Source organism: Haliotis rufescens, unplaced genomic scaffold (genome assembly GCF_023055435.1).
Source record: "Haliotis rufescens isolate VD_foot unplaced genomic scaffold, xgHalRufe1.0.p SCAF_1, whole genome shotgun sequence".
NCBI classification, from domain to species: domain Eukaryota; kingdom Metazoa; phylum Mollusca; class Gastropoda; order Lepetellida; family Haliotidae; genus Haliotis; species Haliotis rufescens.
In genome coordinates, this window is record NW_025963779.1 from 62583952 (window position 1) to 62656040 (window position 72089).

The window sequence follows — 72089 nt, forward strand, 5'->3', positions numbered from 1 at the left end:
ATTTCCATTCATCACAATACTTTTCTAACTCATTAATTTGTGACTGTAGACCTTTAATAGTACTTGAAAATAGTGCAATATTGTCTGCAAACAAAAGCAAAAACAATTGAATTTCTTCATGGTGTAGTTGAATTCCATAGGAACAATTATTATATATTTGCATTGCAAATTCATTGATGAAAAACGAAAACAGAAACGGGCTTAAGATACAATCCTGTCGTACTCCTAAATGACTTAAAATGTAGGAGAAATAACTTATTTCTAACACAGATTTTTATATTTTCATAAAGGCAACATAACAATTTATTCATTTCAGAACTTGATCAATGAGTCTTAAAAAGATTTCAAAGTGTATTTCTTTGCACAGAGTCAAATGCTTTAGAAAAATCTACAAAAACTACATAAAACTTTCCACCCTTATTATTAAGGTATCTTTGTATTTAACAATGTAATATAAATATGTTGTGCACGGTACAACATGTATATCCTTCTCTGAATCCAGCTTGTGACTCATCAATTTTGTTCATTGTACTAGCCATATACACTAATCTTTTATTAATAACAGAAGTAAATATCTTGCTAAAAATGCTCAAAAGTGGTATACCCCTATAATCATCAGTGTTGTTTATATCCCCGCTCTTATGGAGAGGAACAATTATTGCGACCGACCATGAATTTGGAAAGGTTCCGTTTTCTAAAATGACATTAAATATTAGTTCAAGATATGGTACTAACAGGTCTGCTGGATGTTTGAAAAATTCAGGCATTAAATTATCAATGCCAGATGATTTATTGCACTTAAGTTGTCGGATGCTTTCTAAAATTACTTCTCTCGTTATTGGGGAATCAAGGATATCAGCTACAATTTCATCAGTTTCGTCGTTGTTATCATCCTCATTTACTTTATCATTACATTCTAAAAATGACGCTTTCTCATTCTGATGTGACATATCATACATATTTTTGAAATGACAATACCAGTCATCAATACTTATGTTATTCGTGTTTTTTATTCATGCTTTTTAATTCTGACCAAAACAGTTTTGAATTATTTATATATTTCTCTAACCTTTGTTTCCTCTCGATTAAATATTTATTTTGTTTACAGATTTACAGATGGCAGTATATTTGTTTCTAGCGGTATGATATTCGTTTAGGTAACTTTCATTTTTGCAATTTCTAAATCTATTTAAATATTTACATCTTTCTTTTTTAAGCATTTCACACTCGTTATCAAACCATGGATTTCTTTTCCCCCTTTCTCTAACTCGACTTACTTTTCGTTTCATATCACTAGCGGCTACACATAGAGCATCTGCAATAGCATTAACACTTTTGTTTATATCAGAAAATACAAAATGGACACATTTATCTAGAAGCTTTTGGATATCGTCTGTAAGTAAATTCTCTCTGAATGTGTTCAAAATATTATCATCCTAAACAAACTTATAGCTATTATTTGCACTTGCGCTATTATTAGGTGAAGTTCGGGTTCTATTACCACATCTTAGCTTAATGCAAAGGGGTAGGTGGTCAGATTCGGTTCGAGAGTGAATTTCAAAATCAACTATATAATCAAATAAGGGAGGCGAAGCAATTACATAATCAATTACACTTGTACCTTTTGCTCCAATGTATGTAAAGTCTCCAATATTTGTGTTTTTTCCACATCTTCAATTTAAAAAATGAATATCTAAGACTGAGCAAAGATCTAGTAAACTTTTACCGAAGGTATTTATGACCTTATCTAAAGAAAATCGCTCTTTGTTGAAAGAGTCAAACATACAATCCCATGACGTATCTCCCTCGGTGTGTTCAATTATGTCGTCTGCTACATAGTCAGGTTTTATACCAGTTCTAGAATTTAAATCACCACCTAGTAACAAATATTTACAATGATGTTTAGATAAAATATCACACAGTGTTTCTCGTAACAAATCAATACCATTTTTATATTGTGTACAGACCTTGGCATACCAGGATGAGCCCTCTGGGTGTACATACACGCACGCATAGAGTATGTCAGAGTCTAAATCAAATATGTCTTTAGCAAATAATATATAAATTGCATTGTCTTATACTTTTGTCCAAATGATATATTTACTCAAATCTCTTCTTACCAAAACTGCACTACCACCAGAGAGCCTGCCAAACTTAGCAAGTTTATCAGCTGTCTTAGTAAATACATCAAAATCTCTAAATACATTGCATAGTTCTAAGTTATCTATCCAGGTTTCAGTTAAACCAATTATATCAAAAGATTTTACATGATCAAGAAAATCATTATCTGAAAGTTTCTCCGAAACACCAGCAATGTTCCAAAATATGCAACTGACATCGTTATCTCGTAATTTACTGGGATTAGTCTTCCTATCACCAAGTCACCGAGGCTGATCCATCTAGCTGCCTCTTACGACCAGCATAGTTTATTTCAGACCTATTTCAACTATTTCAAATGTGATGTTTGTAGATGACCCAGTGTTTCAGTTCAACAGGCGATTAACGGGATCAGGTGGTCAGGCCCGCAGACTTGGTTGATGCATGTCATCGATCCCATTTACTTTGATCTATGCTCATGAAGTCAATCACTGGATTACCTGGTCCTGACACGAATATTTACAGACCTCCGTCATATAGCTAGTATATTGCTGAGTGCGGCGTTTAACAACAAACAAACAAATCAGCTGTCATCATTAGGCTTCAATGGTGTAGGATAAATTCTGGGCTGGTGAAGCAGTAGAGCATCTTACAAGAGTCGAGGGGCGGTCGGGTAGCCTAGTGGTTAAAAGGTTCTCTCGTCACGTCGAAGACCCGGGTTCGATTCCCGACATGGGTACAATGTGTGAAGTCCATTTGTGGTGTCCCCCCGCCGTGACATTGCTGGAATATTGCTAAAATCGGCGTAAAACCATACTCACTTTTGCAAGAGTCACTTACGTGGCCTCCAGGCCATGGTCAACTGTGGTAAATCAACAGTTATCATTATGACAAAGTATATATTTGTATATAAAGAGGAAACAGAAATGGAATGAACCCATTCTGTCCCAATCAGCTGTCATCCAAAATATGGATGAAAAGTTTGTAGTTGCCCCTACTGACAATGCCTCAAATAACATAATCATTATATGTAAGCATCTTTACAGTACTTGTTTGATCAAGGAACTTGGTATACGTGACATACCAAAATAATGCCACATATAAAGCCATTGTGTAAACTGAGGAAGAAATTTGCCCACACCATGCATGAGAACTATAAACTTTTGGCTTGACTCTACAACCTGAAGCCATATCCATTCATGGTTAATTCCAAAGCTGTATAAACATCCCTACAAAGAGAGATATGTTCCTGGGTCCAGCAAATGTACCTCCAAATCGCTGTCTCAACGAATAACCATACTCCCTAATGCAGTCAAGGAAGGACTTTCTTCATAGTTACAGAAAGTATTTGAGATAAATGGAATTAAATCCACGCTGATTCCAAGAAACACAAAGGATTTGCATTACCTTTTACAATCTCAGAAAAGAACCAGGTTCAATTCTGTCAAATCATTTGATTTTTTAACTTTGTATACCACTATCCAACATGGCGAAGTGAAGGATCCATCGGGCTTTGGTTGCAAAAGGTGGTAACCACAGATATAGTTTACTGAGAAAACAAAATGTGAAATGCTGGACTTCCTCATGGATAATATCTACGTAATATTTGAGGGCAAGAAGTAGGCATCCTCATGGACTCAAATTGAGTCCCCCTTCTTGCTGATCTGTTTCTTTATGCACATGAATCGGAATATCGGAGATATCTTATGAATATGGAAAGGGTTTTGTCGCTTTTATTAATAAATATAACATCTGTTTTTTTGCCTATATGAAGGGAATATAACATATTTGAAACGTTTTATGAGGACTTATTGACGATACACAATGAAACGTGATCATAATCCCTTTTAGTATGAAACTATTGAAATCCAATGACACAATTCAGAGAAGGTGTTCATCCACGTCTTGAACTACTATCTTAGAAACACCAACAACATGGAGAAACATCTTATATAGTAGTACATGCGAACGGAGAGTCAAAGCTGTAGATCAGTTTTGAACTTTGAACTCAATGTCAATAGTTTTACTAAAATCTTTTATACATATTTTCTTTTGGCGTATCATTTATTTTCCTCAGCCCGATACCTAATTACAACAACAATTTCAGTGTAATTCGTGTTCTTCATAATTTCCCACATTTGGAGGTCAATAAATCAGATCATTTGAACATGCACAACAGAAATTTCGTTTGACGATAATGATAATATAAGTGTTCTAGGCAATGTCTGTTGCTCTATGTAGATGGAGACAAATATACATATGTACGTACATATAAGGTGTGTCAAATTAATATATTTTAAAGATATCAACTTCAGACTTTTTCAGTACAGTTCTTTATAGCAAATTCATGAAATACAAACCATTTTGGACAAACTCGTGTTGTGATTTGCAACAGTTTATTTGTAATAGTGACTGTATGTATTTGCAGACACTAGATGATAACTCACCCGAATAATATCACACAGCTCCCAAACAGCCATAAGCCGCTGACGCACATGAAACGGGGGCTGATCTTGGACAGCTGAAATCACACACAGATTAATGAGTAGATGTTTGGGTCTCATTCAGCAATAGTTAAGCCATGTCCAGACGGGGGATGCAACCATGTGCTTCCCAAACTCGACACAATTAGTATGTATCACATAAAGGGTACCAAGGGCCGTTATATTATGATGGTAAGATAGACATTTACCCATCGGAGATTGCTCTGCCTCCTTCTCTTAATTCTAGTTAACATCTAAACGCTAAACTTAGTGCCTGTTGGTGGGCTGGAGAGAATGTATGTAATCGATTACTGTCACGAGGACAAACCAGTCATGTATATTAAAACAAACATCCACGCAGTCGGGGCATGGTGGCAAGTAAACAATATTTTCAGCAGTATTATATGTCGGTTGCAGCTGTTGCAAAATACACTGTTACAGTAAAAATGCAAATAAATATTGGGTTATTATGGACTTATTCCAACCCATAATGTCCACGGGATCCGATTCAAACATGACAACACATTCTGAAAAAGGATACCATTTGAATATTTACATCTGCGAAGAGGACTAAGATTGGTTGGTTGGTTTGTTGTTTAACGCCGCACTCAGCAATATTCCAGCTATATGACGGCGGTCTGTAAATAATCGAGTCTGGACCAGACAATCCAGTGATTAATATCATGAGCATCGATCCACGCAATTGGGATCGATGACAGGTATCAACCAAGTCAGCGAGCCTGACCACCCGATCCCGTTAGTCGCCTTTTACGACAAGCATAGTCACCTTTTACGGCAAGCATGGGTTGCTGAAGACCTATTTTACCCCGGAATCTTCACGGGTCAGAGGACTAAGAGGACATGTCGAGATCTGTAAGTTCGGGATAAAGAAAATCATTTACCAGGGCTCCAAATAGCGGTGATGTGAGAAACACGACCAACTCTGGACAACTGAATATGAAACCTACAACTGTTTCAGATGCACCCTTCTCCGCTGCCTGAAACATTCAGGTAAGTTTGCAGATATTGGTGACTGGTTTTGATGACATATATGACAAGAGTACTTTAAACGATATTTATTTCGTATCTCGTTCACAATAAAAATCATATGCATCCGTCTCAAATAGTTCTAATTATGTACGAGTCATGATCGCAAGGAATACAAATAGGACTAGCATACACGTGTATTGTAGTTTATCAATACTTATTATAATACACGCGATACCAATCAGGGTCGCTTACTGTAATGGTGACAGTGGTAATAAAGGCAATGAATATGCATTTCATTGAAAAGGCAATCTTACCTCAACGGGGAAGAAAGGTCCCAAGAGTGATAAGCAGCAAGAGGCAAAAGTGTTTCCAATAAACAGAACAGCAACACACAGAAGACGCCTTGCTCTGCTGGTTCCAACATCCGTGTGTCTTGAATTGTCCATTCTCAGGTTTGCTGTCATAGAATACAATTGTCTTTTGTGGAACATTTTAATGAATTAATACCAATCATGGTCGCTTACTGTAATGTTGACAGTATTAATAAAGACACTGAATATACATTTAACTAGAAAGGCAATCTTACCTCAACGGGGTATGATAGGTCCCGAAAATGATATGCAAAAAAAGGCAAAAGTGTTTGCCAATAAACAGAGCAGCAAAACACAGAAAACGCCTTGCTCTTCTGCTTCCAACATCCGTCTTCAATTCTCAGGTTTGCTGTCATAAAATATAATTGTCTGTTGTTGTAAATTTAAAATGCATAATCATTTAAACAGCCCAATACTGCAGAAACATCATTTATGTATAATTATCGAACCATAATACTGGCAGATATGATCTTCTAATTGTATGCATAGTATTACCCTTCAGCTATATTCCAACTATACCACGGCGGTGGACGACAGAAATGTAATTCATGTTGAAACATCTGTGCTCGATTTTAACACCACAACTATTCCAGCTTTACATGAAGCATGTGTGTAATGGAGTACTCACTCACTCCATCCAGCCGTCACACGACAAGGAACGAAGATATGTTTTCATCCTTTCCATCAGTAGTTTTTTTTATCGTTTGCAGCTGTGAATGCATAATTATGCATTATAGTACGATAGGCAATCTGGAGGTTCTTCAATTTTGGTGAGGCAGGGAGTCATTCATAGTCCTGTTCCTCTCAGCACTCCTCTTCAAGCTATCGCAGTTTGTATCACCATGTACATTGCTTTTACTCTGTGCTCTCTTTACATTCCTCCATCTTCATCTCGTAAGCAAACCGATCTTCAAGCTCTCTATGACAGCTTCCTAAGCTGTGTATCATAATGGTGGATGTGAACGGAAATAATCCACTGTGGGGAAGTGATCATTTAAGCAATAAAGGCAAGATCCTAGAGGATTATTTGTCAAACTATGCTTTATGCATTAGAAGTTGTTATCCATACATTGAGTCTACTTTGTCACCATCAACTTCCAAGTATTGGCTATTAAACAATTTATGCTTTATGACTTTTTAATGATAATTCAAAAACATGTTAACATCCTGGTACAGGCACATACTCTTCTCGTGATCTGTCTGTTAAAGATTCCAACCTGCTGAATGAATTTGTGTGATCAGTCCACGACGACCTCTGTGGAAGTGACCACTTTCCAACCATTCTAAACCCTATTACCCTCTCTGATGTTCCTCCATCATGTTGAATGACCTTTACCAAAGCTAACTGGCCTCTATATTTCATTTTATGTACAGCCAAAATTAAAACCTGATCGATTTACTGACGTTCCTGACCCTATACAATGCTTTTCTGATGAACTAAACAAAATAGCTGAAGAATGTGTTCCAAAATCCGCTGCAATTCCTCACATACGTAAACCATGGTTTAAAAATGACTGCAAATAAGCAAGGAAGGCAAGGATTTTAATTGTTTATTTGTTGTTTAATACCGCACTCAGCTATATTCCATCTGTATGACGGCGGTCTGTAAATAATCGAGTCTGGACCAGACACTCCAGTGATTGGCATAATGGGCATCGATCCACGTAATTGGGATACGATGAAATGACTGACGTTCCTGACCCTATACAATGCTTTTCTGATGAACTTAACAAAATAGCTGATGTATGTGTTCCAAAATCCTCTGCAATTCCTTACAAACGTAAACCATGGTTTGACGATGAGTGCAAACAAGCTAGGAAGGCAAGGATTTTAATTGTTTGTTTGTTGTTTAATACCGCACTCAGCAATATTCATCTGCACGAGTGCGGTAGCAATATTCCATCTGCATGAGACCCGTGAAGATTCCGGGGTAGAATAGGTCTTCAGCAACCCAGGCTTGCCGTAAAAGGTGACTATGCTTGTCGTAAAAGGCGACTAACGAGATCGGGTGGTCAGACTCGCTGACTTGGTTGATGCATGTCATCTATCCCAATTGCGTGGATCGATGCTCATGATATTAATCACTGGATTCGATTATTTACAGACCGCTGTCATATAGCTGGAAAATTGCTGAGTGCGGCGTTAAACAACAAACCAACCAACCAACCAACCAGGATCAGGTTGTCCCAGATCCGTGAAGATTCCGGGGTAGAATAGGTCTTCAGCAACAATGAAAACGATTTCAGTGTAATTCATGTTTTTATCATTTTCTAAATTTGGAGGTCAATAAATCAGATCACTGAACACACACAACAATAAAAACAGTTTTGCGATGATAATAAGCATTCTAGGCAATGTATGTTGCTCTATTTAGATGGAGACACAATATACCTATGTACGTACATTGTAGGTGTGTCAAATGAATATAGTTTAATAATAATATCAGCTTCTGACTGTTTCAATACACCGGGTTCATCGCAAATTCACGAAATACAAACCATTATGGGCACACCAATGTTCTGATTTGAAATGGAATATTGTTGTAATAGTCACTGTATATATACTACTCAAAAGAAGTTAAAGAACACCAGATATATAATACACGATTTAGCAAATTGGTCATGGCATTATGTGTTATAACATTACTATCATCTAATGTTTGGCAACATGTTGCACCACGTCTGGGGTATTGCTGATCCTCCTGACACTTTCTGGAAACACTTCTGGTAGTCATGCAAATGAATTGAAAACATGAGCAAAACACAGGAATATTGTCGCCCAAACACAACGCTGCACCTGTCCTTAGCAACAACCAACACAATTTTCATGCTCAGCATATGAAAGTGGTGATGTTCATGGTGCACGTGCATGCTTTCCCTTTAAGAAGGCGATGATGATGATCGTGTTATCACACTTTCCAAAACCATGCCACAGAGACGACATCTGACTGATGTTGATAGAGGACGAGCTATTGGTTGGCTCCAGGATTGCCTTTCTTTACCTGAAGTGGGCAGAAGATTGCAGGTGTCCCCCTCTGTCATTCACACCTTTGGCATCGTTTTGCTGCCACTGGCGGAGTGCAAGAGCGACATCGTTCTGGACGGCCAAGGTGTACCTCACAACGTGATGACCGATACCTGGTTCTCCAAGCACTCAGGCAGCGTACATCAACAGCAAACAACCTCAGGTTAAAGTTAAGGGCTGTCAATAACACTGTCGTTAGTGATCAGTCGGTGCGAAACCGTTTACGAGCTGCGCACTTGAGAAGTCGACGACAAGCAGTGAGACCACCTTTACGTCCAGTTCACAGAACAGCACGTCTGGCTTGGTGTCGACAACATGTGCGTTGGAACAGACAGTAATGGTCCCGTGTACTGTTTACAGACGAGTCGCGATTCTGTTTGCAGCTCAATGATGGAAGAATACGGGTGTGGCGTCGTACTGGAGAGAGATTCACTGATGCCACAGTACGTGAACGTGTCGCTTTTGGTGGGGGATCAGTGATGGTATGGGAAGGATTCAGTTGGAATCATAGGACTCCTCTGTACCATATTGTCGGGAATCTGAATGCTGCCAGGTACCGTGATGAGATTCTTGAACCCCTGGTATTGCCCACACTTCGTCAGATTGGTCAAGGTGCTATCCTTCAGGACGACAATGCAAGACCCCATCGCGCTCGGATTATCACTGACTATCACAGACAAAGGCAGATTACCGTTATGCAATGGCCTGCTTATTCGCCAGATCTGGCGCCCATTGAACATCTTTGGGATGCCTTGGGAAGAGCCGTTCAAGCTAACCACCCAACTCCTGTTAATCTCCAGCAACTGTTAGGATTTCTTCATCAGGAATAGCAAGCAATTCCACAGACAACACTGCGGCAGCTTGTTCGATCTGTGCGTAGAAGATGTCAGAACTGTATTGCTTCCAGGGGTGGGCCTACCCGATATTGAAGGAACAGGATTATCCTGAACTGTAGTGTGTGACTTTTGATTTATAGGGTACATGCAATGCATATTGATTTGCTCTGGTCAGCTGTATGCCAGCGTTTCTTTCGTCAATGAAATGTCATGATTAAATACTTATCTTTCCCAATCAGTGTTGTTCCTGTGGCCACGATTTATTTTTTGAGTGATTTTGATAACTTATTTGGGTGTTCTTTAACTTCTTTTGAGTAGTATATATTAACTTGCACTGGAGACTTTAGATGAATAACTTATCCGAAAAATGTCACACAACTACCAAACGCCTATAATCCGCTGACGCATATGAAACGGGGGCTGATCTCTGATAGCTGAAATCACACACAGAATGATAAGGAGAGGTTGTTTAGAGTTGCGTCAAAAACATTGGTTGGAATGACTGTCCCAATGATTATACTTCTAGGCTTGTCAGCACCATACCTGTGCAATTGGGTTTCATCAAAGTGGTAAACGTCTGAGACCTGCATCCCTTCAAGGCGTTCCTCTCACATTAACTGATACGCCGTGATATAACTGGAAAACTGTTAAAAAGCGTTAAGCACAACTCCCTCACTCATTCAGCAATAGCAATAGCAGAAGCAATAGGGAATCAAATCCAGATCTTTCCCGTAATGACAAGCACACTACCCGCAAGACTCCAAAATATAATTGCTGATTGTCATATTAATCCGCATATTTCATCAGAACATGAACAAATAAAAATTAATTTAAGAAATGAACTCGTGTCAAGAATCTCACAATCAATTTGAGTCTATTCATTGGAACTTTGAGAATCATTATTCAGTGTTCCCACTTCCCTGAAAAGATATTAAGGTTTATGGTACAACCAGTAATGGTTGCACCACATAACACAGAGAATCTGTCTGATTGGTTGTTTGTTGCCAATGACATTGTCCTGTTTTATTTGTGGATGTATGTGGCGTTGCATTCACAGTATACATTTAAGTTCAAGTTGACTAGAGGAGCAGATGTAAGGAGACTCAAATATGATGGGTGCATTGGTCTCATATGACAAAAGAAAACTGATAACAGCACTCGTTGAGGTCCATTTAACATATAGAAATTTATATAAAACGACGTTGAAGGAAACTAACCGATGTTGTGAGCTTGTCATGCTTTAATTATACGAGCTCTGACGTTGACCTTCCTAACTCTACAGTTGAAACTAACACTCTAACATAGTTACCGGCAGAATATTTGTCCTTGTCAAACGTTGCAATTTTTTAACAATTGTGTAATACAATTGTTGATTGTATGCCATTTGTTTGTTGTGTTCTGAGTTAACCTACTTTTTCAATTTGGGAATCGACACGAATCGATTGTTCAAAACTGGCACACATCATTGTCATTGACCAAGGCTCACTATGGCTTACATGGAAACGTAGATTTTCAAGTTTTACGTCATCAAATGCTTGTATGGTCACCATGAGGGTCAAACTGAATGATATCAACGTCCCGTGGAAGCAATCAGATCCCGAAATCACCCACTCTGTTCGCAGTGGTTGTGCCAACTGTCGAAGGTACTATGGTTTTATGCATCCCATTAATTTTCCGATTGGGTTTACATCTGGAGAACTGGAGGGCTATGGCAGGACCTGGATGTTGTGATTCCTGAAAAAAGGCTGTCTTCAGTCATGCCGTGTGAGGTCGGGCGTTGTCTTGTTGGAAAATGACTTTGGCTTGTTGCATTATGGAAAGAACGTGTGGCCGTGTAACGTTGTGTTGTTAAATTTCCCAGAAATTGCACCAGTCTCTTTACCAGTGTAGGAGATGGCTGCCCACATCATCACACTGCCACCACCTAATCTGTCCCTTTCCTGTATGCAGTTTCGTGCATAGCTTTCCCTGCGACGCCTGTACATGTGAACACGATGTCTACCATCCGCACGGCATAAAACGTGACTCGTCACAAAAACCAAACTTGTCTCCATCGCAGTTGTGGCCATGACGTCGCAGCGGAGAATGCAGGACCGCCAAAATGACACTTCGAACTGGTCGTTAGGCGCGAATACCTTCAGCGCGTAAACGGTTCGTCACTGTGTGATATCCCACGCAATCCTTGTATTGTCGTAGTTGTACAGGTAGCCATGACGTAGCCGTATGAATCTGTCCTGTGAGCTCTGGTAGTGATACGTGGTCGACCGGATCTAGGAAGGTCACGTGTTGTCCGGTTCCACAGTCGTGTAATGGTGCTTGGTGCTACGTGGAAAAACCAATCTACATCTAAAAATGATTTGGAAGTCGGCAACACTGTCAGATATTTACGATTTTACTACGTTTGCAGAGTGTTTTTTTTGCAGAGTATATGTTGAACTTGGAATCAATATAAAAAATTGTAGGCCTTATCAGATTTGGGAATATATTTATTAACCCAAGTGAGCCCCCTAAATTATCCCCTGACCAGAAATTATTGAGAATGAGAAAATTGAAAATTATAGATTTATTAAGTCATAGACCAAGAAATAAGTTTGTCCAACAACCACTGCTTACCTGAAGCTAAAAACAGCAAACCGTTCAATGTTTTGTCAGACCACCTCTTTTCTCGCCACATTTTCAATGTGGCGAAGTATTCTGCCTTCCAAGGAAGTTAGAAAATCATGAGTCATACTGTCCCAATATCTCACCACCCTTGCTTTCATATGACATATATCTTTTAGGTTTATTTTGTTGTTATTGTCCTTAATTAATCCCCAAATCTTTTCATTTTTCGGAATGTAGCTGGGCCATTCCAGGAGTGTAACATTTTGCTCTTTACACCCGAGAATGCTGCGCTCTATGTTTTAGTCTCTTGTCTTTGCTGGAATAACCTCCAGTCACCACACAATACTTGTGCTGTTGAAAGGAGATGTCCCTGTAGAATATCAGTTTACACCCACTTGTCATGTTACCTTCAAATATACATAATGGTGTGGCACCCACATTGTCCCAATTCTAATTTCTATGTTCCAAACAACAGTTCAAACGGCGTTCTTGCTGTTCCCCGTGATTTCTGCCAATCCATTGTGAGGTGAGGTGAAACTGGGTTTGAAGTCGCGTCCAAGATTATTGCACATATATAGCGACGTGCATGCACGTGTGTGCGTGGCTGATTGTACTAGTCCGGACTGATGCCGATTTATAGTGCTAGCACACTGAGATACCATGCCGCAGTTTAACATGAATACCCCACTCAAACACGGTATACTGACTCCGAGCCGACCAGTCTTTGTTTTAGTCCTTAATGCCGAGCGCAAGACAGGGTTACAACAAGTACCATCTTTGAACGTCTGTTGGTATGACGCGACCGGGGATCGAACCCCGGACCTTCCGCTCTCCGGGCGGACGCTCTACCACAAGACCACGTGGGCGGTCGCCGATCCATTGCATGCAAATGCGATCTTATTGTCTCTTTAGAAACTTGAACTCTTACTCTATTAATAAGTTTATGCCTAACATTTTCCATGCTCACGCGTCTGTTCTGAGACGCCAGTATACCAAGGCGCCGTCTGTTACCAACAGTCAATTTCTTTGGCCTACCTGTGCCCTTTTTATGCTTGTTATAGTTAGATATGGTTGTATCTTTAGCCATTACTATTCATATTCGTTACCAATGAATTTGTATATGGCATGCAGTCATTAGGTTTGGGGGGTATTTTTGTTCATGAAAATGTGGATGAAATTCTGCTTCTATTCTTTGCAGCTGATATTTCACGCAATGATAAGAGTTTTGTCTCCAGAGAAAGTAAGATGCCACAGAACTTTCCTGTAATAATTGGTAAATTGAATCTGAACAAATACCAAATCATCATGGTGTTCAGAATGGATGGAGGATATTTAAAACATTCTAGTAACTTGTTCTTTTAAGGTATTCCTGTAAATGTTGCATGTAATTGTGACAAACCTAGTTTGGACAAAGGCGGGTGCGTTCTGTATGCAAACAAGGAAGGCGTTTTCCAATGTCTCAATGGTATACGTCACAACACGGAGTAAAAAGACAACCTCAATATGGATTAAGAATAAGTTTATTAAATAAAGTTAAGAAATACACAAATAAAGGGCATAACAACTTACGTAACCACACCAACTTAGCTTGTTTCCAACTAACTGTCACTACTCTTCACTACTGAGTAATTCACAAATCCCATACTAACACTCTACCTACTAAATTCCTGCTAAAACACCAATGCATCAACATCGATACATCAAAACATTAATACATGAAATGCAAAGTGCAATGCATGGTATAAATATTTTAACAATCTGTTGTCGCAAATGTACACACTATTATGTACACGTTATATACAAAGTCATACCTTTCAATCATCACAGGACTGTACACTGTACATTGTTCATTATTCGCGAGCCTCACGCAGGTCTGATATCAAATCCAGATGTCATCATATCAAGCAATTGACCGTCTGTCCTCCTGGGCTCAGGCTTCACAACATCAATGCCATTGCCACCGACTCCATACAGGTGGCCCCTCTGAGTCCCCGGACACTACACGTATATAACGCACGTATATACGTCAGTCAACGTACCAATACCCATTCAACTTTCATCTAGCATTATATACTCAGAATGGAACAGTTATAGTTATTCGACATTCTGATGAGCATAGGGACATGTTCAGAATAACTACACACGGTTATTCTACATACATGTACATCAAGCATGTTCCAACTCAGAATAACTAAATAAACACGGTTATTCAAGATACTTTGGGTGAGGTGAATTGGGGTTTAACGTCGCGTCCAAGATTATTGCACTTATACACGTGTATGTGTGTGTGTGTGTGTGTGTGTGTGTGTGTGTGTGTGTGTGGCTGCTTGTACTAGTCCGGACTGATGCCGATTTATAGTGCTAGCACACTGAGATACCATGCCGTAGTTTAACATGAATACCCCTCTCAGACACAGTATACTGACTCCGAGCCGACCAGTCCTTGTTTTAGCCCCTCAAGCGCCAGACAGGGTAACAACAAGTACCATCTTTTAACGTCTTTTAGTATGACGCGGCTGGGGATCGAACCCCGTCAAGATACATTGAGCAAGTACTTCTCAGAATAACTTATATTTAATATCAAAAGTAAATGAACATATGATATGATAGTGGTTGTTTTAAATACAACGACTTTGTTATACCTATATATATATATCAAATAAGGAAATATGTATAATCCCTGTCAGGGAATAAATGTTATGTCTGATTCACGCTTGGTTCGAAAGATGACTTGCTTGGTTCGGAGGCTGATCCACTTGACTCATCAGTCGTTATATATCGGGCTAGCGCAACCAGAAGGGGGCAGATTTGATGATGTCAAACAAATTGTCCCGTCAGTTCCTAAAAGTGCAGCAACGGAACAAGTTGGACCGCTGTGATGACTACAAATTTGAGTCCAACAGTCCAGTCACTAGTTTTGTTATCCCCTAGCAGAGCCAATTGTACAAACTGAGTTTGTGGGACTGTAGCAACTAACATATCGGTTCTGATTAAACTCAACACACTAAGGTCAGACAAATACCGGTTCTCATAGGTAACTAATTGGTCAGTATTAAAAACATGTAGGGGCAGGAATAAACATCGATTTGTAACACTTCCATGTCTCTAGTTGGTTCCTTGTTTGATGAGGCGTTTACTTTCAGTGTCTGCAGTGATACCAGTAGCTCTTTTGGAATTCTCCATCTTGTCTAGTTGTTGGTAATCTTCTGATCCAAGAATACAACTGGGTTTATTTCTATGTAGGATGCAGAGATACACTGTGATTACAAGAAGCTGAAACAAAATGTCAGGGGACGATTTAATACATTTCATAGAGCGTGTGCATTTGTTTCATGGGAATTACAAAAGTTGAACAACACATACGCCCAGCTAAGCAAAATATATGAAAAGACTTTGCTAGTGTTGACCCAAGCAACACATGCTTAAGGGTAGTGTTATGCTTTCTGACCATGGAACTACTTTCACTTATCATGAATGCGCATGTGAAACGATCGAAAATTAACTTGTGTGTTAAATGCAATTTTTGTGTTTTTCTAAAACATTGTTCTTCAATAAATGATATGTATTACAAAGAATAATCAGCAATTCATCATTAAAATATATTGTATCTATCTGACATTGAATTGAATTGAATCCGGGATTTAAGAAAAAGCGAATTGCAAACACTCTTTGGTTATATCTGTAATACAAATGGAAATATAACCGTCACTGTGTCTTACTTATCTGACAAGTTAAAGACACCGTTATTTTGGGAATTAATTTAACATAAAAATATGCATATTGGAAATGTAATTAATGACTTATACGTGTAGCCAGCCAGTGGAATATTTCTGTCAAAATCACTAAACTTAATAACTTTAATATTGATTTGTTCATTCAAAAGTTGACAACGAACGTTAGAACATCCACTTCTTAATCTGAAGATAATATATTGTATTAAAACATGTACATTGCCCACACATATTTGTAAGGGGAGTGAATTACTAGGAAGAATTGTACTTAACATACTGTCATGAAACAGAAAAAAGAGCCTGATGTCGTTGCCCAAGCAAATCCAAAATAGTCTGTTAACACTCCTCCAATCACTGGGCCGATGAAATGTCTGAAATGTCAAAGACAACAGCATGGAAATAAAATGTGTGCACTTTTATGAAGATTAACACTTTGAAAAATGAAGAAATCGGACGTAAGGTTTCGAGGTTTGCTGGTGTGTTCACTTGTGTGAATGAATGTTTGTGTGTGAGTGAGTGTGTGAGCGAGCGGGATCAGTCATATCATGTATACAACAATGTGTTGAAATAGTGAAACTCAGACAAAAATACTCGTTTTTAGTTTGACTCCAATTTGCAATTATGATTATTTTGTTCAGAAGAATCACCTGGCTTGACTGGACTTACCCCAAGGACAATGCGGACATAATGAGCCCCGAAACGAGTCCCTGTGTTTGAGAGTCATCGTTCATTCCCATATCTCTGTAACAGAAAATGCACATCCACGTTACAATTACCCAATGTCTTTTCGCTTATTCCTTGTATAATTGTTACTTCAATATGTGACAACATATAACACACGTTACTTTACTTTAATGTCAAGTGCGTCAATGATGTACATACTCGGACTGATGGATATCTATGAGATCAACTCTACCTTATGCCGGTGAATATACACGATATTGCACCAATGTAAACAAAGAGGGTGAAAAATCCCATACAGACTGTTGAGAAAATCTGTAACCAGAGAGCTCTGAAACAGAAATGAGTCGTCCTGTTACATTTCAATTCATGTTTATTAGCGTCAGCTTTGGGCGCCTTTACCCCTGTCTCGTTATGATATGGTGGTGAAGGTTGAGTGACTGGGCAAATGTTGCATAATGCTGGTTATTAACTTCTGCGTTTATTTTCTGAGAACGTAAAACTGAATTTCAGTGATATCATATTTTTTTGAGTAAACGTTTGCGTTCGTCAATAGACATCAGGGGATATTTCTACCAAATGCACCTTTATACTTTGTTACATGCTGTTCATATATATCGAGCAGATTGTATACATGTGACAGATGATTGTTAGGCTATAGTGTTTAATATTTATCAACGCAACCACTACTCTGCATGCATTGCATATTAAAAATTCTTAGGGCTATTGCGAAATGTGACATTTGCAGTTGTTTAATTTGACCATCGTTTATATTATTAAAAATCTGTCACCATGGTGAAGGCACACATTATGCTGGCATTCTACACTGAATTTGGAAATTACTCGATTCTGATTGGTCAATCAGAGGCTAATAACTCACAATAAACTCCTCTGATTGAAACAGCTGGTTTGACGGCCGCATCACCGCGGAAGCAAATATTAATAGAAGGTACCTTTTTCAGTTTTGTCGGTAGGCATATTTAAATAATGATACAATAACAGGTTGCCAAAGTTGAGGTACTACAATAATCAAAGGATGTGTGGCAATACATTCGTACAGGAAACACAATAGAAATCGTTAAAGAGAATGTATTTGGGGACAAGAGAGAGCTTGGAATTTGGCACGTATACGTATATCTGTATACGACTGTGACGTCATATCAGTTGCGTCACAATGAGCGAAAGGACGTCATAATGGTGACGTGCGATGTAGAACGAAAGCTTGCAAAACTTAGTTTTCTTTAGGTGTGTCCACCTCATGTTAGCTGACCATATTTCCATGATTATACGCTTTCAATCCCTGTCATATGTTCGAGTGACGTATTACGGTGTAAACAAACTGCTTGAGTATATAGGCTGTTGTCGGTGATTCCGTAGTTCAGATCAACAACCCACTCAAAACACTGGAGTCTACCCATGCTGCTTCACTCAATATATTTGCTAACACCAAAGAGTGTGCGTTTTATTTAGTCATGGTAGAATTGAGATAAACAAACTGTGTTTTCAATGTAGAGTGTAGGTTACCTGATGATTTAACCGTGGTATTTTGAATTTCGAACGAAGGTTTCAAATGTTAAATTTAGTAAGTTTGTCTCAAAATGTTAAGTTTAGTATGTTTGTCTCAAAATGTTAAATTAAGTAAGTTTATCTCCTAATTAGCATCATTCGTTACCTCGGGAGGAATGTCAGGAAGGGTGCAGGGCCATAAAGAAGCATTGCAACACTCAGCGCCGATAGGCTTGTCAAGATGATCGGAATGTCAGGTATCTGCAAACAGAGCTCACGGTGGTCAAACACCCCAAATGTCGGATTACACACAGTGGATTTGCTCATGGGACCACAAAACAGTGTCAGAATAGACATGTCGGATTACACGGCGTTTAGCATGCTGGTAGGCTGTCGGATTAGACAGAGTGTCGGATTACACAAAGTCTACTGCAATACTACTACTACTACTACTACTACTACTACTACTACTACTACTACTGATAATTATAATTGATGATACTATTTCCATACAGAGTAAGTGATGGGGCTTTGAACCTATTTCTCTTTTCAACGGATCAATATATAAACCTTTACATTGAGTTATCCCTGTGCAGTATACAATCCCCGGTTCTCCAAAAACCGCACGTTATATGACGTGTATTCCAGTGTTAGCCATAAAGAGATCTAACTAACAACACATGCTGTACGTGCGACTCACCTTGGGTGGTATGAGGAAGCTAAAGATTAGAGATACGGTGATATATGTCAAAGGTAGTGTGAGAAACAGCAATCCGATGGTGCTTGTCTTCAAACCGAACTAGAATGAGAAAATACTAAATTGTCATCAATGAATTTATAGGATATGTGAATATGCTGATTCTTGTACCACGAGACAAGTCTCACCTCGTTTCAGTACCCGTCGCATTTGAACACTGTTACTGTTGCGATTCCCAAAATATGTCAACACAGAATTCTGTATGTAAAAGAATTTAGTGTGAAACCAACAAACAAGCAACAAATATATCTACACAGTGACAGACCAGTCCAGTATTAGTCGAACATGACAGAATATTCCACATGTTTCTGTAACGCCTGACATCCATCCATGCTATTACGTAAGTTTACAGATATTTTTAACATCTAAATACAATAACGTCCCCACCACTGCTTACATTAAGTAGTACTACATTTCTCGCAACTAATCATTGTCCAGATACAATGCAAAGAACTTCTACAGAATTTCAACAGAAACAATGTTATACAGTTACAATCTTTGTTAAACAATAAATTACACATAACACTCCACAAACCCCACCCCGAACCCAACCTTTCAGGGAAGGAAAGTTTGAAGATAGTGATAACTTTATATGCTGATAGAAAAATGCTAAGTTGTACATGTGCCTGTGCAAGTTCACTTTGTAATTTTACAGTCAACTTGGCTTCAGTGAGTTTCTCGGAGAAGGCACATATCCTCTTCAGGTGTTCGTCCCACTCCATGGAATGATTGATGACATCATCAACGTAGGCTTTGACACCCTCAAGAATAGCTGTAATGTCTGAGATTTACTGCTGTACTTAAGGAGACGCTGGAAGGTGGCTGGAGCGTTCTTGAGCCCAAATGGCATCACTTTGTATAAATCAAGTCCATTTGGAGTCAGTCAGTGGAATCTGCCCTTCAACATGTCAAACTTGCTGACGTACTTGGCTTGACCAATTCTGTCAATGCAGTCATCGATTCTTAGAATTGGGTAAGAGTCAGATTTAAAAACAGCGTTCACACGTCTCTTGTCTGTACAACATCTGTAACTACCCATCATGCTTCAGTACAAGAATGCAAGCAACCCATGCTTGCCGTAAAAGGCGTCTATGCTTGTCGTAAGAGGCGACTAACGGGATCGGGTGGTCAGGCTCGCTGACTTGGTTGAAACATGTCATCGATCCCAATTGCCTTGATCGATGCTATCAATTACTGGATTGCCTGGTCCAGACTCGATTAGTTACAGACTACCGACATATACCTGGAATATTGCTGAGTAAGGTGTAAAACAACAAACCAACCAACCAACCAACCAACAAGAATGCAAGGTGAACTCTAATCACTATGACTTGGTTTAATAATGTCATTGTCCAGCATGTATTGAATTTCCTTCTTCAGAGCTTCATGATCAAATTCACCCGGTAGGGATGTTGTTTCACAGGCACAGCATCACATAAATTTACAGCACGACATGCTAAATCTGTACGGCCAGGTATATCTGTACACAAGTGAAAAAACTCTTGAATTAACACTCTTAGCATTTACAGACCAGGGTACAACAACCACGGAAAGGTGAATCATTGGATCTAGTTTTCCATAAAACTGACTTCACACTACAGAGCAACGTCCTACTTGAGCGCTTTAATTATGAAAAATAATAAAATACAAAATGCCTCATCTTGCCACAAATGCATTTCACCCTACACTTGTATATATATCCACTCAATGACTATGATAAACAACCATGCTTAACATGCTTTACATCTGAAAATTCCACTTGACAAAGACGCATGAGATGAGACTTGGCAACTGCAAGTATCTGTGGCGTGTATGGTAAAAGGGAAGTAACTCGGTCTTCGCATGACAATAGATTCATCCAAGAGGTTCACACTTTTAGACGTGGTCTGATCATGTAGGATGGTATTTTGTGGTAAAAGAAGACACATCTTGTTAACATCCGTGGAGTTTTGATCACCCAACATTACATTGATGTCACTCTGCAGCCAGTTGTCAGCTGCAAGGAATGTCAGGCTCCACACTGCTCAAAGAGTCCAGGATTTTGTCAATATCAATAACGCACCCTTGCTGCACTGGCTGTTATTCTCACCAGACCAGATTCTCGATAGATAATTTCTGGGATCATAACACAACATCTAAACCTGTTGAAGCCATGTTCAGGAGTTGGAATGTATGTTTTGGGAGGATTGGGACCTGCAAACCCAATGACGTCATTAGTAGGTTTATGTCACCATGAAGCATAGGGTCTTTCTGGACACCGAGTGATGTCACACACGATATGGAGGTGTAATGGATGCATTCAAGAATGTGTTATCAGGCTTAAAGCATATGTTACTAAGCGGAAAGTAACAGTTAACATACCAGATGTGTTTCATCGTTTCTTGTTGATGCATCTCCACTGCCTCAAAGTTGTCTTTTGGCTTGTTGTACGATAAATGATTCAACTTAAAAATACATTTAAATGGAAATGTATCCATTTTCTCGATTTCTTTTTATGCTTCTGATGTATTCTTTTGTTTTGTCAACACTTTAGTTGGTCACATCTTCATAATTTACAAACATAACTAAAGAGGTAGTGATTGCGCCTCTTTACCTAAAGAACAGTATATCATTCAACTTACCTGCTGCAGGTGTTGTGCAAAGCCTGGGACCCACACAGTAAACACATAGCAGTTACAGGTTAAACATAGAACTCCAAGAGAAACCAGTGGGCTTCTCAATAACAAGAATGTTGACTGCGGACTGACTTGACTGTGCTCTGGAAAGGAAAAAGGAAAATAAAGACACATTTTTGCAAACACGTGAGCATCTGAATATTTACACTGTTTTCTGTTTGGCGAAAGACAAAGCAAATTTTACAAGATTTCCAAAATGAAACAAAGTTTAAACCAGAAATTGTTGCAATAGATGCGGTTTGCATCTTCCTGTTACAATACACCACTAGCACCTGTGCCACAGGTATCATTGGCCAGCTTAAGCGGTTTCTCAAAATCTGGTGCTTTCAAGATTATAGAATTAGTATGGTATTGACTCTTTCAAAAGCTGGTTCGAATTGTTTCTTTTTGGCCGACAACTTAGTTGGAGGTGTCACTACGTCAGACAAACTTTGACATTTTCTGTTATAAGAAGCCATACTTAGAAATCTAATACATTCTTTTCTGTTTGTCACAACTAGGACATTTGCAATAGCTTATTCTGTGGCTTTAATCGATTGTACCTTACATTGACTACATGACCTACGAACAAAACATATGCCTGACCAAGTTAATATTTGTCAAGAGCTACAGTCAATTGTGCCTGGGACAATCGATCAAAGCCTCTTCAAATGATCGCCCCCATCTCCATTACATGGGTGATACTGTTGTAGATGTAAGTATCTGATATAATAACCCTTCAAAACAGTCGAATTTACTGTCATACTTTGCTTGCCCAATTCTGAGAAACACATTCAGCAATTCTTGACATGGAGAACAATAGGTTTTAGACAATGGGTTCACAAGTCGTCAAATTGTCAAGTCGAGACAACATCAGTAGGTGTTTGGATATTGAGTATTGGATTTTATAGTAGAATGCACTTTGAAGTCGACTCACTGTCGCTTGGTGTGATGATGTCATTCTCCAGCATATATTTCACATCTTTCTGGTGATGCCCCACTTGAGTGGGCTTAGGTGATAGTGATTCTGTTTCACAGGAAATGCATCACCTACATCTATGTCGTGACTAAAAACTGAGTGTGTATCACCAAGTACATTCGGAACCAAATGGACAAATTCAAATGGATTATGTCGTGGCGCAGTCCGTCCGTCCGTCCGTCTGTCTGTCCCACAGAGGGTACTATGCTTGTGAAATCAACTCCTCCTAGTTTCCACAGAATATCCCTGACACTCTGCACACAAGATGTCGACATGTTGATGATACGCATATCGCAGTCCCGTTTCATTTCGACTAATTTTGACAGAGTTACTGCCCCTGTTTTACGGAGCTTCATTTGCCTAATTGTAAGAGAGGGTACTAAGCTTGTGAAATCAACTCCTCCTACAGTTTCCAGAGAATATCCCCGACACTCTACACACAAGATGTCGACATGTTGATAATATGCATATCGCAGTCCCGTTTCATTTCGACTAATTTTAACAGAGTAACTGCCCCTGTTTTACGGAGCTTCATTTGCCTAATTGTAAGAGAGGGTACTAAGCTTGTGAAATCAACTCCTCCTACAGTTTCCAGACAATATCTCTGACACTCTACACACAAGATGTCGACATGTTGATGATACGCATATCGCAGTCCCGTTTCATTTTGACAAATTTTGACAGAGTTACTGCCCCTGTTTTACGGAGGTTCATTTGCCTAATTGGGAGAGAGGGTACTAAGCTTGTGAAATCAACTGCTCCTACAGTTTCCACAGAATATCCCTGACACTCTTCACACAAGATGTCGACATGTTGATGATACGCATATCGCAGTCCCGTTTCATTTTGACAAATTTTGACAGAGTTACTGCCCCTGTTTTACGGAGGTTCATTTGCCTAATTGGGAGAGAGGGTACTAAGCTTGTGAAATCAACTGCTCCTACAGTTTCCACAGAATATCCCTGACACTCTACACACAAGATGTCGACATGTTGATGATACGCATATCGCAGTCCCGTTTCATTTCGACAAATTTTGACAGAGTCACTGCCCCTGTTTTACGGAGCTTCATTTGCCTTATTGAGAGAGAGGGTACTAAGCTTGTGAAATCAATTCCTCCTACAGTTTCTAGAGAATATCCCTGACACTCTACGCACAAGATATCAACATGTTAATGATATTCATATCGCAGTCCCTTTTCATTTCGACTAATTTTGGCAGAATTACTGCCCCTGTTTTACGGAGCTTCATTTGCCTTATTGTGAGAGAGGTACTAAGCTTGTGAAATCAACTCCTCCTCCAGCTTTTAGAGAATATCCCCGACACTCTACACACAAGATGTCGACATGTTGATGATACGCATATCGCAGTCCCGTTTCATTTCGACAAATTTTGACAGAGTCACTGCCCCTGTTTTACGGAGCTTCATTTGCCTTATTGAGAGAGAGGGTACTAAGCTTGTGAAATCAATTCCTCCTACAGTTTCTAGAGAATATCCCTGACGCTCTACACACAAGATGTCGACATGTTGATGATACGCATATCGCAGTCCCGTTTCATTTCGACTAATTTTGACAGAGTTACTGCCCCTGTTTTACGGAGCTTCATTTGCCTTATTGTGAGAGAGGTACTAAGCTTGTAAAATCAACTCCTCCTACAGTTTCCACAGAATATCCCTGACACTCTACACACAAGATATCAAGATGTTGATGATATTCATATCGCAGTCACGTTTCATTTCGACTAATTCTGACAGAGTAACTGCCCCTGTTTTACGGAGCTTCATTTGCCTAATTGTGAGAGAGGGTACTAAGCTTGTGAAATCAACTCCTCCTACAGTTTCTAGAGAATATCCCTGACACTCTACACACAAGATGTCGACATATTGATGATACGCATATCGCAGTCCCGTTTCATTTCGACTAATTTCGCCAGAGTTACTGCCCCTGTTTTACGGAGCTTCATTTGCCTAATTGTTAGAGAGGGTACTAAGCTTGTGAAATCAACTCCTCCTACAGTTTCCAGAGAATATCCCTGACGCTCTACACACAAGATGTCGACATGTTGATGATACGCATATCGCAGTCCCGTTTCATTTTGACAAATTTTGACAGAGTAACTGCCCCTGTTTTACGGAGCTTCATGAAAAATACAAAGAAAATATAAACTCGTTAAAAAAATTCATGCGCGGGATGTTGTGCTCTCAAGGCACTCTTGTAACCCTTGATCATGGCTGAAATACTTTCCTTAAGCCAACCATGGTAAAAACCTTTTCAAGCCTTAACAATAAAAGTTTTCTCAATTGATTGACTTCTGTAAATATGAATAAAGAGCCCATGTTTGTCAACATATACTCATACCCTGACCAGTTTCAGGCTGGGACCAACACGATGGACAAGATTTTTAATGAGATGTTCCGAGAGGGCAGATATCTTGTCAGATTTGTCTTGTGTTCTTTTATGCTGGTGGCTATGGGTCGTAAAATCTCAACAGTATCTTTGTCTACACTATATATGTGTGACCACTATATTTTCTGGCAACAAAACAAGTTTCTCCACAGCAACATCAGTCACTGGAAAAAGAGGAAACTTAATAAAATCCAAAGACAGAAGACTGCAATAAACAGAGATGAACTTAGTAATGAGACTACCCAATGCTCTTTTGGCCATTTCAAATTCGTTTTCAACATAAGACAAAAAATTGTAAACGTCGTTTTCCTAAAAACGATTGATTAATCGGTTTAAAGTTTAGAGTGACATTGAAAGTATTTTGATCATTTTGAGATTGTTTTCCAATTCACTCAATCTAAATTATCTCTACCTCCTCTCTTTCTCTTTGGAATTCTATCGCATGTCTTTCCTTTTCATTTTGAATTTCCAATTCTGCCTCTTGTAGCTTAGTAAGGATTTGTGATGAACAATAAAACCTACCGTGGTGTTCGTTTTGTTGTAGGAAAATGAGAGTAGCGACACCAACGATGAACAAACATCCTCCCAGGGTCCAGAACGGCATAGCGTACCCTCCACACTGCAAGTATCATCACGTTATGGTCCAGGCAAATTGTTGATATATATCATCTACGAATAATATATTACAATACAATATAACACAATACAATACAGCTTATGTTGTTACTGTGTCCTGAAATGAGTCAAATGTCCTCAGTCTTGGAAATGGCATCCGTCAACATAGCAAACCCAGTAATCGGATGGTTTCAAAGGTCATGGCTGGGTAATGTCTTCACAAGAATTGTATTGCTGTTGTACTGTCAAATTGTGGTATTATTTCTTTATAGGTAAGCATTTCAGCTGGGTATTTTAGTGTTTACGTTTTAGCGGTCACACAAATGGTATGTTAACATGGTTGTTGAAATTCTCTAAATTATTGAACTGGAATGTAAGACTGCTTGTAAAGATAATCCTAAACAGAAGCACAATTAATTGAACATATAAAACAAACACTTTTAATGTGGTAACACACTCGCTTGGTTAAGAATCGTCTTTGCATATACGCTAATCATATCACACACACATTTCAAGATTTTCAATGGCCGATGACCACAATGAAGTACACAGTCACAGGCAAGGTGTACATTGTGAGTATATATACAGTGTGGCACGTTATATTATCGCGGATGTTCATTTATGATGGATCGTAATGGCGTATGCTTACTGACCTATTAAATACGAGATACGAAAAATATTTTTTTGTTATTTGTTTAACTATTATGAGACATCAATTAGTATTGTTCGATGCTGATTGTCTTCAGCGAGTCAGTTGCAAGGGGGTCAGCTCCATATTTATAGCGGTATCACTTTTTCGTGGAATCAAATGTGTGGAATGTGTGACCAAGGTGGGGTCCTCGAAACAAACAGATTCTGTTCAATTTCGAATTGAGATCCGGGTAAAGCCACTTCAAAACATTCCAGAAACTACTATAAAAGAGTTTATAGGTTTACATACGAGTAGACGCAACATTCGGCAACGAGTACTGGATTCGATCAAGCCATGAAATGGTGTGCTTAGATTTGCATAAGTAAACAGTCGACAGGGGGTATGGATGACGATATTTTTCCGATACTGCGATATTATAGAGTCAGACTATATATACCAAATTATTATTAAAGGTGAATTTACTTGGATCCGATAACCAGAGAACGCATTTATTTATTTAATAGCACAAACTTCCTGAAATATGAGATTACTTAAACAGGTTCACAACCATCGTCTGTTTAACAAGATAGATAAATCTCTTGTGTTCTCTTCTTTGAATTTTTAAAATATGTTTTCTCTAGCAGTCATTTTGTCCATGTTTTCAGTCCATGACAAGTGACATTTGGAATGAGGCAGTTCTTGATCTTCTAAGACAAAACACATGCCAAGAAAACACTTTGGAGAACATGTATAATATGCCATACAGAAAGCAAAGACAAAGCAAAGCAGAGCAAGGCTACAGGTATTGTTTATGGAACATTTTATGGGACTTTCACAGACAGAAAGGATTAAGTTCATGGGCGACTTTGGCCTGTGCTGGCTTAAACAGATTTGCTAATGATTTCTGTTCTTCACATCCGAACTGTTATCGTACGTGTACCAGCGCACACAATGTTGCATTTGCAAAGAAAAATTGTATTTATCATTCACATTCTTGTAGCGATGAAACGTTTACAAAGGAGCCACTGCTTCTAACTTGGTCTGAACAAAGTTGATTGGACTTGTAAATGCATGTATAACGATATATTATCAGTTATGGCAATGAGACATAGCACAGGTTCCAAACAGGTAGCAACTATCCTAGAAATCATGGGCCATAGTGCCAGGTACAGGTATGATGCTTGATAAAAGTCTGACACTGAATTGTAAAACCAGGCAGAAGACAATGGTGTTGCTATCCCAGACATATTGTACCGAAGGCATTTGTTCAAAAGGCAGTAGACGGTAATGAAGAAGCAAACCATTGAAGAAACAAAAAAAGGCACACACAGTCAACCTAACATGATTATGTAAAGGAGGAACCCGTGAAGATCTGGGTTAGAGTGAGTGAGTGAGTGACTTTGGTTTTACGCCGCTTTTAGCAATATTCCAGCAATATCACGGCGGGGGACACCAGAAATGGGCTTCACACATTGTACCCATGTCGGGAATCGAACCCGGGTCTTCGGCGTGACAAGCAAACGCTTTAACCAGTAGGCTAACCGACCGCCCCGATCTGGGTTAGAACTGGTCTTAATCATAAGAGGCGACAAACGAGATTGGCTGGTCAGGCTCGCTGACTTGGTTGGTGCATGTCAGTGTATCTCAGTTTCGCAGATCGATGCTCACAATGTCAGTTACTGGATTGTCTGGTTCATATAGTACATAAAAAGGCAATAACTCAGTGAGTCGTTCAGGTAAACCATTTTGTCAAGTGTGGACAGATTGTCATGGAACAGGTTGTTATCCTTGTTTCAAAGAAAGGAGAGGGCATTATTTCTTGTGCAAACGACAAGCTATGCCATTAACCATTATTTCAAGTTGCAGACCAACAAGGTCCCACACTGTTCTCTGCCCTTATAGGATTCCATGCACTTACAGGGTGAGATAGCTGAAGTTTTCCCAAAGTTACCAACTCAGTATGGCCCAACTCGGGGAATATGAGGAACTCTCAGGTCTTGTGGAGTCAAGTCTTTGGAATACTGAGTGTGCTACGTTACTAAACATCTAGGTTCCTTTTGAATATTTGCTCTTTGACTACATCGCTGGATTGACATTTAGCCTACATATACCTCGAAAAGAAAGCCCCCAATGGCTGGTCCAACAGCGAAACCAACGGTAACCCCGATCTCTAGAAGACTCTGGAAACGAAATAAACATAGTATTACATTCCCAGCAAATAAAACACTTTTACCGTATCCTCCGTTGTCCTACTACAGCAGACATAATGTAACTGTTCATATTGTTGTGCAGACCTACGCTCTTGTGAAAAGGCACACAGAGAATCTTCCCTTATTAAGGTGTCTCCTGTTTTGAGGTTAAAGTGTCGCCATCAGCTGTGCAGATTTGGGTTGTTTTACCGTGGCAGGATGCATAGTAGAATTTCAGACTATGGTCATTTATTCCGATCACAATACATATGAAAATATGCTCGTATTAGTATGGTAAACCTCAATGGCCTGTCGCACTTAGCCCCGACACCATACTGACTTGTCGTGATATATCGAGGATAAAGCGACTCTGCTCTATTGTTTAAACACGTCTCTTTGTAAACACCACATCCATGGCAACAGATGGTCAAGGCTGGCTTATTAATTTCAACTTTACTTCTTGCTATGTGACGCTTGGGTACAGATGTTAATAGCTTTATAAAGCAAACATTTGATTAATAAAAGCGCTGTGCCAAAAACGTCGCATTGAAAGAACAAGCATGAAATACTCATATCCCCCGCCATAACATGTCCGGTTGTGTGCAATGCATTAGCTCTTGTGAACTATGTTCACTGAACCTTTTTGTAAATGGCGTAATTGTAGCACTATAAACTGGTGTTGTTTTGCCATCTGCAGTATTTATGATAGAATGTGTAACTGTATTAGTAATGAGTTGTGTTATTACTGAAACAATAATCAGAGAAGTAAGGGAGTTCTTACTTAGATCAATGAGAGCAGGGGTCATCACGAGGTGTACTGAGAAGTACAGCACCAATCATCTGATGATCTGAGTTGTAGACTGGAGTCTGGAATGCTACAGCACTGGCATGATCAGTAAACAACAGGTCCAGTGTAGGTCCAAGACAGTGAGTTGGAGAGTGAATGAGTTGAGTCATTTTCCGCACATTAAAGAAATCTTCAAGTTTTAGATTTTTACTCAGATCACAGTTGAAATCCCAGGTAACTAGGACATGTTCACATTCATGCTGCTTGGAGAGATCCTGAAGTTTCTGCATGAAATGAGTAAGTGAATGTGACAACCATGTCCATGACACTTTTGGAGGAACATGCACACAAGCAATGCAGAACTTGCCAACAAGAAAGGCAATGTTTTCAATACTGCGAGATGACATTACATCACATAGCTGGACACTGTTCTTGAAACTTGTTGAAACATACACAGCAATACCATGTGTAGTGTCTCCTGGATAGACCTGATATCCTGTCTCTTTCACTGTTATCATTGATGTGTTTTTCTGTGAAACACAAAACATCAAGCACACCAACGTAACAAACTTACACTGCGAGGAAGTAGGCTGGTTCAGGTGCTCCTGTTCATGTTACTGGTACCCACTGTGAGGAAGTAGGCTGGTTCAGGTGCCACTGTTCATGTTACTGGTACCCACTGTGAGGAAGTAGGCTGGTTCAGGTGCCACTGTTCTTGTTACCACCATGCACTGTGAGGAAATAGGCTGGTTCGGGTGCCCCTGTTCATGTTACTGGTACCCACTGTGAGGAAGTAGGCTGGTTCAGGTGCCACTGTTCTTGTTACCACCATGCACTGCGATGACGTAGGCTGGTTCGGGTGCCACTTGTAAATTGTGTTTTCACGATAATTCACCATATACCTTGACCAAGTTCCTTTGTCAAGTGTTGTACATCTTAATTAGGTAATTATGGCAACGGTCTTAGACAACCCTGCGTATATGTTTTTGTAGATTATGTAAACGGTTTCCGAGTTATGCTCTTGCTAAGGAAACATTTGTAAAAACTCCCAAACTATCAAAAGGCACCAGTTTACCACTAGACCTATGTATATGCCAAGTTTGGAAGAAATAGTGTATGGTTTTCAAGATCTGTGCCAAGTTTGGTGATTTTCAGTGTAAGTCAAAGTCTTTGCCATTGAAACTCGAAAAATATTTTTTTTGTAAAAATCCCAAACTATCAAAAGGCACCAGTTCACCGCTAGACCTATCTACGTGTCAAGTTTGGTTAAAATAGCTCTCAGGGTTTTTGTGTTCTTCTCCGGAAACGAAATGTGACGGACGGAAGGACGGAAAGATGGACGGACGGACGGCACCCCTCCTAAATCCCCCTTCCACTTCGTTTCGAAAGAATAATCGCAAAGAAGCATTCACAAACTTACATATATCGTAGGTTTCCTGTCTGGGAAAAGTCCCGCTGCAATTGTCAAACATGACGTCATGTAGCTGGCGGTTCCTAGAGCCTCCACCACTCTAGTAGCAAAACACAGGCCAATGAAGATCCATCCTGGTGGCGATTTGGACAACCATCTTCAATAGCAATGTATGTAGTATGTATCAGCATCATCTACAGTATCGTACCATCTACAATACGTAGCAGCCACAGGCTGGTTTGTTGGTTGGTTGGTTTGTTGTTTAACACCGCACTCAGCAATAATCCAGCTATATGACGGCGGTCTGTAAATAATCGAGTCTGGACCAGACAATCCAGTGATTAATATCATGAGAATCGATCCTCGCAATTGATCGATGACATGTAGCAGCCACAGGAATAAGTAAGCATTTAGTATCATTTTCAAAACACCGCAGGTACTTGTACGTTTGTATCATCTACAATACAGGTTGATCGATGGCATCAATGCACTTTGTAACTACAGTGAACAATATTAGTGAAAAATACATAGCTGGTAAAGAGATAACATGTACTGATACACAATCTACAAAAAACTGTAGGTATTTTTATAATGTGCTGATGTACTATGTACAATGCAAGGATGTACACATATAGATGTACAATCCATAGTAAATGCAGGTTTTAGATGACGTACTCATGTGCAATTTTCAAATCATGGCAGGTTTATTGTGCCCATATATCCGGAATAATTATTATAAACGAAAGACGCAGTTTTCATCCATGAGAATTTTGTTTTGTTTGTTTGTTGTTTAACGGAGCACTCAGCAATATTTCAGCTATATGACGGCGGTCTGTAAGTAATTGAGTCTGGACCAGATAATCCAGTGATTGACATCATGAGCATTGATCCAGGCAATTTGGATACAAGCATCAACCAAGTCAGTGAGCCTGACCATGCCTCTTACGACAAGCATAGTCGCCTTTTACGGCTAGCATTTGTTGATGAAGACCTATTATACCCCGGACCTTCACGGGTCGACAATTTGGTCATCTGTCGAGTCATATCCCTTGTTGTTACAGTTAGTCAAGCGCGTCAACAGACGACAGCTTGTCAGGTCGTGAACATATCAGAATTTGACAAAATAAACCGGTTATAAATGGTTATAAAACTACATGTGAGTTTCATAGACCTATTTCAACTCGAAATCCCAATGGGGCGACCCACATATGGAGAAAAGCATGGTGTACTGGTCAAGTCACTGAATATTGTGATGTTTGTAGATGACCCCGTGTTTCAGTTCTACAGGACATCTGTGAAAATGATCCGTGTAAATGCTTCTGAAGTTTTACCCACCACTAACAGTGCGTGGTGGTATCTCAATGATTGGACGTCCTCCCCTTGTCTTCGTAGGTGCAGTCAGCGAGACATGGTAGAAACTGCCCATATCTACCTCAGACCGTTAAGCTGACAGTATGGCAGAGAACCAGTGAATGGACAGACAGCTCTCGCACTGACTATCAATAATGTGAAATTGGAGAAATGGCACAGGGTAGAATAGGTCTTCAGCAAACCATGTGTGCCGTAGAAAGCGACTATGCTTGTTGTAAGAGGCGACTAACGGGAGGCAAGCATAGTCGCCTTTTACGGCAAGCAATCTTCAAGGGTCGCGAACACTTAGTTACATCACTATTTGATAGTGATTCATAAACACATGCAAATGATATATAATCGGAATCATTCAATCGACTGTGTATTTGAAAAAATATATCTGAAAGTTTCCTGATGCCTTACTGACGATACACAATGAAACATGATCATATTTCTTGTTTGTATCAAACGATTGCAATTCAGATCTGGTGTTTATCCACGTCTTGAACTACTATCTTAGCAACACCAATAACATGGAGCAACACCTAATATAGTAGTACATGCGAACGGAGGGTCAAAGCTGTAGATCAGTTTTGAATTTTTGAAGATCAATGTCAATAGTTTTACTAAAAACCTTTTTAAATCTTTTCTTTTGGCGGATCATTTATTACAACAACATTTCCAGTGTAATTCATAGTCTTTATCATTTTCTATATTTGGAGGTCAATAAATCAGATCATTTCGATGTTGAACATGCACAACAGAAGTTACGTTTTGACGATTATGATAAGTATTCTAGGCAATATATGTTGCTCTACTTAGATGGAGACGAAATATACATACGTACATTGTCTGTGTGTCAAATGAATATATTTCAATAATATTTTCAACTTCAAACTTTTTCAATACTGTGGTTTATCGCAAATTTATGAATTACAAACCATTTTGGACAAATTCGTGTTGTGATCTACAGTGGAATATTTGTAAAAGTGACTGTTTATATTTGCTTACATGGCAGACACTCCAAGATAACTCACCCGAATAATATCACGCAGCTACTAAACACCCATAATCCGCTGACGCACATGAAACGGGGGCTGATCTCGGACAGCTGAAATCGACACGGAATAATGAGAAGTTTGGGTCTCATTCAACCATGTGCTTCACAAACTCGACACAAGTAGTATGTCTCACAGAAAGGTAATAAATTAAAGGCGGCTATTGACATGACCCCTCCCCCCTCTTTCTCTATTAAAGTTAACATCTTAGTGCCTGTTGGTTGTTGTTTACGCTAGAACTATTCCAGCTGTACACGGAGCATGTAGGTAATACAGTCATGAGGACAAACCTATCATGTACATTAAAAGAATCGTCGACGCGCAAACAACATAGTCAGCAGTATTATATGTCGGTTGCAGCTGTGCATACAAAATGCACTGTTGTAGTAAACATGCATAAATAATTAAGCGTAGGTTATTGAGGACTTATTCCAAACCATAAAGCGTACGGGATCCAAATGCAACATGACAAGACTTTTTGTAAAAAAAGACACCATTTGAATATTTACATCTACGAACAAGTGGATTAAGAGGACATGTCGAGATCTGTAAGTTCAGGGTAAAGAAAGTCTTTTACCAGGGCTCCAAAAAGCGGTGATGTGAGAAACACGACCAACTCCGGACAACTGAATATGAAACCTACAACTGTCTTAGATGCACCTTTCTTCGCTGCCTGAAACATTCACATAAGCTTCCAGATATTGGTGACTGGTTTTGATGACATAAATGACAAGAGTACTTAAAATGGTATTTATTTCGTATCTTGTTCGCAATACAAATCATATGTATCCGTGTCAAATAGTCCTCATTATGTACAAGGACCGAACACTTTCAGTCATGATCACAAGAAATACAAAAAGGACTAGAATAATTGCATACACGTGGATTGTATATGGTTCAATACTTATCACAATACAAGCGATACCAATGAAGGTCGCTTACTGTGACAGTGGTAATCAAGGCAATGAATATGCATTTCATTGGAAAGGCAATCTTACCTCAACGGGGAAGAAAGGTCCCAAAAGCGATATGCAGCAAGAGGCAAAAGTGTTTCCAATAAACAGCACAGCAAAACACAGAAGACGCCTTGCTCTGCTGGTTCCAACGTCCGCGTGACTTGAATTGTCCATTCTCAGGTTTGCTGTCATAGATTATAATTGTCTGTTGTTGAAAATTTTGAATGGTTAATCAATCAAATATGAAACGTAAATGCAAGAGAATAATAAGTCAATTACAAACGCAATATCGCGGAAAAAAAATATACGTATGATAGTTGAACATGATTCCGGCAGATGTTGTCCTCTGAATGTGCACATATTCAATGCATGATCAGTTGGGTTTTCTGTTGTTTGCAGCTTTGAGTATGACAGTTTCGCGTGGTACAATAAGCAAAGGTATTTTGGGACTTATTCTAGCTCTGAATGCCCACGGGGTCGGAATCCAACACACCAGGACTTTAATACAACAGACCCGTTTGAATAGTTACATCTGTGATATAGAATGATGTAAAGGGTAGACAAGAGGGTTAAGACGACATGTAGAGATCTCTAACTTCATGATTTAGAAAGTGTTTGACCACATCCCGAGGTGATAGAGATATTTCATTCTAAAATTCGTACTTAGTTCAGATTTGTACTCAAGCATCTCTTATAAAACATCTTGAGTCCGTACTGAGCTGAGCACAACTCACACTCGGCTTGAGCATGCTCTGAGGACTCCTTGTTTATGACACAAGGTAAAAACACAACCCGGATGTTGTCTGCTTATTTAGAATGGTAACGGAGGGCGTGACCGAGTCGAGAAGGCGATTGGATGGTCAGAGGCGGAGGGGTGAGTGAGTGAGATAAAATTTAACGTCACATCGGCATTAATATCGTTACGAGACTATATAAAATCGAAACTGCGATCCTCTAGTTCTTATACTGTCCATGGCTGACAGGTTTTTCTTCCTATATATTATACAATATAAAAATGGGCTACAGATCACCAGCAACCAAAGTTAGGCCACCTTACTAGAGACTGGGGATTTACAATACTTCTGCTACATGCACGGTTCCCCAGCAGGATTTGCATCATCCCTTCAGCTGCTGGTGATGTTACGCATTTAAGCCATCAGTTAAAATAAACAAATATACTACGTTTAAAACTGAGGTGTGAATAAATGTTTAAATGAATGATGTGGTCTTACACATCCTCTCAGGGGGACAATAATTTTACGCTACTTCAACCCCCTTTTAGGATACAGTCACTTACCATCTAAGTTACAAATTATACATAACTAATATAAAATATAGTTATCTACACAATCCAAAATTTATCAAAAGGTTCAATTTCTTGTAAAAACCCTCTAATTAAATGAGATTTGATACTATTGAAAAGATCCTTAATTGAAGATTATATGAAATATTTATCCCTTGTGATGGTTAAATCATGCTTGACCGTGATTCTCTCATCACAAGGTATACTAATGGAGGATCCTCACTTTTCAATAAATATTCATATGTATACCTGCTATGGCCAATACGACATCGTCGTATTATGACCTCTTCAAATCTGAACTGACAACCCAAGTACATGTAGGTGTAACACTAGCTGGTTTTGTTTCATGTAATATATTTATACCTACTTGGGGGTCCCACTTCTTTTGCATCAGATCTCGGATACAGGATCTAATCACTGGCTTTTAATCAGTGAATGGGAGCAAAAGTGGTGTCACAGATTTGTTTATTGCTGCTTTAGCAGCATCAGCCATTATGTTTCCAATGATTACAACATGGCTGGGTAACCAACAAAAGACGATGTCGTAATGGCCAGTTGCAAGTTCATTAAATAATTTCGATTAAAAATGTTGACATGACATGTAATAATCGAGTCTGGACCAGACAATCCAGTGATTGACACCATGAGCATCGATCCAAGCAATGGGGATCGCTGCCAATCATCTGTACTGCCAGACTATACGAAATAAATTCTGTATTATTTGTAAATAAATGAATCATATGACAGATAGATTCATGGAGCTACATACTATTTTGACGTGGCAACGGAGTTGAAAGAGTTAAGAGCGGGGGATTGTGAAGCTGGGCCCTGTTTCACCGAACAATCTTAGTATTATGATTCATTTAGTATGTTTTCAGTTTAAAATAAACCGGAGGCCGTAAGGCCCTGCTGACATTTAGAACTATCAGCCCGAGAACAAATCTGTCGTCCTGGGGCCTACACTGTACGTTTATTTCGAACACTCCGTATATATATTAATACTAATGGTGACAGTTATAATAAAGACAATGAATATACGTTTAATTGGAAAGGCAATCTCACCTCAACGGGGGTTGAAAGGTCCCAAGAGCGATATGCAGAAAAAGGCAAAAGTGTTTCCAATAAACAGAACAGCAACACACAGAAAACGCCTTGCTCTGCTGGTTCAAACATCCGTCTTGAATTGTCCATTCTCCGGTTTGCTGTAATAAAATATAATTGTCTGTTGTTGAAAAATTCAAATACATAATCATTTGAACGGAAACATCATTTATGCATAATTATTGAACCGTAATATTAGCAGATCTTCTGAATATATGCATATTTAATGCATGATGATTCCTGATTATGTAGAGCTAATTCATTTTGAGTGTGTGAGTGGTTTTACGACTACCTGATCCCGTTCGTTGCCTCTTACGACAAGCATAGTCGCCTTTTACAGCAGGTATGGGTTGCTGAAGATAGATTCTAACCCGGATCTTCACGGGTCGAGTATAGTTTTACAACGCTTTCAGCTATATGCCAGCTATATTACGGTGGGGGACGACAGAAATGTAATTCATATTAAAACATCTGTGGTTGTTGTATAACACCACAACTATTCCAGCTTTACATGCAGTATGTGTGTAATAGAGTAATGGCTAGGAGGACAAACCAATAATGTATATTTAAAGCAACTTCCACGCAGTCGGGAGACGATGACACCCAATCAATAGTTGTGAAGAAACACTCATTCCATCTAGTCGTCGGAACGGAGAGCTGTTTTCATCCCGGCCTTAGCTACCTATCAGTAGTCTGTGGTCGTTTGCAGCAGTGCATACAAAATGCATTATAGTTTGGCTTCGTACGATAAGCAAAGGTTATTTGGACTTATTCTAAACCGTAACTAGTCAAATATGCAAGTGCTTTCCTTAAGAAAAGACAACACTTGAAGACTTACTTCTGTGATATAGAAATATGTACTGGGTGGACTAGAGGGTTAAGACGGCATGTCAAAATCTCCGATTTCGGGATAAAGAAAGTTATTTACATGTGAGAAACACGACCAACTCTGGACAACTGAAATCTTCCCGAGGCAATTGAGTAAGCTGGCTATGGAACTCTAGTTTCCACCCTTGCCGCACTAACGTGTCTATGCATCGTCCAATCAAAATCGCCTGACAAAATCGACATCCGGTTCATTAACTGCCGTGCAGATTTCGACCAATTGCAGGATTTACAAAGCATGTGTACCGCAAACTCGGCGTGAGCAGATATTTCCAAGTCGTTTCATGTTTTTAATCAAGGTTCTAAGAGGATTTGATGCACTATGCGAAGTAAGACCCGTTTAATCACAATATAGATTTTGATCATCGATCAGATCGTCTTGACTGAACGCCACCATTTTGTTTGAAGCAAATGCAAGTAATATGAGAGGTGGAATATGACTGGTCAATAGGAGGTACATAGAAGGGACATAACTCGCAAAAGCCACCGGTTACGCTACTGTCGCGCCCAGAAATTCTAGCGTAGTTCGGCAATGGTTTAAACTGGACTTTTACTGTCAAATGACTCCCTTGCCTCGCTGAGACGGACAACTGAAACCTACAACAGTCAGATGCACCTTCTTCGCTAGTTAAATATTTTCACACAAGCTTCCGGATTTTGGTGACTGGTTTTGATGACATAGAATGCCAAGGTTCCTTTAATTGGTTTTGATTTCGTATCTCGTTAACTATAAAAATTATCCGTGTCTAGTACTAATTATGTACAAGGATCAACCACTTTCAGTCATGATCACAAGGAATACAAATACGACCAGAATAATATCGTACACGTCTATTGTATGTGTTTTAATGCTTATCATATTAAATACGAAACCATATCAAGGTTGCTTACTGTAATGCTGACAGTGATAATATAGGCAATAAATATAAAATAATTAGAGAGGCCATCTTTCCTCAATGGGGAAGAAAGGTCAAAACAGTTATGTGCAGCAAAAGTTTTTCCAACAAACAGAACAGAAACACACAGAACACGCCTGGCTCTGCTGCTTCTCGCATCCTTGTGTGCTGATTTGTCCATTCTCAGGTATACTGTCATACAATTTTGTCTTCTTTTGGAAAATGTCAAGCGCATAATTATTTATAAATTTGAAATATCGCGGAATTATCATAGGTATAATTCTAGAGCAATAATACCGGCAGATGTTGTCTTCTGATTGTGTGCACATGTTGATTCCTGATAATGTGTGGCTAATCCATTTACGTGTATGATTTTGCTTGTTGTTCAAGGACACTCAGCAATACTCCAGCTATATGAAGGCGTTTTTTTAATAATCGAGGCTGGACCAGACTATCAACCATGATGTGGTTGACATCATGAGCATGGATCTACGCAATTGGGAACGATGACATTCATCAACCAAGTCAGCGAGCTTGACCACATGAAACCATTTGTCGCCTTTTACAAGCATAGTCACCCATGGAACATATTTGACATTGCTGTCATTTTTTTGTTCACTGAACTGCTATGTTTAGCTAAATGAGAAGCAGTTATTATATGGCACTGCAAGTAATAGTTAAACAATGATTGTAACTGTATTACATTGTTTCTGTTGACATCCAATAGAAGTTCATTGCATTTGGACAATAAGTTTTCAGGAATGTAGTTTTATATGATGTCAGCAGTGTTGAGGAAGATATTATTGAATCACCCCATGCAAAGTAACCTGCCTTGTCAAAGTTGACAAGGCAAGAGAAATAAAAAAGGCATATGTTGGGTTCTCGATCACAGGTGTAGCAGGACTTGTGGGCTGCCCTAAGCTATTATTAGAATGACTTATATTTGGCAACTTGAGTTACCACCAAGCAGTAGCAGTAGCAGCAGCAACAATGGGCAACTATGTTGCCAGCAGCAAAATACTAAGTTTCTGCTGAAAAGCAGACATGAATTAAGTTAAGCCAAAGGGTTCCCATCCGCTTAGAAGCAGAGGGACTGAACAGATTCCTGCTCAAGAGCAGGGACCTGATAATTTTGAAGATTACTTGGTGATTAAGTAAGTATTTACATTGGTAGCCCATAAGAACCACGCCAATAGCACGCATGTGCTAAGCCCACACCGAAAACCATGAGGTACCCCCTAACTAGCCACAGACGAAAGAATAGGTGTTACATACTTGTTTATCTACTACTTACATTGGCATCAGGGATTTGCGGATTGAGATAGTGAAAATGTGCAGTCCTTTGACTGATAGGTGCACTCCGTCCCAGACACAGAGGGAACTGTCCCCAGCACAAATCTTTGGATGCTGAATGTGCACCCCCAAGCTCCCTAACATGGTTGCCCAACCGTCTGTTGACCTTCTTCCTGTCCATTTCAACCGCATCGTAGCAATTGGCTCCATGCCAGTGCCACCTTGGCAGCATGTCTGACCAAAGGATGGTGGTCTGAGGATTAGCAAGTGAACCGCAACATGGCAAAATGGATGGTACAGCTGGCTGGCCTTCCTCTTGCAGATGTCGTTGGAGCCCAGATGTATAAGTACGCTCTGTCGCTCCACCAGGGTCATGAGTTCGTGCCACATGTACAGCATCCCACCACGAGCCTTCCAGTAGTCGGAAGGCCAGACAGAACGGCTCTCTGCCAGGCAGCGTTGGGCCCGAGCCAGGTGACTTGACCCTATCAGCCACACTGAAAGCAACACAAACAAGGCCATTGTAATTGCAGTAATTTGTATTGATTCGTAAACCTAGTTTATTGTGTAATACAATTGTTGATTGTATACCATTTGTTGGTTTTTTCTGGGTTAACACATTGTTTCAATTTGGGAATCGACCAATAACCCAGTCCATTGGCATGATTAAATAAGGACTGTGCACTGAATCATTAATAAATAGATTAATATACATCAAAATATTGAGATTTCAGTCAAGGAAAGTGTTGTTCGAACAGTTTGAGTAAAACCTTCAAGCAATACGTGCTGGCCCAAGTCTAGTATCTCTTTATAGTGGCACGAGTGTAGCGGCCATAAAATGTCCGAGTCCCGTGATGGGATTCGAATCACGGACCTTCTGATCTGAGGTCGGACGCCTTGTCCACATGACCAAAGAGGTTAACCCCGTCAGCAAGCTGACAAGGTAAGGGTGTCATCTGTGGGATGACTCCACGCCCTGCTACATACTCCCTCGTCAACGGAAGGCACGTCCCGGACAGCATAGTAGGGTACTGAGGCTTATTTTGCTCAAATTTGATATGAAAGTGCTCAACCCCACGTTGGACGCCAATGTAACGGCCATATAATTTCCGAGTCCCGTGATGGGATTCGAACCACGGACCTTCTGATCAGAGGTCGGACGCCTTGTCCAGATGACCAAAGAGGTTAACCCCGTCAGCAAGCTGACAAGGTTAGGATGTCATCTCCACGCCCTGCTACACGAGCAGTATCAAGGTATATGTAATTCCATGTCCTAACCTGAAGAAATCCGGCGATAAATCAAAACGACATAACAATACGTATTTTGACTAGCAACCATTCATATGAGGAACGTTCAATGAATTTCTTGCGAATCATAATATTTTTGCAGCGGAAACACAACTGGAAACTATATTTTATTTCCTCGGATTCGGACAAGACAACATAAGGCAAATATTGAATAATTTTTTTTATTGTTTTGGCTTAATTGGGGATTCTTGTGGAGCCTGTAGCACACTGTTTATTGGCGAAATAAAACGCTACTAAATTACCCTGATTGGTAAGCTAACTACGGTTGTACGTGCTATTGAGTTACGCCTTCAGTCGGCTGTTGTCTGACGCCAGACAAGCTAACAAGATAACAGTGTAGCTGACAAACGATACCCCGACGGGTATAAACTAGCTACAGATAACAGTGTAACTGACAAACAATACCCCGACGGGTATAGCCGACAGAAGGTGTATAGCCGACCAAAGCAACTGTGAATGAGGTAGAAGATATCATTTTATATACTTACATAAGCAATTTATAGTATATGTGTCAATAGGTGTTGGAGGACATCACCTACACGGATGAGAAGAATATCAAATAATACTGGGAACGGTAAAGCGAACGATGACCTGCAAATAAAGGTGGTGGTGTGTGTGGAGGTGGGATATCGATTGCACTTAAAAATACACCACGATCAATGGCTGACTGCAGAGAACAAACGGAAAGGTTGCGCATGCGCACGACTTATGTTTACCTGATTAATACCAAAATATGGACTGATAAACGAACAGTGGTTGAAATGCATACACATATTTACATAGTTAAAACGCCAAATACGGACTGATAAACGGAAGATGATCATAATGGGACTTTGAGGTAATTACGTTCTGTCATACAAAATTAGGAATAATTTAATAAACAGTGATTTTACAAGGCGCATGTGTATTCCAATGGTTTTAACAAAAGTAGGAATATATAAAATGGAAAGTGATAATACCGCTGTGATGCAATGTAAGGTTATAAAAACCCAGGTTAGAGATACAAGTAGGAGACATAAGCATAGTGTGCTATGTACACGAAGGGACCTTGTCCGACCAGAGGATGCCATAAACTATACCAAAATATTTAAGTACCAAACTATGTGAGGAGTTGATGTACAGCGCACACGACGTGGGCTTGCCATAGATGACGTGGCTGTGAATTCACGAATGACCACCCGCGTCGCTGTTTGGGGATAAGAATGTTAAGTGTTGATACGAAAATATGTACAACACGCACAAATTAATCTGTCCATTGCGACTTTAAGGAACGCTCATGATCATCGTTAACTAAGTTAACGTAATAAGTTTACTGTTGTAAAAGTATTCATATACAGGTATCACCTGTTTCTCGATTGAATTAAGCCAGTATATGTTTTTCAGCGTCTATATATAGCTAATGACCACCGTGAAGCTGCTTATGTTGATTAATCGTACATGTATACTTATGACATATATCAAATTGAATACATTTGCGTTAGTGATTAGTGATTTTAGATAAATATATTATATATCATATGAATAATCAACAGATGGTAATCTATTGTTCAAAATTGGTACACATCATTGTCATTGACCAATGCTGCATATGGCGCACGTTGTTCAATAAAGTGTCTAGGTGAACGTCATCAATATCTTGTAGAGTCCAAAACTGACTGATATCGTCATCTGATGGAAGCAATCAGCTCCCGATTTGAGGCCTAGGGAATGTTCACACACTCTGCCTGCAGTGCTCGTGCCCCCACTGTCGGAGGTTCTGTACTGTACTTGCAAAATTACTGCTGTGTTAACTGCAAAAGATTTCTAATTTTAGACAGATCAGCTTGATCTGGCTAATAGTGGTGAACCCAAGTTTGGTGAACAACTTTAAAATTAGTTCCAACGATAGATGATAACCGCTGTTCACACCTCAGAATTTTCTCAACTCTGTCTCATGAGAGATGCCTTCTGTATTGGCTATGTGACGTGTGGTGAGTCGTCGATAATCCATAATCATATCATGTATTCATCAACATTTTCCTAAGTAACGAAGGAAGGAGCATGTCACTCGCATCAAGTCCAGTATGGGTGGCTGTTGCAGTTAGCCCAATTTGGTGAAAGTCTAGGACATGCATCACTTTGGTTTTTCTCTCACATTAAGCTTATCCGAAAATATAATCTAATGTACAAAAGGAGAGGGTCGTCAACTCTCTGTAGGTCATGGGCTACATAGGTAGGTCATGGGCTACACACACACACACCCCCCCCCCCCCCCCCCCCCCACCTCCCAACAAAACCATCTTTTTCTGAAGCCTTATATAGTATGTCCTGAACATGAAATCATATGTTAACATTGAAAATATAGGGATGCACTTCCTGTTTTCATCATATTTGTGGAGGTACCCTCAAAATCGCGATTTTGCAATCCGCGTCAAACGTCATTTTTGTACTGAAACAAAAAGGTCAATAAATGTCTTTACAATTCTCCAATCTCTATGTGTAATATATCAAATTAAAGCTGAAGTTATTCTGGTTACAATTATGTTATTTGCATTTAAATATAATGAGAAGTATAGTGGCTATTAAACCTTTACTTAGTAGAACACACATATATGCAAATTTGCTCCACGCCGATCGCTCAAACTTTCCATAATTTTCTATTATATGGAAAAATAAATACAAGGTAATCACAAAAACAATTACAGGCTATAATCTGGTGATATATAAATTTATCTTGAAAACAAATCATTTGAATAAACATTATAATTGGACACTTGAGAATTCAAACTACACGTGCCAGGGTCATGTCCCAAAATATCACCTTCACAATAGATCACACACACACACACACACACACACACACACACACACACACACACACACACACACACACACACATTACATATTTAATTAAATATAACACAAATTAAAACAAATGGATGAATTTTTCCAGGCACTGACAAAAGTGTATGTGTGTGTAACATATCAACATTTTGTCCTATTTTTCAGACTGATGCATAAGTGATATCTGAAACGAGAGACATGGAGACAGGCGATGAGGTTGAACCACCACCTAAGCGTCGAAAGGATGGCCAAAGTGTGAAGAGGAAACAAAAAAAATGTGCATTGTTCACATCCCAGGTTTGAAATACAGAACATTCAAACTGTTTTCTGCTACAAAGGATGCCGAAAACAGACTTATCAAATTGAAGGAGATACGCGAAAGGAGATTATCTCAGCCTCCGTGTTCTGTTCATCGAATGAAAGAGACATGTCTGCTTATACCGGACACAATAGCCGCACACCATGGATACCACAGAGAGTGTTACCAACGATTCACCATGAATCTCAACCGCCTCTCCTTACACTCTGATCACTCAGGACCATCATGTTCTAAATTAAATTAACTATACTGGAGATAGCCAAAAAAAAATGATGAAAAACTTCTCACAAGGATTCGAGGGCAAGACTTTTTTGCCTGTGAAGCAAAGTACCACAAGGCATGTAGGGGTAAATACACACAGAATCCTGATATATGGAGGAGTACAAATGATGAAGACAAATCAAGGCAACTGAAGCTCAAAGGAGGCCCATCATATAGCATTCAGTGCTGTATGTAAAGTGATCGATATGGATATGAGCAGAAGAAGATGATGAAACTGACTGATCTGTGTAAGATATATATTGAAAGCTTACAACTAACTGAGTTTCCAAATCCCAACTACCGTCGTGAGAACCTCAAAGGAAGGCTGGAGAAACACCAGACGTTTAAGGACAGGCTGTCTTTCTGTATGTTGAACAGCACCGGAAACTTTCAATATATTGTATATTCTTCAGATATTGATGTCAGCAATGCTGTTAGACGTGCATATGAGCTCGCTTCTTTAGATATGATCAAAGAAGTTGGAAGTTATCTGCACAAGATTATTCTTGATAGCATTGCAAAAACAAAGGAATTGAAATGGCCCCCATCTGCTCAGGTTCTTTGAAACGTTGATGACGTTCTGCCACCACAACTCCAGAAATTCCTCAACTATGTCCTAACAGATAAAGCGACCACCCACACCTCTAAATCATATCGACTAGTGGTGTAACGATACGGCGATACAGTATTGTATCCCGATGCGCAGCCCACGATACGATGCAACTTTGGAAAGTATGTATCGCGATACATACGATATTTTCATAACACAGTTTTACTTACTTTTAAACATGAAATACGTTTAACAGTTTCAAAGGAATGTCCAGTGAATGAAAACCAGACAATCCGAACGTGCCACCTGCCACGTGCTTGACTATAAATAGCCTATCAGCGCCATCTGTAAACACTGACGAGAGTTTCTGTTCACTTTTCCGAAACGAAATTACGAAATACATTTATAATTTTCTTTTTTTTTGATACATTACTATGAACGTAGTCCTAAAATGTTAAATAGTTAGTAGATCTAGAAAAAAGATAGTTTGATTAGTATTACGTTTACCCACAATGCACTTCATATCAAGTTAACAACAAACATGGCCGCCAATGAAGAGCAGACGAAACTGCTAGATCCACCGGCAGTATATCGGGCTGCTGTGTGGAAACATTTTGGTTTTGAAGCAACATGTGACAGCAGAGGTGTAGCAACTCCCGATTAATCAAAAGTAATATGCAAACATTGTAGAATAGCCCTGAATTATTCTGGCAATACCACAAACTTGACGACGCACATGCAACGGCGTCACCCGGATGTTCATCTCGCAAAATCCCAGTCTGGAGGAAGTCAGACAGCAACAATTAATGGCGCATTTGCAACTTCCTCCCAACCTAAGCTGAACTTTGACAATAAGGGTAAAATTTACAAGTGCTAGATCTCAGGCCATAACCCGATCTAGTGCCGAATTTATTGTGAAAGACCTCCGACCTTTTTCGGTTGTTGAAAACGAAGGTTCAAGCGAATGATTTACCAGTTGGAACCCGAAACAAAATTCCGTCAAGACCCTACTTTTATGATAAAGCTGTGCCAGAAATGTATTCTCAAGTTGAAATTTGATAAATAGTATTTAATGTTTATGTTTATATTTTTTGCATAAAGTTATGAGTAACTGTTTCTTTCAGACAGTTTGTATTTTCAGTAAAACTAATGTATTGCTGACAATTTGCTATAACAGTAAATAAACACCTTATATCTTCTTCAACTGTACTTGTCACATCTTTTAGAGAGCAGAAAGACATCAACTTGGCTTAGCTTGTACCAGTAAACACTGTATCGTGATACGTATCGTATCGCGACCCCTGTATCGCGATACGTATCGTATCGCGACCCTCCCGTATCGTTACACCTCTAATATCGACTAGTACTTTCGATAGGACAAGACCTCTGTCGTGCGGCAACAAACGGGGAGTGGAAACACCCAAAGCATGTGTTGATATGCATGACACTCTGCTCAATCGAATGGGCCATTGTGAGAACTACTCATTTTCACTGGAATCAGAAACAGCACTGGCTCAGGCTACTTAGCAAACATCATCTCTATTGTCAACTCAGATTATTCTGTCAACATATGCTTTGGGAGTTTCCACTCCCCGTTTGCACGACAGAGGTCTTGTCCTATCCTATATATGTGTGTTTGTGTCAGGATATATATGTAATGCCTTATTTACGATTGGTTCGAGAGAAGACTCGCTTGCGTCGGTGGCTGACTCCAATGACTTTTCAGTCGTTGAAAAGCAAGCGCCGCCAAGCTGACTGATAACATTTTGGGGCAGATTTGATGATGTCCAAACAATTTTCCGGTCAGTTCCTAAAAGTGCAGCCAAGGGGGACAACTTGGGGCCGCTGTGATGACTACAAATGTCAGATCCACAGTCCAGTCACTAGTGTTACTATCTCCCAGCAGATTCAATTGTACAAACAGAGTTTGTGGGATTGTAGCAACTAAGATATCGGTTCTGATTACACTTAACACACTAAGAATAGAAATAACAGTTCTCACAGGTAACTAATTGGTCGGTATTAAAACATGTATGGGCAGGAATAGAGAACAGTGATTTGTAACACTTCCATGTCTCTATGTGGTTCCTTGTCTGATGAGGCGGTTTTTTTCATTGTCTGCAGCGACATTAGCAGCTCTTTTGGAATTCTCCATCTTGTCTAGTTGTTGGTAATCTTCTGACCCAAGAATACAGCTGGGTTTACTCTTGTACCGGACGCAGAGGTACACTGTGAATACAAGAAGCTGAAACAAAAATCACGGCAAGATGTAATTCAATTCATAAAGAGTTTGCATTATTTTCATGGGAATTTACAAAAGTTGGAAAAACACACTGTCAGCGAAGCAACACACATGAAAAGACTGCCACTGTGGACTCAAGCAACACGTAATTAAGGGTTGTGTTATAATATGTGAATATAGAACTACTTTCACTTTCACGAATGCGCATGAGAAACGATCGAAAATTAACTTGTGTGTTAAATTCTTTTTATGTGTTTTTCTTAAACATTGTTGTTAATATAATGATATATATATTACAATTTTTTTTAGCTATTTCTAATATAAACATCCTATTAAAACAATTAGTCAGCTATGCCTAATTAAATAATGTGCATGTGCAATTCAACAGACGAAAGCAATTGATACAATGCTGAAACAAATTAACATAAAGATATGCATATTGGGCATGTAATTAAAGACACATACGTTTAAAAATGAGTATTTTCGTCGAATATTCACTTTTCATATGGTATTATGTTCACATTAGTTGTTTAAAATTTAACGCCTCATCGGCATACCCAGCCATATAGCAACGAGAACAAGTTGATATATATACAACTGAGTCATGAAAACAAAAAAACATAATTGTCAAATATATTTGGGCATAACAATATTATTTATAACTGTTTAAAACAGCGACCAGTAACCAAAGCTGAGCAACCTCGCTGGAGATCATCGGGACAATACCCCAGCAGGATTTACGGCATCACTTTAGCTACTGGTGGTTGTGCACAATACCATTAAATACTATTCAGACATGATCAGCAACGAGTTGGCTTAAAACACTGGTTGATGATAGTTACGTTGATATGACAGGATTTACGTATTAAACAGGGACAGTAGTTTACTTTACCCTCCTGGACAGAGCCTTCATAATGTAAGTTGGTAAAAGCATCACACCAAATGTAAATATATATTTAAAATTAATGATACAGACCGATTTCTATCACGTTGCTTGGAATGAGATGCCCGCTTACACGGGAAAGGAGATCTTATAGATATACTGTTTGATAATATGAATCCCTTGCAAGGCAAAGTTCACACAGTCAAGCAAAATATGTTTGACGGTGAACCTTTCATCACAAGGATTACACTTAGGAGGTTCGTCCTCATCTGTTATCAGCGGATATATATATATATATATATTATATATATATATATATATATATATATATATGTAGCCAGTCAGTGACATATTTCTGTAAAAAATGCCTATACTTAATAACTTTACATTGATTTGTTGATTGAAAAGTGGGTATCCAGCCTCATTGTACTTTTCAAGTACACACCGTCTAACAGAACAAGCGACTCGTAATTCCTGTAATAAGGGAAGCAGGAACATAAACGCGTTAATCTGTATTTATCGACATGATTATAATGTATTTTAATACCAACAAAAGGGAGTTTTGTCTCTAACCATTTTTGGCCTAGATGGTAATTCAGTCCCTATGTTCCAAACCCCTATTTTTGATAATATACAAACTAGCAAACTAAACTCGAGTTAAAAAGGATCAGGATACTGTATTTTATCATATAATGGGTTGGTTTCTCGGCAGGATAAAGCCAATGGATAAAAACGATATCCGTTGGGGTCATATGCGGATAGAGATGGGGTCATATGCAAATATCAAAAGTCAAGTTGGGACTACTTTCAGTGTTTATAAACAAACATGGCGTCGCACTTGTCATTCGGCGATCGAGTCAAAATTAACCATCGGGAATCTGGATAAACTACAGGAATAATTGCTACCATTATCAAAAGAACAGTGTAATATACTGAAAATCAGTGTCTAACTGTGACGTAGCTAAGGCATTTTATGAGTTTGGCAACTTTGGAGACAAATTTCGAAACAATTTTGTGAGGGTACTAGGCCTAGCCAAGCGGGATCAGTAGCCATATCTGTGCTTGTTGTCCTCTGCGGGTTGAAACCTTTTCCATAAATTAAAATAGTTGGATTTAGCCGAAATATGTTTGAATTGTTACCTTGTTTCGTTTTGGCGCTGTGTGTACATCTGACTGCACTTCTTAACGTTATGACAGGACAGGCCGACTGTCAACAACGTCTGAACGTGGCCGTGACGTCTCATAGACTAGGGTTAGAGTAGCTTCCCTTTGACAAAGGGCAGTTACTCTAGCAGACAGACCGATAGATTGCCGCGAAAGGCAAGTAAAAACAATTGTTGTTTTGCGTACATGTTGCTCCGCCACTGTATAAGAAACGGATTTCAGTTGAAACTACATCGGCTATTGTCACTGTCCGACTGACACATCACTTACCCTGTGACGTAATAAATTATTATGCGCGCATTCCAGGAAAACTCCAATGTTTCGGGAATGTTTGTGAGAGAGTGGAAGCAATTTTCAACCACAGAATTAAAGAATGACAATATATGATAAAGAGGTTATCACGCTTGTGTGTTTGGGGATGGCAAATATCCTGTATTAGGAATAAACACTAAATTTCCTAATGCACACTCCCAAACACACTCGCGTGATAACCTCTATATATTAGAACTTCATATGCCCACAAGTGTAAGGAGATTGAACTTTCACGGAATAGTGTACTTAACATACAGTCACGAAACAGAAAACAGAGCCTGATGTCGTTGCCCAAGCAAATCCAAAATAGTCCGTTAACATCCCTCCAATCACTGGGCCAATGAAGCTTCTGAAATGTCAAAGAAAACAGCATAAAATAAAGTTAGCTATCCGTGTTTGCTTGAATGAGTGAGTGATACAATATGTACAAGTATGTGTTTAAACATTTGTTGTGGATTGGTAACGTTTTCACTTCAATTAAATTTGCAGTTGTAATTATTTTTCATTCAAAATGGGTGCTGGGGGTAGCCAAGTGGTTAAAACGTTCGCTCGGCACGCCTACGACCCGGGTTCGATTTCCAGTATGTGTACATTGTGTGAAACCCATTCCTGCCGTGATGTTGCTGAAATATTGATAAACGCAGCGTTAAACCATACTCACGGACTCTGATTTAAAAAAGGACGCTGTTTGAGACATACCCAAAGGACGATGCGGACATGATGAGCCCCGAGACAAGGCCGTGTGTTTGAGGGTCATCATTCATTCCCAAATCTCTGAAACAGAAAATACACGTTCTTGATACAGAGACAAAATGTCTTTTCGGTTATTCCTTGTATAATAGTTCTTTCAACAAATGTCAAATGACACTCTTTTCTTGACTTTATTGTCAAGTATGTCAATTTTATACATTCTATGATTTTGGGAATCGGCCCTACCTTATGCCTATGAATATACACGCAATTGCACCTGTGTACAGAACGGCGTTGAAAACACCCAAACAGACAGACGAGAAAATCTGTAACCAGAGAGCTCTGAAACAAAAATGATTCTTCCTGTTACATTTCCATTCATGTTTATTGGAGTGAAGTGTGGAAACCTTTTAAACCACTAGACTAACCCACAATCCCTGTCACGATATTTGAAGGTGATGAAGGTTCAGTGGGTGAGCGAGTGTTGCATAATGTTGCTACTGAACTTCTGCAATTATTTTCAGACAGTTAGCTTACAAACGAATTTCACTCCTAACCCATTTTAGGCATAAACGTTGACAAAGGGCAATATACATTGGAAATATTTCTATCAAATGCTACAGTATACTGTTATATGCCGTACATCGAGAGTATATTGTTCGGCTACATACATAGTTTAGTAATAACATTATTCTTGGAAGTATTGAAAAATGAGACATGTCTCTGAACCACATTTGCAGTTGCATCCTTTGACCATTGTACATGATAAACACCGTGAAGGCACATTATCATTATTCATTACCTCGGGAGGAATGTCAGGAAGGATGCAGGGCCAAACAGAAGCATTGCAAGACTCAGCGCTGATAGGCTTGTCAAGATCACCGGAATGAATTGTACCTGCGAGCAGGCCTCATGATGGTCAACCATTCAAAATATTATATGATTATTAATATGTCACACAATGTACTTGAAGGAGCTTTAACATTTCATTCTTTGTATTCTCGGCTTCCTGTAAGGTATACAATCCAAGGTTCTGCAATAACTGTTTAATCTCATTCTACTAAGTTCCCAAACGCTGCTGGGTTAACAGAAGCTTAGTGACCTACCAAAGGATACATCACATATTATATAACCTGTTTTTAGTGTTCGTCATAAATAGATTTAATTTTCAACAACTGTATGTTCGACTCACCTTGGTTGATATGAGAAAATTAAAGACTGCAGATACGATGATATAAGTAAAAGCTATTACGAGAAACAGGAATCCGATGGTGCTTGTCTTCAACCCGAACTACATTGAGAAAACACGAAACCATCATTAATGAATTAATAGGATGTGTGAAGCACATTTTCAAATCCATACTTAATATGTGCTGATTTCCTTATCACTGGACAAGTCTCATCTCACCTAACTTGTGTAACTGTCAAATCAAATATCTGAACACAAAACCTGTGGAGTGGATACATGAAATTAAAGCAACCCTTATGTATCAAGATTCACAGAATGCACACATCCAGAGTTTCGTTATTCAGTATTATTCAAGCTATAGTACGGGGTCATGTTATTAATCAATCCGACTGGCCAAACCTTTGACAGTAAGCACCAACAACCATCAACGCAATTATGACAAGATGACACGAAGCCACAAGAAAGGTAGATGTAAACTGCCGATCAAGAGAAAGTATATATTGTTAGATTGTGATTATGTTTTAATATCCCGCCTAAAGGAAACTAAATTCAGGCTGAAAACTATTGACCCAACATCATCCGACTGAAGTCGGCGCACTTTGATAAAAGATATGCACGGAGGCTACAGAAAACATCACAGTTCATAACAGTATGCGAGAAATTGCTGATTTGGGGTCGGGTGCAGGTCTATCTGGCAAGAACGCTCTGGTGCAGCTAACAGATCATTGCGACACCACCAGACTGGGTACACGAGGGGCACGCCACGACGCAGCAGACCACGTGTGACATTCCACAGGCCGCCATCTATGCAACAACTTCCTGACAGTAACATCGCCGGCATTGAAGGGACTAGGACGCCGGATCCGCAGATACTCAGTGTCAAGATGATTAAGTGCTGCAGAAATGCGGTCCTACAGAGCCCAACACTGAATGTCCTTGCGTTATTGGTCATGAATTGTATGCGGACGTTACCTATTGGTATGTGCTTCCTGACCCCATTGGAGTTAACTTGAATGAAACGCTGTATTCACAGACCCGCAGTGTGAAGACAATTATGTTCTGTTGGAATTTTATGATGATCTTGGGTGACAGATAAGACAACATCCAAACATGCCGAAACGTACAGCAGCTGGAACGTCCGTTATTGGAGGAGTTGGGCTAATTTCGTCTATGAGGCATCATGTCCAGACCTGCTGGGCGCCCGAGGACTTCAAACAAGATATTGATGAACTATACCATGGCGCTATGGAAGCTTTTTCAGAAGCTTTTTCAGACGTAAACCATCTGTTTGTTTTGCAAAACCTAAAACTTATGACACCAAATGCCTTCATTCGTTAATTGTACCATAAATGATTTAATTTAAAAATAAATTTCAATTGACATCTTCTCGTTTTCTGTTTATACCTTCGATGTATTCTTTCTTTTGATCATGAGATTAGTTGGACACATGACATCGTATCCTAATTGCGTGGATCGATGCTCATGATGGCAATCACTGGATTGTCTGGCCCAGACTCGAATATTTACAGACCGCCGTCATATAGCTGGGATATTCCGGGCTATATGAGCGTTAAACGACAAACAAACACACTAACAAAAATAGACTAGTTGGCCACATAATAACAAACACAACTAAAGACGCAGTGCTTGAGTCATTTCACCTGATGAACAGTATGTCATTAAACTTGCCTGTTGCAGCTGTTGTGCGTATCCTGGCGTCCACACCGTAAACAGATAGCAGAAACAGATTAAATTTAGAACTCCTAGTGTAACCAGTGGACTTCTCAACAAAATGAACGTTGATCGCAGACTGACTTGACTGTAGCCTACAAACAAAAAGGGTCATGCTTTTTAAAATGGCTTTTCTATTTGTGAATGAGCTAATCCATTTGGATATTTGTATATGATGTACGTGGAAAGACAAAAAACATTGAAACAGAGAAGGCAACCCAGAAAGTACTTAAAGACTAAATGGTGAAATCAGTAAATAATCACACAGGTTTAATGAATAATCAATATTTGTTGCAACACGCAGTTTTAGGTTTACAATAAACAAAGCAATATATTGGGTCAAATAAGTGGCAACAGTAAGTAACAGGTCCTAGAATTAATGTTAGTGTGATCAGTGCACACTTCTACAGGTACTTTCTAGTTCTAGTACCTCAAACTATTGCAGCAGTGACAAAATCTTTTCTCAGCAATTGTCAACGTTCTTTGTGGAGGTAATATACAAGGTAATCGATGCCGTTTGCGTCTTCCTGTGACTATATACCATCAGCACCAAAGTCACCAGCATCAATTTGCAGCTCACGTGTTTCTCAAATGCTGGTCCTCTCAAAACTTAAGAATTCATGTGTGGCTTCAACTCGTTTAATGGCTGCCTGGTTATCCCACCAAATAGTGGGTCCTGCCTTATTTCGTTTAGTAAGAATTTGTGATGAAGACGAAAACCTACTGTGGTGTGGGTTTTGTGGTAGGATTATGAGAATGGCGATACCCACGATGAACACACATCCTCCCATGGTCCAGAACGGCATAGTGAACCCTCCACGCTGTAAGTATGATCACATTATATAGTTCTGAAATATTGCTTTATACATATTAATCTACAAAACTATACTATACTATACTACACTATACTAAACTATACTTATTTTAGTGTTTGTAATTTAGTAGTTTCGTGAATAATAGGGTGTCATGGTTCTCAAATGCAACCAAATGATAATTCTAAAAGATTTTGATACCAATGACAATCATTATCATACCTTTTTATTTGTTTACTCACCTTGTTGAACACAACATTTTTAACATATGCATTTAAACTGTTTAATTATTAATTGTTGAAATGTGTTCAAAAGCATGAGAACATTGTTGATGCAGAACAGAAAAGGATAAAACAATACGTGTGAAAAAAAACTTTAGAGAGTTCTGGAAAGACCTGAGAGGGATACAATATATGTTTATAGCATTCCAGCGAGAAGCAAGAATGGTGTTCCACATGTTGCTTTCTGGAACTCAGATATTAAAATGGTAGAATTGCTACTCAAGTTTATTCGAGCTGAATGAAACGGGGACTGCATATGTGTGCTACTGCTGGGATTATACCATATTTCTACTCCATGGACAGAACCAATAAGTCAACATGGCTGCTATTATACCAAGCAAACATGAACCGTCTCCCAAAAAACATCCAAGTATCTGAAAGGCAATCACTTAGTGAGTCGTTAAAGTAAACCATTTTGTCAAGTGTGGACAGAAATGGTCCCGGAACAGGCTCTTAAGCTTGGTTCAAAGAGAGGAGGGGACATTATTGAAATCACCCAAAGTCCAGGAGTTCTGGAGAGGTGGGACACAGCATTTCCGAATATAAGTTGCAGGCCAACTATGTTCAAGACTGTGCTGTGCCCTTATATGATTCCATGAGCTAACAGGGTGTGATTACACCAGTACATTCTTAGGAATCGGCAAGATAAAGCACCGCAACCTACTGAAGTCTTCCCAACGGTACCAACCCACCATAGTACAACTGGGGGAAATCCCCTGTGAAGTCAGAACTTCCGTACAATTGGTGCGATAAATTATTAAATTTCTGGGTTCTTCCTTAAAATTTGCTCTTCGACTACATTGCTAGATTAGGAGTTAGGCTTCAGATACCCCGTATAGAAGGCTCCCAACGGCTGGTCCAATAGCGAATCCAATGCCAACCCCGGTCTCTAGAAGACTCTGAAAACGAAGTAAACACATTATCAGATTCCACCCCAAAACTCAGTAACCTTTCACCATATGCTGTGTGGTCCTTAGCAGAGAAGCCAAAATTTAACTGTTCTGATTGCTGAGAAAACGTACAAGTTTATGGATAACAACTTCTGGTTTATTGCATATAGCAACGTTTCGATCTAGATTATGTACATCTGGCTTCATTACCCGTATGCTTCAATACCCGTGTGCTATTTGTTGTTCTTACTGTACATTTGGTTTCACCAATTATCTGTATTCCACTTATGTTGCTTATCACAACATGTCATGTATATATACCTCTCATCACACTTGTGTTTGATGCATGTCATAGGTCCCAATTGCGTGGATCGATGCTTATGATGTCATTCACTGGATTGTCCAGACACGATTGTTTACAGACCGCCACCATTTATCTGGGATATTGCTGAGAGCGGCGTTAAACAACAAACAAAAATCTACATTGAAACGTCGCTATATGCAATAAACCAGCATTTGTTATTCACCTCTCCTTACTTATTCACCTACTTGTAGAATGCCAATCAAACACTCTTTCTGATTGATGTAAAGTGTTACTAACTTACATGCTTGAGCAAAGAGCCAAAATAATCTAATAAAGCTGTCACCTGTGCAGAGTTGCGTTACTTATTCGTGGCAGATTGCATCATAGTGAGTGAGTGAGTGAATGAGTATGGTTTTACGCCGCTTTTAGCAATATTCCAGCAATATCACGGCGGGGGACACCAGAAATGGGCTTCACACATTGTACTCAGATTGCATCATAGAATCTAATCCCAGACTATTGTAATTTATTCCCATCTCAATAGATGCGAAATTTTTCTCCTATTATTATGGTTAAAGTCAACAGGTATGTTGATATATCGTGAGATAAAAAGAATTAAGTGACTCTGTTCTGTTGTTTACACATGTCTCTTTAGTAAGAACCATATCCATAATAACAGTGAGCACATACCAGAAGTCAAGGTCGACTTTTTAATTTCAACTTTATTTCTTGCAATGCGACGCTTAGGTACAGATGTTCATAGTTTTATAAAGCAAATATTTGCTTGATAAAGGCACTTGTAGCTGTACCACGAAACGTCGCATTGAAAGAACAATGACGTTGAAATCAAGGATGCGCTTGAGAAAAATCGCAAAGAAGCATGCACAAACTTACATAAATCGTAGGTTTCCTGTCTGGGAAAAGCCCCGCTGCAATAGCCAAACATGACGTCATGTAGCTGGCGGTTCCTAGAGCCTCCACTACTCTTGTAGCAAAACACAGGCCAATGAAGATCCATCCTGGCGGCGATTTGGACAACCATCTTCAATAGCAATGTATGTAGGCATCAGTGTCAACTACAGTATCGTACCATGTACAATACACAGCAGGTACAGGAAGAAGTAGGCATTTAGTATCATTATATTACCTGTACGCTTATACCATCCGCAATACAGGTGTATCGATGCAATTAACGCACTTACTGATACACAGCTGGTAAAGTGAGTGGTAAAGTGACGAGTTAAAATGTAACGTCGCATTGGCATTATTTGAGCCATCTAGCGATACACACATATATATATATTTAATTTGTCAAACATATTTGCACACAGCATTATTATTTATAAGTATAAAACACGGGCTGTAAAGAGGTGACATGTACTTATATACAATCTACAACAAACTGTGGGTATTTAGATAATGTGCTTATTATGAACCTTCTACAATACAATATAAAAAAATACAATGCATATAAATAAGAGGATAAACACAAATGTACCACAATAAAGTGCAGAAAAGTAGTTGTCATGTGCTCATGTACTATTTTCAAATCGTGGCAGATGCATTGTGTAAATATATCCGAATGATAATTCTAAACGAAAGATGATATGGTTGTAAACAGTTTTCACTCATGACAATTTGGTCATCTGTCGAATCATATCCCCTGTTGTCAGGGTCAGTCAGGTGATGACGCGCCAGCAGACGACAGCTTCTTAGGTCGTGAACATGTCAGAATTTAACAAAATAAACCGCTTTTATTACCTTAATATAAATGGTTTAAAAAATACATGTGCGTTTCATAGCATGAATGGCATTCCCCTCTCTATTGTTTATGATAGGTTGGAGAAGTTTTAGCACAGTGATGCATCAAGGTAGGATGAGGACCTTATTATGACGACGTGTATCTCAACACGCTCTTGTTCATCCGATGTGGTGCGCTTTACGACTTGGTTTGTATTTGGGTGAAGAGGCCCCATGGTTTCGAATAGAACGTTAGTAAAACTCTACATGACATTAGCTACTGGAAATCAGTCCCAGGGAAATTGCCCCTAATGACTGACGCAGATAAGGTTTTGGTTGTGTGTTTGCTCTTAATTATTATAAACGATGCACTCGGCAATAATTCTAGAAGTAAATACTTGACAATGGACCAGATAATCCAGTGATTGATATTGTTAGCAGCAATCCAGTCCATCGGTGTATGATGATGGGAAATTAACCGAGTCACCGATTCTGACCACCGATACATTTAGCATTGCTTGCTGGGGACCTATTTCAAAACGAAATCCACTCGGGTCACTGGTCTCTGTATATTTGACAACGTAATTTTCACAGAAGACTCAATGTCCTAGTTGTACAGTTTCAGAGGAGAGAATTTCGTGAAAATGGTTCCCACGGCTTAAGGTGCGGGATGGTATCTCAATGTATGTACGTCCCCCCCCCCCCCCCCCCCCCCCCCCCGCCCCCACACACACACACTCTCAATCCTTGTGGATGCAGTCAGCGAGACATGGCGGAATCTACCCCTTTCTACCACAGACCGTTAGGCTGACAGTATGACAGTGAACCAGTCAACGAAGAGACAGTACCTGACTGAATATCAATATTATGATTTTGGAGAAATGGCCCTCACACAACGTATGAAGGAGCCCTTTGAAATATGCGATGCATTTCTTTAAAAATGAATGTTTAAAACAATACTGATTTATTAGCTTATTGTAAATCTTACATTCAATCTGCAATCAGCTGTCATTATTAGGCTACAATAGTTTAGTATTTTTCAGGAAATGTGAAATAGTAGAGCATCTTACACGAGTCACTTACGTGGCCTCTCGGCCATGGTAACATGTTGTAAGTTAACAGTTATCATTATGACAATTTATATATTTGTACATAAAGAGAAAACAAAAATTGAATAAACCCATTCTGTCCGAGCCAGCTTTCATCCAAAGTTTCATGAAAAGTTTGTAGCTGTTCCCACTGACAAGGCCTCAAATAACACTACTATTATTTGTAAGCATCACTACATTCATTGTTTGATCAAAGAACTTGGCATAAGTGACCTATGAATTAATGTCACAAATAAGGCCAGCATGTTAACTGAGTAAGATATCTGACTATCAACTTTTTGCTTGACTCTAAAACCTGAAAGTCCTTTCTCTTTTGTACTGGATTCCAATGCTCCATTAAATCCATACGCAGAGAGAGATATTGCAGGGTCCAGCAAATGTACCACTAAATACGTGTCTCAACGATTAACCATAACCATTTCCAAGTGTAATTAATACCATGTGGATTCTCAGAGGTCAAAGGATTTGCTGGACATTTTACAATCTCAGAAAGGAAATAGGTTCAATTCTGTCAAAACATTTAATTTTTCAACTTTGTGCAACCACTATCCAACATAACAAATCTAAGGAAAGACTTAATTCCTTGGTCCATGGGGCTTTTGTTACAAAACGTGGTGACCACAGATACAGTTACATATCTATATTCAGAGGTCCAGGACAATTTGTGAAAAATGAAAGCAAATGCCGTCTAAAATTTACTGAGAAATGCTGGATTTCCTCATTGATAATATCTATATAAAATTTGGGGGTAAGTCATTTTGGCAAGAAGTAGTCACCCCTTCTTGCAGAGCTGTTTCTTTGTGCATACATGTATGTATTGGAATTTCTGCTCGGAGTGGCATAGTCAAAACAAGGTAATTTGGCCAAGAAGTTTAATTTAAGCTTCAGGTATATCGATGATTTGGTATCGTTCAATAACCATCAATAACCAATTCCCTCCCACTTAATTACCCACCTGAACTAGAAATAAAGGAGGCCAGTGAGACCGCCTCATCTGTTTCATATTTAGATCCATGCATAAAGATTAAGAGTGACAAGACAAAACAAGACTGTATGAGATGACTTCAACTTTCCAATAGTCCTCTTTCACAACTTTTGAGGGACATCAAGCATGCTCCTTCTACCAAGATTTCAGAAGCTGTTCCATCATGGTTGAACATTCAAGGTCTCAGTGAAGATTTCAAAAATAATAATTTGGTAGACATGTGTGGAGGACATTTGCCGATGCAAGTCCCTATTTAAAACTTGAACCATATATTCTCGTGTCTTTTTCAGGTGTAGAATTTATCTGCCTTTGCATGTGTTTGTGACGGGTGCCGATGCTGGGGCATTAGCTCGCCTTTTTAGTGAACTCCTGGTATCATCACTATTTGATAGAGCTTAATGAACACATGCTAATGATATAGTCGGAATCGCACAATAGACTGCTAATCTGATTTTGAAATCTACATTTTAGAAATACTATCTTAGCAACATGGAGCAACATCTTATTTTGGAGTGAATGCAAACGGAGAATCAATCCTGTGCTTCAGTTTCAAACTTTTGTAAAATATTTGAAGAACAATGTCAACAGTTTTATCAAAAACCCTTGTACATCATTCATTTTCGTCAACCCGATACCAATTTATGACAACCATTTCAGTGTAATTCATGGTCTTTCGTTTTGACGATTATGATAAATATTCTGGGGAATGTCTGCTGGTCTATTTTCATGGAGACAAAATATTTACCTATGTAACTTGTAGGTGAGTCCTCTGACCTTTTCAATACAGTTGGTTTATCGAAAATTCATGAAATACAAGCCATTATAGACAAATTCGTGTCGTGATTGGAATGATATATATGAAATAGTCAGTGTTTATATATGCTAACATTGCAGACATTAGATGAATAACTCACCCGAATAATATCACACAACTACCAAACACCCATAATCCGCTGACGCACATGAAACGGGGGCTGATCTCTGACAGCTGAAATCACACACAGAATAATGAGTGGAAGAATGGGTCTCATTCAACAGTTGTTAAGCCATGTCCAGACTAGTGATGCAGCCATTTGCTTCACACATTTCACACAATTAATATGTATTCTCTTTCTATAAAAACGTAAAATCTATATCATAAAAACCGCGTTAATATATGTTAACATATAAATACGGTACTCTTTAACTTACTCTTGGTCAGAAGCCACGGAAACTAAAATCACTTCCATGGGCATAAGTTTCGTCCAGTTAATATCACACAAGGTGATCGGAAAGACGTCCATAAAGTTAAATAGAGTATGGCTTGGTCACTGAAAAGGGGACTAGGCTCCATGGTCTAGTGTCCACTTCTAGTTAACACCTAGACGTTAAAATTCGTGCCCTGTATGAACAAGTTGGGTTGGTGTAAACGCCTAAACTATTTGAGCTATACATGCAGCATGTATGTAATCAATTTCTGTCATGAGGAAAATCAGTTATGAATATTAATGCAACTTCCATGTGAACAATATTGTTATTAATTTACGTGTCGGTTGCAGCTGTGCATACAAAATGCTTTAAACTTAGCTTTGCTCGATAAGCATATGTTATTAGGCACTCATTCCAAACCATAATGCCACGGGGTCCCAATCAAACATGCCAGAACTATATTAAAAAGACATCATTTGAATAGTTACATCTGTGATATAGAATGATGTAAAGGGTCAACAAGAGGTTTAAGAGGACATGTCAATATCTACAAGTTTGGGATAAAGAAAATCATTTACCAGGGCTCCAAATAGCGGGGATGTGAGAAACACGACCAATTCCGGACAACTGAATATGAAACCTACAACTGTCTCAGATGCTCCTTTCTTTGCTGCCTGAAACATGCACATAACCTTCCAGATATTGGTGGTTGGTTTTGATGACAGATATGCACAGATTACTTCAAATGGTATTTTATTTGTATCTCGCTCACAATAAAATGATATGCACTGAGGTCGTTCAATATTATCCGAAAAAAATATTAAATGTGAAATTAATACACAAAAAGGCCCCTTGTCTGGAAAAATAATTCATGGCACCAATTCTCGAACTCAGTCTTGAGTGTCTCTAAATAGTTTCTGAGAAAACCTATCCCCATCGCACAGACACTATGGACTTTGTAAAATAACATGGATCAAGGGCCAAAACTCTGTCTGCCCAAAATCTTAAAAAATGATTTTTTGATGGAAGTAATTCTGGAAAAAAATAATTTGCTGAACCATTTGACAAGTTTCTCAAAGATAGGCATGTTCAGTTTCATCCATATAATGTCAGTGGTTTCTGAGAAAACATGTCCCTATTGCAGACACTATGCACCAAGTTGAAAAGCATAGAGCAATGGTAATAACTACGTAAAAAGGGCAGCATTTAGGGCAACATTTTACAAACTCAGTCTTGACAAGTGTCTCTTTGATAAGCACTTTCTTTATTTTAATTTCTATAGTTTCTGAGAAAACTTGTCCACATTGCAGACACTATGCACTAAGTTATAGAACATGGAACAACGGCTATGGCTCTGTAAAAATTTAATTAAAGAAATCAATTTACGAACTCATTTTATTTAGATTATGACCAGTAATATCAGTGTGTAAAATTGGATTTCTCTAACTTAAATATTTTTTAAAAGAAAATGTGTCCCCTTTGAGAAGCGAACGGACGGACCGACAGACAGACGGACTGACGAACTCCGTTTCTATATCCCCCTCTTCACTTTCTGGCGGTGAAAAAAAGGCAACGAGTATGCATTGCATTGGAAAGGCTATCTTACCTCAACAGGGAAGAAAGGTCCCAAGAGCGATATGCAGCAAAAGGCAAAAGTGTTTCCAATCAAGAGAACAGCAACACACAGAAGGCGCCTTGCTCTGCTGATCCCTACATCTGTGGGTTCTGATTCGTTCATTCTCAGGTTTGTGGTCATAGAATATAATTGTCTGTCTGCAAAATTTCAAACGAATACTTAATTAAAAAACCGCAATATCACGCTAAAATTAAATCATAATACCGTCAGATGTTGATTGTGTACAAACTTAAAGCATGATAATCAGTTGTTTTTGTATCGTTTGCAGCTGTGCATGAAAAGTGCTTTAAATGTTTTGTCTACGTACGACAAGCAAAGGTTATTGGGGACTTATTCAAACTCTAAATGCTAACGGGCTCTGAATCATATATACCAGGGCTTTCTAAAGAAAGACACCGTTTGAATATTTACATCTGTGATACATGATGATGAAAAGGGGGGACAAGAGGGTTAAGACGATATGTCGAGATCTCCAAATTCGGGAAAAAAGAAAGAGGACGACCAGGTCTGGAAATAGGGGGATGTTAGAAACACGACAAACTCTGAATATGAAACCTACAACTGTCTCACATGCACTTCTCTTTGCTGCCTGAAACATTCACATAAGCTTCCATACATTGTATATTGGTGTTGGTTTGATCACAGATTTCGAAATGCCAAGGTTACTTTAAATGTTATTTATTTCATATCTCGTTCACAATAAGATTCGACCGCCTCCGTGGTCTTGTGGTAGAGCGTCCGCCCGGAGAGCGGAAGGTCCAGGGTTCGATCCCGGGCCGCGTCATACAAAAAGACGTTAAAAGATTGTACTTGTTGTTACCCTGTCTGGCGCTCGGCATTAAGGGGCTAAAACAAGGACTGGTCGGCTCGGAGTCAGTATACTGTGTCTGAGTGGGGTATTCATGTTAAACTGCGGCATGGTATCTCAGTGAGCTAGCACTATAAATCGGCATCAGTCCGGACTAGTACAAGCAGCCACACACACACATACACGTGCATGCACGTCGCTATATAAGTGCAATAATCTTGGACGCGACGTTAAACTCAATTTCACCTCACCTCACCTCACAATAAGATTCATATGCATTCATGTCTAGAACTAATTATTTACAGACAGAAAACGTTGTCACGATCACAAGGAATACAAATAGGACTAAAATATTAGCGTACCCGAATCTATGTATTAAAGGCGGTACTAATCAAGGTGGCTTACTGTAATGGTGACAGAAATAATAAAGTCAATGAATATAATTTTGTTGGAAAGGCTATCTTACCTCAATACAGACAAAAGGTACCAGACTGATATGTAGCAAAGGGAAACGTGTTTCCCTGAACAGAGAAGCAAACCACAGCTGCAGGAGACGCCTTGCTCTGCTGCTCTCCTGAATTGTCTGTTTGCAGATTTGCGTCACAGAAAATTATTCTCTGCTGTGGAAAATTAAAAACGCATAATCATTTAAAAATAGCAATATCGCGGGAAAAAAACCAACTTATGTGTATGATAAATGAACTTATCATACTGGCAGAAGTTATCTTCTGAATGTGTACATACTTAGTGCATGATGAAGAGCTTATCGAGTTGGATGAGTTTTATGCCGCTTTTAGCTATATTACAGCTATATCAAGGCAGGGGACGACAGAAATGTAATCCATATTGAAACCACAACTACTCCAGCTTTACATGCAGCATGGGTATTACAGTTAAGTTTCGTACGATAAGCAAAGGTTATTGTTCTTATTCTGACGCGGAATGATCCGAATCAAATTTGCCAGGGCATTTTTTAAAAAAAAGACACCATTTGAATATTTATATCTGTCATATAGAAATATGTACAGGGTTGACAAGAGGGATAGGACGACATGTCGAGTTCTCCAAGTTCGGGATAAAGGAATCAATTACCAGAGCAGGGATGTGAGAAACACGACCAACTGCAGGAAAATGATTACGAAACCTCCAAATGCCTCGGATGCACCTTTCTTCGCATCTTCCCGAGGCAAGAGAGTTAACTGACTTTAAAAGTCCAGTTTCCACCCTTGCAGAACTGGGCTGGAATTACTGGGCTCGATCGTAGCGCCACAAGTGGCTATTACCAGTAATGCCACTTCTAAGCCTCTCCTACGGACCAGTCAGATTCCATCTCTCGTATCACTTGCGTTCGCTTCACATAAAATGGTGGGACACAGTGAGGGCGATCTGATCGATAATCAAGATCTATATTGTGATAAAACGGGTCTTATGTCACGAAATGCATAAAATCACGTGAGCAACTTAACTAAAAACATGAAAAGATATGCAAAATATCTGCTGACAACGAGTTGGCGCTGCACATTCTTTGCAAATCCTGCAATCGACCAAAATCTGCACGACAGTTTACGAACCGGATTTCGATTTCGGTGCGCGACTGAATAAAAAGATCTGTGAATGCGGAAACTTTTCAATAATTATCCCTTGTGATTGAAAAATCAATACAGTCAAACAGGACATGCTTGCCATGGATTCTTTCAGCACAAGGGATGCAGAATGGAGGATCCCGACCTTTTAATAAATATTCATGACTATACCGAGAATGGCCAATACGACGTACCTTGGTGTCACAGATTTGTTGAGTGCTGCCTTCGCTTCAGCATCAACCAAAGTGTTACCAACGATCCCAACATGGCTGGGCAACCAACAAACGACGATGTCGTATACGCAAGATTATTGTGTAATGTCAAGTAAAACTGGATGTTGACACGAAGTCTGAAAAAATAATAAATTCCTTATATTTAGACTGTTTATTTATATGTTCTAAAGCAGTGAAAATGGCCTTCGATTCAGCTGTACAAATTGAAGAGTTATCTGGTAATCTAGTTGATATAGTTTTGGATCCAATGATGGTGGCGCTTGGAACAACACCTCCATCCTTGGATCCATCTGTAAATATATATTTGTAAGTGTTATTTTCGCTTCTTAACTGATTGTATTCTTGTTCATAACGAGTTGATTCGTTTCAGATTTCTTGAGCTTTGCTATGGTAAGATCCACCTGTTTGCCAAGGAGGAGAAGAAAGCAAGCGGAAAGGAAATATATTTTCAAGTTTAATATCGGCAGGTTTAATTCCTATTCCAAAAGATGGAATAAGAGAGGATTTCTTACTATACAGATCATCATCATAGATAGGATTAAATACACATTTGTATGCAGGGTTAGACTGATTTGAATATAACTTTGTGATGTACTGTAAAGCTAGTTTAATACGTCGTTGTTTAAGATATGGCTCATCGGCCTCAACGTACAGACTGTCAATGGGAGAAGTTCCGAAAGATCCAATACAAAGCATTAGACCTTGATGGTGTATTGGATCGAGCAAGTTATGGTTACTTTTACAAGCTCCACCACAGATGATGGAGCCATAATCGAGTTTAGAACGGACAAGTGATCTATATAAGTGAAAGAGGGTCGTTTGGTCGCCTCCCCACTTGGAAGTAGAAACAACCTTTAACACATCTAGTGCCCTTAGCTTTCAAATATTTAATATGTGGTAAGAAAGTAAGGTGATGATAAAAACAATATTCCTAAATATTTATCTATTTTTACAACTTTAATTGGAGTTCCAGCTAGATGTACATCTGGGTCTCTGTGGTTTATATTTTCGACAGAGATGAATGCGATTTGTTTTAGATTTAGAAAACTTAAATCCGTTCTGTTCTGCCCAAACATTGATTTTATTCAGACATAGTTGCAACTGTCTCTCAATCGTTTGCATATTTGTACCCCCACATGATACATTAAAATCATAAAAAAACCAAAGACCCGCCAACAGAGTCATTTAAAAACCTTAGATAAACTATTTATTTGTATGCTAAACAACTTTACCGATAATATGCTAACTTGTTGGACACCTTGATCTTGATCGTAAAAATCAAGCGAGATGGATTCCTCACGAACCTGGAAGTTTCTATCTGTTAAAAACTGAGATACAAAATTAGGCAAACGCCCTCTCAATCACATTTGATAAAGATCTTTTAACATTCCATGTTTCCATTTGGTATCGTACGCTTTTTCTAAATCGAAAATATTGATACCGCATGTTGTTTATTAATAATAGCATTTTTCACAAATGTGTCTAGTCTAACCAAATGGTCAACAGTACTTCTATTTTTTTCTGAAACTACATTAAATAATTTAAAGATTATTGGTTTCTAAATTCCATATCAGTTGGTTATTTACCATTCTTTCCATGGTCTTGCATACACAGCTAGTAAGCGGTATCGGCTTATAATTAGAATGATCAGAAGGATCACGGCCAGGTTTCGGTATTGGTATTAAAACAGCATTACACCATGATAAAGGGAAATCTTAAATCTTATTCAATGTCACAAGAACTATTGTTGTTCAGTATGTTTACAGTTGATAGGATAGTTGGGGAATGGTCACTTCGACAAAGTTCATTGTGGACATACATGTACCATTCGATCAGACTGCTGGAGAGTTGAAGAAGGCGGAATACACAGAGAGCACAAAGTAAATGCAACGTGCAAAGTAGGACGTACAAGGCTATGAATAACATCCTGCTTCACTATCTGTCTGCTTTAGATAGGTTTCCGGTAGACAGAATGCTGGTGGTTTTAAGTCCTGTGATAATAGCAGTAATTAATTATAATTAGTCTTCAGTCCTCTACAGGTCCACTGTACAACATGTGAAGAAACTATCTCTTCAGAGGAGTAACCGGGGATTTGCCCCGCAATTTCCTTGAGGGCGACAAGCTATGAGCCCTATGTTTTCAGACACATCCATGTCCTCAAGAGAACCAAACTTGTTATATAATTGTATCAGGTTCTTAGGTCCTTTTGTGGGACTGCCACAGTGATACTTTTTTGACGATTCTGTTCCAGGTTTGACCATGTTTGAACCACTTGTTTCACATTTGTTTGTGATTGATGATTCGACGCTGACTGAGATGATGATTATTTCTGAGATGTAGTAGATGATTGTGAGTGAAACTGAGATCTGTTTGGCAGTATGTTTGAAGATGTGGTTACAGATGAAGTGGGTACTTTTGGGGTTGGTTCAGCTGGCGTCCTGGTAATGAACGCATAAGTTTCAGTTGGTTCATGAGTTTGAACAAGTTTTTTGGCATCGGCAAAACTGATGTTTTGAGTGTATTTAATTTTGTTAATCCTTCATTTGTTGCTTCCAGATAGGGATTTCTTTGGAGAACGATGAGTGATGGGGAACACTATTGCCGGCTCCGGCGCCCTCAACTACCAGACTAAATTTATCTGCCGACACAGGGACGCAACCCACGGCAAACTACTGGCTGCCCAATTTGTGTCGCCTTTTACGACCACCAATGGAGTGCTGAGGCCACATTCTACCCTGGGTCCTCACGGGTAAAGAGTGATTAGCGCTACCCAGTACTCACAACGTGGAGGTTGCTCTTCATGAGTGCCATGAAATTAAGTACACACGTGTAATACAGTGTGTTTCATATTCTATATTTGAATATCCCCCCACAGTCACATTATTTATTATCTAATATAACAACAATCATTAAACGATTTGCTTAGGCATGAACTGGATATAGAATACATGCAACACGGTCATGACATTGTCATATATTCAATTCTGATTGATCAAACATAGGTCTGAAACCACTGCATATAAATGTCCCCAAGTCCAAATTAGAATTACATACAATACGAACACAATGCTCTGATAAAACATACCAAAAGTGTGTAATAATACATACGAGAGGTGGCTGAACGCTTGTGGGCCTAACTAACGATGGAAAACGTTGATGGAATTGGATGCTGATTAGATTTCAACATAATACCTTCCAAGGTCCACATACTTCTTCCAACGATGCTGGAGTGCCTGGATCCCATTGGTGTAGAAGGATTCCTCTTAAGGCTGTAAAAGGTCCTTCACAACAGAAATGACGTCGTCGCCAATCGCATTATTATTGCCCGACAGTTCTTTCTTCCAGTTTGGAACGAGGTTGAAATATGACGGTGCCAAACCCTTTGAACATGGAAGACGTGATATGAGTGATTAACATACTATTGACCATTAATGGTCTGACCTGGGAAGTCAACCAGAAGCATTCCTTTTGAGTATAAGTTTCAATCCATCGTACAAATAAATATGACGCAAGACGCATCTAAATCAACAAAACTTGAAAGGACATGCTTCACGGTGAGCCTTTCATCACAAGGGATTCATTATGGAGGATCCTTCAATCTGTATTCATGAGTGTATTTACTTTGGCCAATACGACAACAATTCAAATCTGGACCGACAAGCCAAGTATGTGTAAGCGATATTTACACATGTTTAATTTGATTATTTTTTTTTATACCTACTAGGGTGTCCCACTTCTTTTGCATTAGATGAATGTAATATCTAATGACAGGTTTATAATCTTTTGAATTTTGGTTAACTTTCGGTCAGGAACTTGTCGAGCCTGAGTGTGAGCCTGCGAGGTCTGAAATAATGCTTCTGATTGATTGTCAGAAATATTTGGCTGAAGGGCAAAGGAAATTTGGACAGGTTCATCAGATCCGACCAATCTCAACTCGGTCTGACACAGGACAGATGAAGTTTAAACAGAATGGATGTGACGGATTGGAGGATTGTTTAGCGTCTGCAAATTCTTTCGCACTTTACTTTCATGATTGTAGTTTCTGTTTGCCAAATAGGGAAGGCTTCAGACAGAAGAGGCCATATGTTGGCCATCACAATTAACACATTTGAGATCTTCATGGCAGTCCAAACCCTCGTGGATGTCACCACAACGCTGACAAACCTGAGGGCGAGTACAGGTTTGTGTCCAAACTTTTGGTATCTATAGCACCAGAGTGGATTGGAGACATACCCATCCAACCCGATGTTAACATTATAAGTTTCAATTGATTCCAGTACGGAGTCGGGTGACATTTTTAACTTCTCTATGTCTTGCTTTGGGGGATTGTGAGCCATGATAAAATATATTATTCTGCACCCCTACTCCCTACCTACGATGGAGTGTCCAAAAAACCCGATGTTTAGTGCACCGGATCTCCCACATATAAACAATAGGGATACAGGAGTGGTAAACTCCAGTAAATAGGACATGAACAGCTGTATTTGTCTTCCAAATAAAATGCCAGACATGACAATAAATTGGAGACAGAACTCAGAGGTTGACATCACCAGATTGAACCGCCTTCAATCACAATGTTCCGTCCTCCACCGATACATGTACAGTCATGCAACCAAAGGCAAACGGGTTGCCCAATTTGGTCGCCTCTTACGACCAGCAGTGGGGTGCTGGGAACATAGTTTACCCTGGGTCCCCATGGGGGTATATTTAATGACGATTCGAGCACCCATTTAATTACATCCTGCCACTGAAACTTCTATCACTCACAAATTCAGAATGTTTACAATGAATTTGAATTGGCTGTACATGACAACATTGTTGGAAGTGATCACTTCCCTACTGTCCTAAAAGCTGTACAGCCAGGTGATGACCTTTATCATTTTACAAAGGCTAATTAGTCCTTGTATGAAATATTTTGTGATGAAAAAATATAACCTGGCACGGGTGGCCAAGTCGTCTAAGGCGCCCCGATTATGTTTGTCGGCACCATACCCTGCTTGTGGGTTTCACTGAAGCGGTAAACGTCTGAGACCTGCATCAAATCGGGCTTTCCTCCCACATTAAACCAACACGCCGTGATATAGCTGGAATACTGTTACAAACGATGTTAAACTTAACTCACTCACACATTCATTTTGCCTTGGAGCCTTTCCAACGCCTTATCATAGTCTGTATGTGAAGGCGGATGATCCATCCCTTTAACAACGCCGTCCGAAATTATCCTTACAATACATCATCTAATTATATTAGTCAAATACAACTTTTAATTGCGTATTGAATCCTCTGTGAAGATATTTACAATAAGAAATAATCTCTTGTTCCACCACTCGGAAGCAGAATCAAATCTGCCATTTCTGCTTCTAATATTAAACTGCAAGATATAGCTCCCATTCAACGTCTTTCATCGCTTCCTTGGTAAGACCAAATGCCGACCTGACATTAAATTAACTAAACTAAGGAAATCAGACACAAACCCACTAATTTATAAACAAGAATACAATCAATTAAGAAACAATTATGACACTTATAAATCTATATTTACAGATGGAGCCAAGGATGGTGGCGCAGTTGCTAGCTCCCCTGTCATTGGACCCAGAATATCTTCACGTTTGCCAGAATACAGTTCTATATTCACAGCAGAAGCAAACGCAATTTTAACAGCACTAGGATAATCAATAACCAATCTAAACAATTAATATTTTTCACTTTCGTGCCTTCAGGCTTTGAAGAATTGGTTATGCAAACATCCACTTTTAATCAAATTCTTTAATTATTTATAATCTTGCTACTGGCCAATGTGACATCGTCTTTTGACAATCCACAAACATAATTATAAGCAATTATCATTTCTTAAGAATATCTTTCTTGTTAGGCATGTCGTGTAAGTATCCACTTTTAATCGAAAGTTTTGAATTATTAAATGTTCTTGCAACTGGCCAATGCGACAACAGCTTATGTTTGGCTACCAAGCCATGCTGGAATCATTGGTAACACTATGGGCGATGCTGCTTCTAAAGCAGCACTCAACAAATCGGTGACATCATGTCTAATCCCATACACTGATTTTTAACCTCCCATTAGATCTTACATTTGTGACCTAATGCAAAAGAATTTGGACACCAAGGTAGGTATCAATACATAAAATTACATAAAATTAAACCAAATATCGGTTACCCCTACTTTGGTTGTCAGTCCAGATTTGATATGCGACGATGTCGTATTGGCCACATCAGATATACCCATGAATATTTATTGAAAGGTGAGGATTCTCCGTTTTGTATCACGGTCAAGCATGTCCTGCTTGACTGTATTGATTTTGCCATCACAGGGGATAAATATTTCCGTGTAAAAACAGTCAAGGACCATTTTAGTCATGTAAATTTTCATTTAATATTGTGCTTTTCAAACGAATACAATTAATTCATAAATTTTCATGTACACAGTGTGTTGTGTTACATATTAGTAGTGCAGATTAGTCAGTTAGATTGTTAGTGGCTGTACCCTCGAAGGGGGTTGAAGTAGCGTAAATTTTTTGTCCCCCTTAGAGTAAGTACCACATCAAGTATTTTTATACAGTAGACCTTTAAACGTGTCATACTTGTTATTTTTATCTTTGGATTAAGCGGTAAACTATTGTCAATTACTGAAGGGTTGATACAAATCCTACCGGGGTCCATGTGGGACGCAAAGGCACTGTAACTCCCATGGTCCCTAGTATTGTGATCTCCCTTAATTGCGATACATAGCCCATATACATGTATATATATTGTGTTGCTGACTGTACTTTCTTCTTTTAAATCTTTTAAAACTAGTTTTAAATCAAATCTGTGATATACTAGTTATTGTACTGTTATTGACAAGTTTTTATTTACTTTAAATATATGTGTTATTAATGTATAACTTCTCGTCACGATATGGCTGAAATATCGGACGTGACCCCTTCCAGCAACAATTCAGGCCCTAACATGACGTCGAACTGAGTACACGAGTCTCATGACATCCTGATTAGGGATCCTACGACATTCTTCCTGCAGGGCAATTGCCAAGGCATCCCTCGTCAATGGCGGCTGATGACGTTTCCGAATCCTGCGTCCAAGTTGATCTCAAGGGTGCTCTATGGGCAACAGGTCCGGTGATCCGGCTGGCCACTGTAATACAGTCACGTTGTTGGCGTTCAGAAAGTCGCGAGGGACTCGAGCTGTGTGAGGGGTGGCGTTGTCCTGCTGACACAGCGTCCGTGGGTGTCGTTGCAGGAAAGGCAGTACCACAGGCCGCAAAACCTCATCAATGTTACGACGTGCAGTGAAATTTCCGTCAATGATGACCAGATCTGTCTTCTGGTCCCCGCAGATGCCATCCAAGACCATGACACTACCACCTCCATGAGGCTCCACTTTTTGGACGCAACAACCAGCCGTCCGTTCACCATGTCGTCGGTAGAGTCGAACCCG

At 39.2% G+C, this 72089-nt stretch overlaps 3 protein-coding genes across 3 annotated transcripts; all 3 read right to left on the minus strand.

Moving 5' to 3' along the window:
* Nucleotides 1–15022: 15022 nt before the first annotated feature.
* LOC125372394 (MFS-type transporter SLC18B1-like) lies at nucleotides 15023–17009 on the minus strand. Its single transcript, XM_048382284.1, has 3 exons — nucleotides 16803–17009; nucleotides 16414–16507; nucleotides 15023–15678 (listed from the first exon to the last, which is right to left on the minus strand). The coding sequence occupies exons 1-3, from the start codon at nucleotides 16895–16897 to the stop codon at nucleotides 15511–15513; spliced, it is 357 nt and encodes a 118-aa protein (XP_048238241.1). The 5' UTR covers nucleotides 16898–17009; the 3' UTR covers nucleotides 15023–15510.
* A 39-nt stretch (nucleotides 17010–17048) lies between these two features.
* LOC124112548 (MFS-type transporter SLC18B1-like) lies at nucleotides 17049–34292 on the minus strand. The gene is made up of 10 exons (XM_048380805.1): nucleotides 34161–34292; nucleotides 33740–33835; nucleotides 33142–33215; nucleotides 30764–30911; nucleotides 28479–28547; nucleotides 25644–25740; nucleotides 21702–21838; nucleotides 19024–19122; nucleotides 18490–18584; nucleotides 17049–17148 (listed from the first exon to the last, which is right to left on the minus strand). The coding sequence occupies exons 1-10, from the start codon at nucleotides 34290–34292 to the stop codon at nucleotides 17049–17051; spliced, it is 1047 nt and encodes a 348-aa protein (XP_048236762.1).
* Nucleotides 34173–40118, minus strand: LOC124112589. Its single transcript, XM_046472755.2, has 3 exons — nucleotides 39598–40118; nucleotides 36484–36623; nucleotides 34173–34303 (listed from the first exon to the last, which is right to left on the minus strand). The coding sequence occupies exons 1-2, from the start codon at nucleotides 40116–40118 to the stop codon at nucleotides 36587–36589; spliced, it is 558 nt and encodes a 185-aa protein (XP_046328711.2). The 3' UTR covers nucleotides 34173–34303; nucleotides 36484–36586.
* Nucleotides 40119–72089: the final 31971 nt, after the last annotated feature.

Bases quoted from the DNA above. Each gene is read 5' to 3' on its own strand.
- LOC125372394 (XM_048382284.1), bottom strand. From the start codon at position 16,897: ATGTGCATTTTCTGTTACAGAGATATGGGAATGAACGATGACTCTCAA. The intron at 16,508-16,802 runs GTAAGTCCAGTC...TTGACATTTCAG, and splicing joins ATGTCCGCATTGTCCTTGGG to ACATTTCATCGGCCCAGTGA. The intron at 15,679-16,413 runs GTATGTTAAGTA...ATTTTGTTTCAG, and splicing joins CTTTTTTCTGTTTCATGACA to CTTCTTGTAATCACAGTGTA.
- LOC124112548 (XM_048380805.1), bottom strand. From the start codon at position 34,292: ATGGACAATTCAAGTCACGCGGACGTTGGAACCAGCAGAGCAAGGCGT. The intron at 33,836-34,160 runs GTAAGATTGCCT...TGAATGTTTCAG, and splicing joins GACCTTTCTTCCCCGTTGAG to GCAGCGAAGAAAGGTGCATC. The intron at 30,912-33,141 runs GTGAGTTATCTT...TTGCTATTGAAG, and splicing joins AGCTGCGTGATATTATTCGG to ATGGTTGTCCAAATCGCCAC.
- LOC124112589 (XM_046472755.2), bottom strand. From the start codon at position 40,118: ATGGCCTTGTTTGTGTTGCTTTCAGTGTGGCTGATAGGGTCAAGTCAC. The intron at 36,624-39,597 runs GTAAGTAGTAGA...ATTTTATTACAG, and splicing joins CGCAAATCCCTGATGCCAAT to CAAACCGGAGAATGGACAAT.